The following is a 72,089-nucleotide window of genomic DNA, read 5'->3' on the forward strand; positions in this document are numbered from 1 at the left end:
TCTTCAACTGATATAAATCAGAATAGCAGAATTGACATCTATAAACGTGTGGCAATATACAGAACATGAGGATATGGCTCAGTGTATTTATAATTAGATTTTTTCTTTTTCCTGAGTTCTACATTATTAGTCTGTCTTGTTTATTTCTATCTGAGATATTTCTAGGGTTTCCTAGAACCACAGCATCCAATCAACAAGCATCTCACAGTCGTTAATGTATCCACCTCACAATATGAGACAGAGCAGTGCTAGTACCCTCCTTTTACACATGGGAACTGGGGCCTAGAGACATTAAGGCTGTGTCTCTACTAGAGAGTTTTGTTGACACAAGGCTGCTTCTGTCAGCATAACTCAGGTAGCATCTACACACATAAAACATACTGTCGACAGAGAGGGCTTCCACGAGTGGCTTGCTCTGTTGATCCGCTTTTTGTGTATATGCTAACTTTGTCAACAGACATTACTGTTGATAGATGCTTCTAGTGTAGACATAGCCTAAGGGCATTGCCACACTGCAAAAAAACAAAAACAAAAATTAAAAAAAAATTGCAGCAGGTGTCAGAGGCTGAGTCAAGCTTCTGAGGCTCATGTTAATGGGCGAAGAATAGCAATGTAGATGTTCTCACTGGGGCTGGAGCCTGGGCAAAGAGCTGGGGTGGGAGGTCAGTCTTATACCCCAAATGCCAGCCCAAGTGAAAACAGCTGCCCTGCTCCTGTTAGCCCTGAAGCACAATACCTGGTAGCAAGTGGCCATTGACTCAGAGTCTGAGGCTTGCTCTTGAGGTGGGTCTGTTGCAGTATTACACTTTGAGCAGGAATGTACTGCGCAACTCAAGGAGACATACTTGTCCTAGCTCCTGTTGAGCTAGTGGACTAAGAATATACGGTAACCATGGCCTCCGCAAGTACCTACCCATCCTAGACGCTAGGTATGTACTTGGGGCAGCTAGCTGTTCTGCTGCTCATGCTGCCACTCCTACACTTTATATTTAGATCATCAGCAAGAGAGCAACCATAAGGACGGCTCTTCGAATCACATCCAAAGGCTGCAATGCAGGGCTTCTGGCATCTATTGATCAGGGCGTGCAGTATTTCAGTTTGCTCACTTGGAAGAGCCACTATCGTCCTGGTACATTTCTCTCTCCTCTTTCAGGTAGGAAGCCCAAGTCCTTCTCCTGTCTTCTCTGTCCCCCTCCATGCTCTTGGTTATATTGGCCCTCCAGACCCAGTGATCACAGTCTGATGTGGCAGTGGCTTGCAGGTTCCCACTGAATACGTGTTCCCCAATATTTTCTCTCTCCTCATTAGGGTCAAGCCCCTACAGGAGTGAAGGGAAATTGCCAGAAATTGCTGATAAAAAACAGAGGCACATGCCAGTGGATATAGTCGTTATGAAAGGGAACACGATAAGTTGCAGCACTCCCTTCCCTTATTCCAAAAAACACTTTTTGTATGAAATTCTTTCCTGACACTTCAGCTTTAGAGTGTCTCTGCTTCCACCCTAGCCAGGTGACGCAGTCCCCTAGCAACAATGGTTGGAGGAGAAGAGTTTCTGTGTCACAAGTCAGTAGCATTTCAGTCCCTGTTCCATGGGTATGAGTATAGGGGGCTGGCAGAAATTGTTGACCCTGCTTCCCATAGCTGGGGATAGTCGTTGCTGTTATCTCACTCCTGAAGGTTACAAAGGCACAGAGAGCACAGCAGCTATTGCTGTCTCGAAGCTCTTTGAGTCCATATGCCACTAAGCTGGTTACTGCAGCGGTGCCAGACAAGCTCATCACAGAATGGCAAGGGAAGAAATAAAGCCATTCCTGGAAACCTCCAGGAGAGCACTGAATACACTCGTCCCTCACTATACGGGCACAACTGGCTCCCAACTTTCTGCTCGTAGGCACAAACTCATAACAGCGACACTAAATTCCCATGACAATACCTGTAAAAGTCTCCAGTTTGTTCCAAGGGCTTGTAACTCGACAGAAACCAGTTGAGTTTAGGTACTTTTCTGATGTATTTGAATAGTTTGGCACCAGAAATAGGATGTAGTGTGTGTATGTAGAGCAGGGATTCCCAACCTATGGGTCGGGACCCAAACATGGGTCACCATTAGATGGACATTGTGGCTTGTTGCTGTGGCTGATCCACTGCAGTGCCCACAGGCCCAAGAGATCCAAAACTTCCCACCTACTCCAAGCAGGAGTTTGTGTCATGTGTGGAGCCAGCATGTTTGGCTGACCTATTCCCCACACCAAGAGAGAGCGGCTAGGTGTGCTCACCAAGCTGGGCAATCAGGGACAGGCATTGCCTGATGGAGCTTAAAGGGAAAGCATGGGAGTGGGTTTTACAGCTGCGAGCAGAGCGGCCACAGTCACATGGAATGGGACATCACAGGCCAGTGTCTAGAGGACTGCTAGGGTTGACACAGGTGGTGCAGTAGTCGTATTTGCACTGCATCCACCTCAGTCGGACAACCATGACTCCACATCATTTGGGGAAGTAATTTTACTCTGTTGCTGTAGTAGGGCACTTACATCGGCTGGAGACAAATTTAGGTGTAGATACTTGTGCAAACAGGTCAGTGCAAGGCAACGTATGTTGGATATAAATATCCATACTCTAAGACCAGAAAAAGGGCCTCTGGAGCTGGATAGGTGCATTTACTGTATCTCTTTTGCAGACTGAATGTTGATACATGTGCAATGCTTTACTGATGTAAGACTACTTGCATGAGTAAGGCCCACTTGTGAGTAAAAGTCTGTAGGAACAGGGCCATCTGGCAGGCCTTTATCCATGTTAATAGTCGCTTGCTTGTCAGTAGGATTACTTGTGTGAGTAAACATTTCTCATCCAAATCTAGATTGCAGTCTTAGAGATCCAGAGCTTTAATTGGCATAGCTGTAATGCAGCTAAGTATGTTTATTTAAGAGCCCTTTTTATACAATGAAGGATTAAATTAATGGAGAATATTTTTAAAAGACTGATGTTGCAATGTGCTCCTCAGTCAAGCTAAAACACGTTAGGAAATGTTCCTTGCAGGAATTTTAAAACAAATCAAGCCAATGCCCTTTCATACAGGGGTTGATGAAGTGGTAAACTTTAAAAATCTGCAGAATACATGCTTGTATACTTCATTAAAGAATCACAAAGTCAGAGGTCTGGCATTGAAAATATACATATAATTTCAACACAATTTCATCAAGATACAAAAACTGACTTGAGAAAAGATGGAAAGAATTTTATAGTCCCATCTTCTCCACCGTCAGCAACTGCTTTAACAGGCTTATAATGATTATGTTCACTATTTGAAAAAATCATTCCAGGTTCCTATCACTTTCATCTGAAAGTAGAACCACCATGATCTTGCTCCTGGGTCTGACGTGCCATGCGATGCCGTAAAAGAAGCAAGAGTACAATACATGGCTTTGTGCTTCTCTCTCCTAATCTGCAAAACAGATGTAGTGGCTGCGCTGGCAGGTCCAGAGCCCTTCCAGCAAAAAAAGCAAAGCTTTGGCAGGTTAATGCTAGTTAATAGCATATGGTTCATTATTCTCTGCAGAAAAGATAGCCACAAATCAGCCAGCCGATTCAGAACCTTGTAATTAACAACAGAAAAACCTTTGGCTGAAATATCATGAATTTTCCCCCCTTTTCGCATGTGGCTTCCAGTCCCACCACTGATTCCTGAAAAAAAAATATCCCCCACACTACTATGTTAATGATGGAGTAAATGTTGTTGCTAATATCATAAGGACACTTTAATTTGTTGTTGTTTCAAAATGTCTTGGTTTACCCCTTTCTGACTGATGTCAATTAGAGATGAAATAGGATCGCCCTAGGCTCTCATAAATCACAACTGGAAGTCAGTCTTTCCAGAATGAAGCCAGGCCGGCTTGTACTTCGAAAACCAATCAACAAGGAAGCTTGAAAAGAAACACAGAAAGCTGTTGGACGCTGGGAAGAAGCTGAATACAGAGTAGGCCAAATCTGGACTGAATGAATATACTTCTCACTGACTTTTAAGGGCGTCATGTTGTGTGCTTTCAAGTGTGAGAACTGGCCCGCTGCCTTAGTGAGGGCCGGTTTGGGAAATTATGAAGCCCTGATAACCCTCAGGAATGTAGAAACATTCTTGACAGGACCAAAATGAAGTGGACGGTCCACCAAGGCTCCATACAGCTGCTCTCACACATCTTTTACCATAGCCCAGCTGCGGCTCTAAGTGCCACCCTCCAGCCAGAGCTGGGTCAGGGAAAGCCGCACAGGCAGCTGTGAGAAGCCTGAGTCCCTCTACCTGCTGAGGCAGGGGGTACAGGCTGAGGGGAAGTAGGCAAGGGGGTGTCTTTCCAGTCCCATCTTGGGTTGCGGGGGCCAGCCCTGCTCCAATTTCCAGCTTGGCCAGCTTGGTGTTCCTGTACAGACAGCCACTAAGTCTTTGCTTCAACAGAGCACTTGAGCCATTTTAATGAGGGAGGGAGTTAGCAAGACAGGATGCCTAGTGATTAGAGCATTTAATTTCCAGCTCCCTGCTTGACCAAAGTTCTTCCATCTTGGTGGCTTGCCTTGCTCTATCAGCCCACCTTGTGCTCCTGACAAGGAGCTGGGGAAGCCCCCAGGGCCCAATCCCCCTTTCCAGAAGGACAGCTGGTGGAGTGGGAGGAAGCCCCCGTGGGAGGGGGAAGCCCAAATACCTGGACCCAGTTTCCAAGCAGGAGTGTGTGGAGATGAGACTGCAGTCACAAAAGGTAAGGAGTGGACCCCACCTGCTCTGACCCAGGGCCTCGGAAAACTGTGATCCACCTCTGACAGCAGAGAGATTTCCCCTCGATGGCACTTGAGCAGAATGTGCTAAGATAGCTTCCAAACCTGGCACTCATTGCATGCAGCCATATTATTTTGTGCTGGGATCTTATCACATGTCATATCATAAAAAAGTGGCCAGTATGTGAATGGGAGTCGCCCAAGTAATGCTCAATCACCTGCAAGAATTTGCTTTGGCAATGCAGAATATGACTTTCTTCGCTGTTATCTAGAATGGTGCCTGTGTTATTCCCTCAAGGGACTTAATCTGCAACGCCTGTACCTGTTTGACTGTGTAAGTAGCTAGTGCAGCTCTGATGAGTACCAAGTCCTATTCCCAGTGCGGGCTGGGGAGTGGGGGAAACAGAGTAGGGAGCAGAGTTGGGAGGGGGAGAGATAAGGAAAGCTCTACTTGTATAATGATCACAAAATCTAGGTTGGTGTTTGTCAGTCTTCTGCTGATGGTGTCTTCCTATCCACATGCACAGTGCTAGCGAAGGAGAAATATGGCTGAGGTCTCCAGATGCTGCCAAAACTCCAGTATATTACATAATAATAATAATCCCCAAATCGTCATACTAAAACAACAAAAAGTCCTGTGGCACCTCATAGACTAACAGCTATTTTGGAGCATAAGCTTTCCTGGGCAGAGAGCTTATGCTCCAAAATATCTGTTAGTCTGTAAGGTGCTACAGGACGTCTTGTTGTTTTTGAAGATTCAGACTAACTCGGCTACCCCTCTGATACTTCATACTAAAGGTACTTTAATGATTAAGAATGACTCTGCTATTGCTAATACAGCACATAAACCTGACATCTGTGCCATGTCAAGATTGAAAAAGAGCCATACAAACTATTTTCATCTAGTGCAATTCAATACTGCCTCTAGGGCTCTATTTCTAAAAGTGCTTTGCCCTCCCATTTTAAGCAGTGGCTCAGATCTTCCTACCTGCTATGGCCCTTTGCAATGCACAATGGCCCAAAGGGTGCCATAACTCAGGCCTCACTGGCTATACATGGTTCCAGTGTGAAAGGCAAAACACAAGGTGAGGCAGAGGCTGAAGAAGCTGTATACACCATATCAAAAAGCCCCTGAAGGCTCTGTGTTGTGGTCATCTCCGATGCCTGGCTCTGAGCAGCTTTGAGGCTGCGGTACTAAGAGTTAACCAGAATTTTGTCCTCTCCAGGATGAAGAAACACCAGAAGTGACACAAAATCTGCTTTGCATTTCCCCCTCTGAACCTGTGGTTAGCACAGCTCAGCTACATGAGAAGATCCTGCCCAGTATCTGTCTCAATGCACCTCGTTCTCTAGAGCAAGTACCAGCCTACAAAAATGCAAAGCAAATGGCATATTGCAGGTAGTTTCACCATAATTCGATATTATCTGAATGGCTAAAAGGTAGAATTATTGTTCTTGGGAAAAAATTATTAGATTAATAGCTATTACAACTGAAGGAATAAGCTGTGACTAATAAATTATCCAAGAAATGTAATCCTTTTCCCTGTCCATGTCATATCTGAAAACTGATTCTGATTTCTAAGAATCTATCTGTTATTTTAGGTATTCACCCAGTGGCTGAGATGGCTGAGACTGAACTGCCTGTGGGCTGTTCACAGACTGTTCTGACTCTTTGCTGTTTGTTATTTGTGTTGAGTGCTTGGGTTACATAAGTCATATGCGGTGGTGCTGGTTCAGCTTTCTGGTCAGAGAAGGGAATTTGCTAAATAGGAAAATAAGGCAGGGTGGATAATGAAAAGCAAATGTATACGCTGTGCACAAATGCCCTTGTTCGCATCTGCATATGGTCATCTGTACGAAGAACAAGTCACGCCAAAAAAGCAAAAACCACTCACGTGGCTACCAAGTGAGGCAAACAGGATCAAGCCAAACAGACATTTGGATGCCTACCAAATGCTTGTGGACCTGGCTTTAACAACATTGCACCAGCTCTGTTGTTCTAAAGAGACAAATCAGCATTTTCCCTTTGGTTTGGTTTGGTGCTCTCAATGCTGATGCTACTGCATGTTGGTTCAGTACCTCAGCTTGACCACAAGAGGGTAATAATCTTCCCTAGCAGCAGTTCAAAAAAACCAGCTGCAAGTTATAGTAACAGAGAGTAAGCCGTGCTAGTCTATACACTATCAAAACAAAAAGCAGTCAAGTAGCACTATAAAGACTAGCAAAATAGTTTATTAGGTGAGCTTTCGTGGGACAGACCCACTTCTTCAGACCATAGCCAGACCAGAACAGACTCAATAGTTAAGACACAGAGAACCAAAAACACTAAGCAAGGAGGACAAATCAGAAAAAGACAATCAAGGTGAGCAAATCAGAGAGTGGAGGGGTGGCGGGGGATGATCAAGAATTAGATTGAGTTAAGTATGCAGATGAGCCCCTATAGTGACTCAGAAAGTTCACATCATGATTTAAACCGTGTGTTAATGTTCCAAATTTGAATATAAATGTCAATTCGTCCACTTCCCTTTCTACAAAGGAGCAATAATTTGTTTTCAGTAACACACATACCTTGAGGTCATTGACAGAATGGCCCATTCCATTAAAATGTTGACTAACTGGTTTGTGGATCTGGAGTGTTTTGATGTCTGTTTTGTGCCCGTTGACCCTTTGTCTAAGGGAGTTAGAAGTCTGTCCAATATACAAAGCTTCTGGGCATTGTTGGCACATGATGGCATATATGATGTTAGTAGAGGAGCATGAGAAAGTGCTAAACCTGAATTACCCACCAGGAGAAGTAAAAAAACAAATTGACAGGGCCAGACGCATACCCAGAAACCAGCTACTCCAAGATCAGCCCAAAAAAGCCAAGAACAGAACACCACTCGTCATCACTTACAGACCCCAACTCAGACCACTGCAACGAATTATTAAAGACCTACAACCTATCCTTAATCAGGATGCTACACTCCAGAAGGCCCTGGCTGACATGCCTGTTCTCTCCTACAGACAACCTCCCAACTTCATGAGGATCCTTACTAACAGCCACAGTCTATACCCCAGGAACACCAGTCCTGGAACCTTTCCCTGCAACAAAGCCCACTGCCGGCTTTGTCCACATATCTTCTCTGGAAATACCATCACTGGACCTAACCAGGTTACTCACAGAATCACAGGCACTTTCTCATGCTCCTCTACTAACATCATATATGCCATCATGTGCCAACAATGCCCAGATGCTTTGTATATTGGACAGACTTCTAACTCCCCTAGACAAAGGGTCAACGGGCACAAAACAGACATCAAAACACTCCAGATCCACAAACCAGTTAGTCAACATTTTAATGGAATGGGCCATTCTGTCAATGACCTAAAGGTATGTGTGTTACTGAAAACAAATTATCGCTCCTTTGTAGAAAGGGAAGTGGACGAATTGACATTTATATTCAAATTCGGAACATTAATGCATGGTTTAAATCGTGATGTGAACTTTATGAATCAGGAAAGGGGCTCATCTGCATACTTAACTCAATCTAATTCTTGATCATCCCCCCCACCCCTCCACTCTCTGATTTGCTCACCTTGATTGTCTTTTCTGATTTGTCCTCCTTGCTTGCTGTTTTTGGTTCTCTGTGTCTTAAATATTGAGTCTGTTCTGGTCTGGCTATGGCCTGAAGAAGTGGGTCTGTCCCACGAAAGCTCACCTAATAAACTATTTTGCTAGTCTTTAAAGTGCTACTTGACTGCTTTTTGTTTTGATAGCTGCAAGTTATGTGCCTGGAAAGGCAGAAGAAAAGAAAGACCAGGTGGAATGCTCACTTAAAAAGGATCCATATTGTGGCGTGAGCTAGGAAAACACCTTAGTGACAGTACCTAATAAATTATTTTGTTAGTCTCTAAAGTGCTACTGGAACTGCTTTCTTATTTTGATACCTTAGTGACAGGTCTTTACTACTTAGTGTTTGCACTTGAACTTTAGCTGTAAGTGGTTTGTCATTGTTTCAGCAGGACTAAAGTCTGGCTCTGTCTGTACTAATGCCCCTGTTGCCAGCCCCTCCCTCTCCTTCCTTTCTGGCTGTGTCCCTTTCTCATTGGCTACGTCTACACGTGAAGCCTACATCGAAGTAGCTTATTTCGATGTAGCAACATCGAAATAGGCTATTTCGATGAATAACGTCTACACGTCCTCCAGGGCTGGCAACGTCGATGTTCAACTTCGATGTTGCGCAGCACCACATCGAAATAGGCACTGCGAGGGAACGTCTACACGCCAAAGTAGCACACATAGAAATAAGGGTGCCAGGCACAGCTGCAGACAGGGTCACAGGGTGGACTCAACAGCAAGCCGCTCCCTTAAAGGGCCCCTCCCAGACACAGTTGCACTAAACAACACAAGATCCACAGAGCCGACAACTGGTTGCAGACCCTGTGCCTGCAGCATGGATCCCCAGCTGCCGCAGCAGCAGCCAGAAGCCCTGGGTTAAGGGCTGCTGCCCACGGTGACCATAGAGCCCCGCAGGGGCTGGAGAGAGAGCGTCTCTCAACCTCTCAGCTGATGGCCGCCATGGCGGACCCCGCTATTTCGAAGTTGTGGGACGCACAATGACTACACGGTCCCTACTTCGACATTGAACGTCGAAGTAGGGCGCTATCCCCATCTCCTGATGAGGATAGCGACTTCGACGTCTCGCCACCTAACGTCGAAGTTAACTTCGAAATAGCGCCCGACGCGTGTAGCCGTGACAGGCGCTATTTCGAAGTTAGTGCCGCTACTTCGAAGTAGCGTGCACGTGTAGACACAGCTATTGTGTCACAGAAACCTGATCAAAATCCTGGATTGACTCTTGCCTACTTAGCACAACATTTTCTTTCAGGGTTGGTGATTACGTTGTTTTTGCCATACGGTGTTAGCAACTTTTCACCACTTCATTTTTCTCTCCTAACCCACCAGCCCTGAAGTTATGAATGTACATGAAAAAAGAATCATTGAGCATGTCAAGAAGCATAGGCTCCAGAATCTAGCAGGGTCTAACAATCTCCTGTATCAGTTGCACACATTAGCCACACTGCCATGAGCTCTTTAATTAATGAAAACCAAATCAAGATGCTGCTGGTTTTCAGTCTGATTACAAGTTCCTAATAATAAAATATCAGTTAGATTAGAAGTTATTAGGCTAGAAATTATCACATGTCGTTTGAAAGGGAAAAGGCCAGTTTAACTCAGGCTTCTCAGACTGAAGTCGTAGTACCTGAAGACTGTACCCGAGTCCCCCTCAAGCCGATACTCTAACCTGATTTACATATTTAAAGAAGTACATTCTGAAAATGAAATTACTGTCTAGAAAACAAATTGATTAAAGCGTGATTGTAACTTTACTTTTAATCAAAATTAGTGAAATATGTTCACGACAGCAGTGAACTTGTTAATGTCAGAGGAAGAACTTTGTGTCTTGAAGGTCTGTCTAATTCACGTAATCCTCACAGGTCCTGAGAGAAAAAAAAAAACGTAATGTAATTTGTTAGCGTTTTAAATGGATATTGAATGGCAACTATCACGAGAGTTTGGAGGAGCTCCCGGTATTACCAACCCCAAATGCTCAACAATCATGAGTCAGGTGAGGGGTGATGCGGTGGGGGGGAGGTGCACACTGGGTCACCTGCACCCTCAGCACCCGGAGTTCCACCCACTCGCCATCCGATCTGTGCTCTAGCTTGCGCTGCTCTAAGGCCACTGCACTTCCAGAGAAAGAGGAAGGTGGGAGAAGGGTGACAGCAGAGCAAGGGTGTGGAGGATCAGGGCTTGGGGCAGGAGGCACGTGGCTGGTGCAGCCCCCACCAACCCCACTCACCAGTTGCTGCTGAGCCAGGCTTACTAAAAATCAGGATTGGCATTAAAATCTCATGATTATGTAAAAACCATAGATTTGGTGTTCTCTTTATTTGCCTTCTGCTTTTGGAGCTTTCAAGGTGCGGTAGGGCCACATTTTGAAGTTCTCTCCACAGCCAGGGTGGCTAGCAACTTATTTTTTCTTTAATAATGAAGCCTGAAATCATCACATACCCACATGACTCCCAGAGCTGGGCCTCCAGTAACTATCATGAAATTCATGACAATATCATGAGAGTTGACACCACTGTTTTTCTGCATGCTCTCCAATCCACCTTAAGGAAGCTGAGCCCAACCTGTTTGATTGCTTGCATCTGGCAGCAGCCTCCAGGTTTCAAGGGCTGGATCCTCGAGCTTAGCTGGAAGAGAACTGCAGAAGGACCCAGGCAATCTGCACTGCTTAAGAAAAGCAATTTGAGCACTTGAAGCACCCTTCTCATCTAAACTCCTGTTTGAAGCAGGGGGCTGGACTAGATGACCTCCTGAGGTCCCTTCCAGCCCTATGATTCTGTGATTCTGTAAACTCACCAATGACAGCACAGAAGAGGGAGGAGAGAAATGCACAGTTGCCTTCTGAACCCTTTGTATATGTACTTACTTTTACACTTCACAGTGAGGATTTTCTGTCCGTCATAACATTCATATTCATTAATATGACTGAGTGAAGCCTCAGCCTGTACAAAGCCCTCCCACCTCTGAGCTATGGTACATGAACAAATCTCTTCCTAAGGCCACGTCTAAGTCGACCTTCCAGGGTTCAATTTTGCACGCCTGGTGGAGACACGCAAAATCGACCTACCAGGGGTCAGCAGTCGATGCCTGTACTTCTTGCTATCAGGAGGAACAAAGGAAACCGATGGGAGAAGCTTTCCTGTCAACTTTCCTTAGTGAGGATGGGAAGGTAAGTCGATTGCAGATAAGTCGACTCTAGCTATGCAATTGCTGTAGCTAGAATTGCATATCTGCAATCAACTTACCTGCCTAGTGTAGATCAAGCCTCAGTGACACTCCGAGGACTGCCCAGGGTCAGGAATCTCATGTGATAGCATGCATTGGCATCTGCCCTCTAGCCCTGTCACACTCTGCTACTGAGCAAGGCAGTGAGGCACCAGGGTTCCCCTGCCCTAACTCTTCCTAGACCCATAGGCCAGTGTGGGGCCCACTGAGCAGTCAGACAAGCTGCCTCTTTTCCAATGGCATCACTCCCTCTGCTAAGGGCCTGAGTTGCAACCGCGTGAGCCATGCCGTGGCCTGAGCTGTGACCATAGGAGCCACACCAGGGCCCGAGCCATGCCACACTGGGGCCTGAGCTGTGACCGCAGGAGCTGCGCCAGGGCCCACCGGACCCACTGACACGGCCACAGGCACTTGTCCCACCACGTGGTGAGGCGTGGGCACAGAGCGGGCAGAGGGCACTCACAGGTGTGGCTCTGAGGAGAGACATTTAAAGGTTCCAGGAACCACATACGGCTCCAGAGCCTGCAGGTGCCACATGTCCCATTCACCACATGCGGCGAAGGTATCAGACGCGGTGGCCCTAAAGGATCCCTGGTTTTGTGGGAGGGCCAAACATCACACTTACGAGTTTTTTCTCAAGGAAGCAATCTGTTGCTTCCAGAATAGCCTTTCTCCCTCCTCCGGCCTTCCTAATCCTACCGGGTATTTGCAAGTTACCTTCCTTTTTCTGTGCTAAGCAGCTACAAGAGCCCCAAGAAACTCCGGGAAAGAAGAGAAAAACATTTCTCAGGCAAATAAAAGAGAAATGTCAATTACATGTGATTGGTACATTCCCCGAAAATCAAGTCTCAATAACCATTACCCTAAATGAGATGACAGAATGCAGAGTCTGCCCCAACAAGTAAACTTTAATTGAGTCATCCTTTCTAGAGCTGATCAAAATCTATTGGACTGAAAACTTTTTTTGACAAAAAAGTGGCTTGTTTTAGAATTCATTTTTGGAGGGTAAAAGATGAGACCCAAACTGAAGAACTAAATGTTATTAGGTCTGTGAGAAAACCCTGTCCCTTGCATTTACTGTTACACTGCATTTTTCAGATGATAATCTCAAGTGTTCTGTGAATGCAGGAAGATTAATGTTGGATTTTTTGCCAAAGGAAAAACAAAAGAAACAAGAATATCTCTGTCCAGCTACTCCCTGACTGTCACCCTACATGCACAAAACCAGTAACTCTGTCTGTGAATAAAACATACATGGGTGAATGCTTTTGGACATGGAAACTAGAGAAATCAGCTAAACACAGCATCTATCCAGCCACAAAACATTATGACTGTCTCTCTCAAACATTTATTTCAATAAGCATCCTTCCAATAGCCATCTGCTTTAAAAGTTTATGCTGTTAGTTTACAGAATTGGAAAAAAATGGTACATCAAACAATTTTTAAGAAACAAAAAGCAAAACAGGAACTAACAAAATATGTGAAAAAGTTAGGGCTTTCCGTTTGTCCATTATTGATTTGCTTAGATCATAAGCACTTTGAGACATGGACTGCATCTTCTTTTGTGCTGGGGAAGCATGTGTGATGGTCAGCCTCTTGGCCAACACATGGCTTTGCTGCTGAGGCAGGTGGGTGTGCAAGAATTGATACCCTCTGAGGAACATCACAAAGACGTCCTGTGACATACACGCACAGTGGGTCATATACTTGTGCTCAAAGGAAGCTCATCCTAAGCACTGAAGGCCTCTGGCAATTCAGATCCCTGCCAAGCCACCACTTACGCATCTTTGATCTGGAGGTCTCTGTTTCAATCGCGTGGTATGTCAACCAAGACAATAACCACCAGGAACTGCTTGAGCGAAAGCGCCAGGGGCTTGCAGCGAGCACTGCTAATGACCTGCTGCACCCTCTGCAGATCAGTACTGGGAGGCAGAGAGCCCTACCAACACATTCATCAGTGGCTACATATATGTACCAATGGTGCTATATAATTATAATAATATTAGCCACAGTCAGCCAAGGACCCAGGAGACTAGTCATGTGACTAACACCACATAGCCACAGTTACAAAATTCTGAATCCACAAAACCCATTTTTCTAAAATTTAAGCTTATCCACGTGCAGCAAAATACACACACACACATAATTCTTGACAATTTCATAAAAGGATCATGGGCCCAAACCAGTTTTGCCTGAAACTATTTGCCATCTATTTCCATTTCCATCTTTGAACCTGAAACCAGCCCAGTTTTGCGTGGTTTTTGCTACTGTTATGAATGGCTTGTATGACTCTAACACCAGCATTAATTATTAGACTGCCACAGCCATATGGCAGTTGCCAACATAAACAAGAAAAGACAAGCTTTGATGCTGAGACTTGATCCACCCATGTGAATCCAACAGTTTGGCACCAAAGAATATTAGAAGAATTTGCACATAATCTTTTTTGCAAATCTTTTGAGAAGGAGCTATTTACCCTGTGAGCATGCTTTTCTTTAAAAGATTACACTCATTCCAAGTCAATTAACTACATTCCAATGAAAATGGGGAGAATATTTTAAAAATCATACATTTTCATAAAGAAAGACAGAGAAAGAACATACAGTAGAACATCTGACGTGGTCCTTTCTAAAAATCCCTCTGTGAGCCACTGAAAATACGTCCTCTCCTAAAATACTGACATGTCACCATAGGCAACTGTACAAGAACATTCATTTAAAAGGGGTTTTCACTTGAGTTAGTTGCCAGAGTGCTTCTGTTGCCACTTCACATTATGATTGACATCCTAACTGCATTAATCGCATAGTCCAGTGAGAGAAAGACAGGATGATTGGATACAGAAAAATAAAAAGGCAAAACCTTGACAGCCTGCCCAACAGAAGACTGAGAGATGCACACAGGCCTTTTACCCGGGAATGAGTGTTAGAGTGGTTACAATAAGAATGTCTACAAAGATTTTACATCTTAAAGGGTACTTTAAAAACTTTCCAAAAGCTTTAAAAACACAAGACTGATACATCATGATTGCTTTACATGTGAAAAGAGATGCTTAACAGTACATGCAGCAATACCTATGTGTAACAGTTTAGACCAAGAATTGAATAAGAATACAGTATCTTGATTTTTTCCCCAATTTCATTTGGCTAACAGGACATGCATAATGAACATCACTATGTTCTCATACTCATCCAATAAGAAGTATATCTTACGATTTAGACCTTACAAGTCATTCATCTCATCTGCAAGGTTGTGAGTGCCTTTTACCTCTATATTGCAAAGCACCTTGTAAGAGTTCTTAGCATGGGACAAGATCAGCCCCTTAAAGTCCCTGCAAATTTGTGAGCAAACGATAAAGAGAAATCAGCACAAGGAAATAGGAAGAAAGATTAGCGCAGGTAGGCCCAAACTAGAGAGTGCAGAGAAGTTCACATGTCTGGGAAGCAACATGACATATGATCTAGATTGTAAGAAGGAAATAGGGACTAGAATAGCGAAAGCAAGAACAAGTTTGAAGGCGATGGATAAGATCTGGAAAAGCAAAGCAATTAGCTTAAGAACAAAGATGGGCGTCTTGAAAACGTGTGTATTCAGCAGCATGTTGTAAGTGTAGGGAATGTGGCAGAAGGAATGCAGTGCTGCTGAAGGCTGGGAGGAATGAGTCTCCCAGAGGTCATCTGCATGAGAATGCAAAAGGTGTGCATGTGTGATACCTTTTCAGGCAAAGCCTAATGGGTAGCAAGTAAGCCATGAGATTTGGTCTATTGTAAACATGTAGTTGTAAAATCACAATTTAAGCTGACACTTAATGTGGGAGTTGTGAGATCTCACCAATGCTCTGGGTTGTTGTGCGGGACAGGGCAGTCGCCTTAACTGCGTAAGACATTGATTACACAGGGCTCCCTGGTTTAAAGCATTGTGAGAGAAGAAAGGGGAGGGGTACTGGTTGAGCCAGCTTGTTGAGTGCCTTGGCCCTGCCTATACCTTGGCCATATAGCTATAAGCCTGGCTTGACTAACCCTCCCCACCTGTTAAAAGATAGAGCTGGATACTAGGGTGTTTGTGAAACCCCACACTAGAGATACCAAGAGCTGAAATCACTGGGTTCTGCCTTAGGGCAGTCCCAAGCAGTGGGGTTAGGACCGGCAGACAACAGCAGGACCAGCAGGCAGCCGGGAGGGGTGGCGGTAGACGACGGCAGCCGGTAGGAGCGGCGGCAGACGACAACGACCAGCGGGCGGCTGGTAGGAGCGGCGGCGGACGACGGCGACTGGCAGACGGCTGGTGACAGCAAGGGGAGGCTACAGACAAGTGGGCAGCTAGTATTGCCCTGGTGATGTATCTGTGGGCTTTCAGTTTGGGACTGCACCGCAGAGGGTACACCCTGTAACTGTGTGTGTGTGGAAAAGGGCCAAGAGCCCCAGCAAGAGCCTGGGTTCTACTGCATATGGGGATGGTATCTGGGTAAAAGGGGTTTTGTCTCTTCTGTGCTGAGATATACTGCATCTGTCGCTGTAACCTTGGGGTAGGTTACGGTCATTAAACAAGCCATTTCTATCTCAGACTCTGTGCTTGCGAGGGGGCGGGGAGAACCGCCTTACAGGCACCCAGCACGGGGGTGAAATTGTCCCAGGCCACTGGGTGGGGGCTCGAGCCGGTTGATTGTATCCTTGATAGGAAAACCCCACAAGAGGTGAACCCGGCCCTTCTGGCAGGCATCTGGCGTTAACAGAAGGGTTACATAAGGATGTGAGACATGGGTGGTGACAGATTCAAAGAGAAGAACATTGGCATTTGAGAGGAGTTGTTATAGAAAAATCCAGAGAATAGGCTGGATGCAGAAGGTCACCAATGAGAAATTATATAGGAAGATACAGCCGAAAGAGAACCTGCTGCAGAAGGTTATACAATGGAAGTTACAGCTATTCAGGAATATCTGCAGAATGAACAACGAATAAAAAATCAACCCTGTGCCCTAGTATTTGGCATAACAGATGGCTCGAATAGAAGAGACAGACTCCACAGAGAATGGGTAGATGATAAAGTAGATTGGTGTGGAGCTAGTCTACAGAAACTAAGCCACTCCACGCTGAAAAGGGAAAGATGGAAAGACATAGTGAGGGAGGCATCAGACACTGAGCCCCTGGTTTTTGATGTTGATGATGATGATGATGATTCACATTGTATTTAGGATGCACATTAAAGCAGATCATAGCAGTCTTATAGCTGATTGTTCCTTTTTGTTTGTAGCAGGGTGTGGGGGTGGATCTTAATCTGCAAAGCAGTTTTGGAAATCAACAGCTTTGCACAGCAAATGATCACTTTGCATTTGTACCAGTTACACGATAAAGCTGCCAGTTTTTTCAGAAACTGCAATAACTCAGGGCACATTCTCCCTTTGATGCAAACCACTTGTGTGTATCCAAGAATCAAGTGTGACCCCCATACCATTTCTCACATTCCTCAGCCTTTGTTAAATTAATATACCGTGGGTCACAGTCTAACCTGGCTTTTGTAGTATGAGCCACAGAAAAATTCCATTGCTGATTTGTTGTAAATCAGAATCCCACACAATGGGTGCATCTACCTTAGCTGGCTACTTCAAAGTAGCTGGCACAACGTCGAAATAGTACGCATCGCGTCTATACATGCCATGAGCTATTTCGATGTTGAAATTGACGTTAGGCGGTGAGACGTTGAAATCACTATTCCCATCTGAACATGGGAATAACACCTTACTTCGACGTTCAACGTCAAAGAAGGGTGTGTGTAGACAATCCACATCCCTCTGCTTCGAAATAGTGGGGTCCTCCATGGCGGCCATCAGCTGAGGGGTTGAGAGATGCTCTGTCCAGCCCCTGCAGGGCTCTATGGTCACCGTGTGCAGCAGCCCTTAGCCCAGTGCTTCTGGCTGCTGCTGGTGCTACTGCTGCATGCTGCTACTGCTGCTGCTGCATGCTGCTGGTGCATGCATGCTGTGTGCACGGGGTCTGCAACCAGTTGTCGGCTCTGTGGATCTCATGCTGTGCAGGCTGAGTGTGTCTGGGAGGGGCCCTTTAAGGGAGCGGCTTGGGGCTTTGCTGGCTCCTTATTTCAACGGGGAGCGCTTGTGTGTGTGGACGCTCTGCATTTCCTTCTGGGGCGGCTCCTTTCAATGTTCTCCGTCGCTACTTCAACATGGAACATCGACGGCACCAGCCCTGGAGGACGTGTAGACGATACATGTCTAAGTAGCCTATTTCAATGTCCTTACTTTGAAACAGGCTACTTCGACGTAGTGTGCTAGTGTAGACGTAGCCAATACGTTCTATGCAGACATATAAGGAACACACACACACACACACACACACACACACACACCCTCCCAAAAGAAAACAATAACAATATTGTTAGCGACTTCTATTGTGGTAGCACCTCAGGACTCCAATGAGGGAACAGTTGCCACTGTGCTAGGCACTGTAAAACCCAACAGTGAGAGCTGGCAGCCTTTGATTGCTCAGACTCTTTCACTACATGGATCTCCCAACACACAAAAATTCCAGTGACATCAGAACTCCCAAATGTTTGAAACTAACTGGCGTGTCACTGCAGTGAGCTGCGTGCAGCTTCTGCCGCATTAAGCAGAGAGAGGCATTCAGTGGGTTCAGATGGCAGAGCTGCTGCTGGATCTCACAGGTCCTGCCTCTTACCTGAACTGCGATAACTACACCACAAACTATCAAAACAAAAAAGCAGTCCAGTAGCACTTTAAAGACTAACAAAATAATTTATTAGGTGATGAGCTTTCGCGGGACAGACCCACTTCTTCAGACCATAGCCAGACCAGAACACACTCAATATTTAAGGCACAGAGAACCAAAAACGGTAATCAAGGTTGACAAATCAGAAAAAAGGTGAGCAAATCAGAGAGCAGAGGGGCAGTGGGGGGGGGAGTCAAGAATTAGATGAAGCCAAGTATGCAAAACAGCCCCTATAGTGTCCAATAAAATTTGCATCCCAGTTCAAACCATGTGTTAATATGTCGAATTTGAATATGAAATAGAGTTCAGCAGCCTCCCTTTCCAAAGCAGAGTGAAAATTCTTCTTCAATAAGACATAAACTCTTAAGTTATTAACAGAGTGGCCCACTCCATTAAAATGTAAACTAACTGGTTGTGCATCAGGAGTGTTTTGATGCCTGTTTTGTGCCCATTAACTCTTTGTCTGAGAGAGTTTGCAGTCTGTCCAATATACAAAGCATCTGGGCATTGTTGGCACATGATGGCATATATGATGTTAGTTGAGGAACATGAGAATGTGCCTGTGATTCTGTAACTAACCTGGTTAGGTCCAGTGACGATATCTCCAGAATAGATATGTGGACAAAGTTGGCAGCGGGCTTTGTTACGAGGAGAAGTTCCAGGACTGGTGTTCCTGCAGTATAGACTGTGATTGTTGGTGAGGATCCTCATAAGGTTGGGAGGTTGTCTGTAGGAGACAACAGGCCTGTCACCTAGGGCCTTCTGGAGTGTAGCATCCTGATTAAGAATAGGTTGTAGGTCTTTAATAATGTGTTGCACTGCTTTGAGTTGGGGGCTGTAGGTGATGACCAGTGGTGTTCTGTTCTTGGTTTTTTGGGCTGATCTTGGAGTAGCTGGTCTCTGGGTATTCGTCTGGCCCTGTCGATTTGTTTTTTTATTTCTCCTGGTGGGTTATTCAGGTTTATGAATATTTGGTAAAGATCTTTGGTCTCTGTCAGTAGGATCAGAGCAAATGCGATTGTACCTAAGGGCTTGACTGTAATATTCATATTCAAATTGACTGTCATATTCAAATTCGACACATTAACACGTGGTTTGAACCGGGATGCAAATTTTCTGGGACACTATAGGGGCTCTTTTGCATACTTGGCTTCATCTAATTCTTGACTTCCCCACCACCACCCCGCCCCACTGCTCTCTGATTTGCTCACCTTGATAATTTTTTTCTGATTTGTCAACCTTGATTACTGTTTTTGGTTCTCTATGCCTTAAACATTGAGTCTGTTCCGGTATGCCTAGAGTCTGAAGAAGTGGGTCTGTCCCACGAAAGCTCACCTAATAAATTATCTTGTTAGTCTTTAAAGTGCTACTTTACTGCTTTTTTGTTTTGATAGTCTATAGACTAGCACAGCTTTCTCTCTGTTACTACACCACAAGCTGAAACACTGCATGAAAAACTCCACTAATGGGCAGCACCTGCCCAAACATCTGACAGATGTCAAGGTAGCTTTTAAATTAGAAAGAAAAGGAAGCAGGAGCCACCCGGGCTTTCAGTCTTTTGAATGATGTACATTTTATCTAAATGAAAATAAAGGGAAGCCTGCTGTCTCCACCACTGCCAGCAAACAATCCTCTCATCTTTTTTAAAGTTCTAAAGTGTCTCTGGGGTCTTCAGCACAATTATGTTTGGCTATTGTGGCCCTTTTTGGACTGGCGTGAGCAATGAGCCAATATTCAGGTCTTTGCCGGATTATTTCCATTAGGAAGCGAAATGGATGATACATGTCAGGTATTGTGTATTTCTTTAGTGCAATCCTCTTTTACAAAAATGTACACCAGGTCCTGTTTCCAGAGATAGAATGGACACCATGCTGTGTTGAAAGGAAGCAAAGGGACAGACTTTTCCACTTACAGTACCCATTCACCCACTCCTTGTGTTTACTGATTCATCTCATTCCACACAGGAATTTTCCTTCATTAACAGCATTTTTTTTTTTTATTTTGAACTGTTGGTCAGTTCAAAGTAATAGGGCTTCAGTAAAAATTCTGCAAAAGTCATCCCTTCAGAGAACCTTAGTGATTCATTCAAAATAGTACCAGCACTTCTACACAGTGTCTTCCTGTTTGAGACTTGGCTATGCTTCTATGGTAAAGCAATGCCACTTCCACTTATCAGGGGGTAGCCGTGTTAGTCTGTATCTGCAAAAACAACAAGTCCTGTGTACCAGAGAGGGAGCCATGTTAGTCTCTATCTTGGAAAACAACAAGAAGCCCTGTGGCACCTTCTAGACTAACAGATATTTTGGAGCATAAGCTTTTATGGGCAAAGACCCGCTTCATCTGACAAAGCAAATCTTTGCCCATGTTAGTCTGTAAGGTGTCACAGCACTTCTTGTTGCACTTCCACTTAGTTTCACACAACGATGGCTTTCCAAATGAAATGCATTTCAGAGTACCCCGTTGTCCCCTGAAATAGCAATTTCGAAACTTTTCAGACCAGGTGACATATTATTATTACTGTTTATACAGCTCCATCTATGTGTGCAGAGCTTTATAAAAAAAAGAAGCAAAATAGACCCCTTACCCTGAAAAACCTTAACTGCTAAATGAAGCATAACAGCAAATAGAGATGAACAGCAATGAGGGGGCTGAGGAAGTGGTATAGAGATCCTTTGATATCAACCTTATATCTGAAAAAAAAAAAAAAGCATTTGCCAGGTTTTCAGTAAGTACTTTAAAGCTTGTATTTTCTGCCAGAAAAGCTCCTGCATGGTTATTTTGTTTCTATTTGTATTGAACCATTTGCTTTATCCAGGCATCCTAAGAGATTGCAGGGCCATCAGGAATTCCCAGCTATTCTATTTTAAGGAAATTTTCATTCATACTTCAGTGTTCATTCATACTTCAGTGTTCAAAATACTAGCAATACGAGCAGACATACGCAGCTTAGCTGGGGTCCTTAACTTAAGGGACTTTTTTTTCTGCTCCTGGGCTCACCTTGCCTGTCCCCTGGGGGTTGGACAGGGGGAGGAGAAATCTCTTGATATTCACAACTCCACATTAACTGCTGATAATGGGCCACATCCTCTGTGACCGAACAGACCTTGTCAGCTCTGGCCCTCCCCTTGACTGAGACTCCCTCTTTAAACCCTCCTCTGACACGGTCCCCGCCCCCCCCTCCCCCCGCTCCACGTATGCTTCTGATGAAGCGGGTCTTTGCCCATGAAAGCTTATGTTCCAAAATATCTGTTAGTCTACAAGGTGCCACAGGACTTCTTGTTGTTTTTGAAGGTACACACTAACTTGGCTACCTCTCTGATACTTGTCAAAATGTACGGCAGATACAACTCACCCCACACTGATGGGTTTGGAGAGCTATAAACACAAACACTTGAAAGACTCTTGGGAAGCAGTCACCATTTTTGAACACTACCCTCTTCAGAGAGGACATTCTACACATCCATATATTCCCAGGGCCCTATTCTGCTCTCTTGTCAAATGTCTGCAGTCTGTAATGGTTACAGATCTTTCTGTCCCATTTCCCCAGCCTGTCTCTTCTCCTTCTATTCCACTGCTCCTCTTCTTTTCTTTTCCTCTACTGCTAACCCACAGGTTCCCACTTGAAACCCCTCTCTCTACCCCTTCTTCTTGTTCTTTCCCATGTCTGCCCCTTTCTCCTGTCCTCCTCCCTCCTTCCCGCTGCTCTCCCTCCATCTTGTTTCTTATTTACCCCACTACTTGTCTTTGCTCCTTCCGTCCCCCTGCCCCATGCCTCTCTCCTTCTTCCCCTTCCTGCCAGCTATTGCCCTGCCCTGCCCTAGGCCTCTTCCCTCTCTTCTGTGTTGCCACCTTTGAGACACAGAAAGAACAGCTACGAAATACATAGCTCCACCAACAAAAAGCATCAGAGCGTCAACTACACAGAATTACAACCAACATGTTTTAGATAAACATTTAAAACATTTTATTTTGATGTTATTTTATCAATTTTTCTTATTGCACCCTAACACCGCAACAGCCTTAACTAAAAGGGTGTGAAATATTTAGCACGCCAAAGTGGAGAAAATGAGCATGTTATGTCTTTTCATAGGAAAGAAAATCCTGCTAGGCTGGTGAAAAAATGGCCATGTAGAATTCAGCCAAGCCAGGTAAGTTCCTGCTCCTCAAGGACCTATAAGAGGACAGGAAAAACAGCCTCCCCACTCTTAGTTCTGGTGAGTGATGCAGCAGGATCTCCCCTACCCTCCTCCCAGCCGCCAAAATTGGCCATTCAGGGAAAGTCCTCCTCAGCCTCTGCAATCCTGCATGCTGAGTCACTCTGGGTGGCCAGCACATGTGCTGATTGAGAGACATGAGACCTATGAGGGGATGGTCTCCTGAGATCTCTTCCAGCCCTAGAATTTTATGATGCATGGTCAGTGTGCACAGCATCGGGAGATTTTAACTGCCAAGTTCTCACAAGTCTCTTCTGAGCATGTGAGACCTCAGCTGCTTCTGAGGGTTACAATTTGACCACATTTGAGTGAAATTTCACAGGGATAGGAAAAGACACATGTCTGATGCCAGGACAACCCACTGCCAAACTTCAAGGCCAGGCTTCAAAGCCTGCAGAGCTAGTGCAACTGAAAAACAAATGATAGCAAGAATTTTTAAACATTCAAATTTTATTCTCAAAAATAGCTGAACCATTTTCGCTTAAACTACTCTCCCCACACCCCGTCCCACTCAAAAAAATCAGCCTGTGGTAGACAGTCAGCAAGGAAAAGTTCAGCTCAAATGGTTAAAGATTGGGAATGTTATAAGCAACTGACAACAGGGTCTTATAATGTGAGGTGCTGGGCAACAGTAAGTATAGTCAGCACTATCAGCCCTGTCTTTTATGTAGCTTTTACACTATGGATGAGGGCTACCTATATGCGGCAGAGCAGTGTGAAGACTAAGCATGACTCACATCCTGCTTAGCCCCATTTGGAGGGCTTATGTGGGACTTGGGTGGTGCATAGGCTTTTTCCTGACTCTCTGCAAAGGGGCGAATTTGATATTGAATTCACACATGCTATGTAACCAAATAAATTGTATCTAGATGGAACTAAGGAAATGAGTAATGGTGCGTTCATGTCAGGGTTTGCATCATGTACCACAGATGAGGCCAGGGACCACAAGTTTAAATAATGAGAGTAAACAAACACTAAATAGCAACTTACATCAATTGTGACAGAGAGGTAGCTGTGTTAGTCTGTATTCTATCGAAACAAAAAAGCAGTCATGTAGCTCTTTAAAGACTAACAAAATAATTTATTAGGTAATGAGCTTTTCTGGAACAGACCCACTTCTTCAGCTCATAGCCTGACCAGAACAGACTCAATATATAAAGGTCAGAGATCCAAAAATTGTTATCAAGGTTAGCAAATCAGAAAAATTGTTATCAAGGTTAGCCAATCAGAAGAGCAGAGGGACGACAGGAGGTTAGGGGGAAATTAAGAGTTAGAGAAAACATCAAAGTATGCAAAGGAGTCATTACAGGTTCAAATTCAACACATTAACACCTGGTTTGAACAGGAATAGCAATTGCTCGGCCCATTACAAATATTCATTTGCATACTTTGATGTTTTATCTAACTCTTAACTCACTCCTCCCAAACCCCCACACTGATTTGTCAAGCTTGCGCTTTATATATTGAGTCTGTTCTGGTCAGGCTATGACCTGAAGCAGTGGGTCTGTCCCATGAAAGCTCATCACCTAATAAATTATTCTTTTAGTTGCTCTAGTGCTACATGACTGCTTTTTTGTTTTAACTTCAGTCAGTGTGTACTGTCCATCCCGTGCATTGCATGAAGCAGGGGTCTTGTGGAAAATAAAACAGTATGTGATCATGTTATTAAAGACTCTATCATGATGTACAAGAGGGCTGCATTAAGGTGGCACAAGCAAGCTAAATTCTGGCTTTTCCTAAATTGTGAGTGCTTGACTGGGCAGCCTTCATCTTGTAACCAGTTTTAGTAACACACACACTTACTGCAATATCAAAACAAAAAGCAGTCCAGTAGCACTTTAAAGACTAGCAAAATAGTTTATTAGGTGAGCTTTCGTGGGACAGACCCACTTCTTCAGACCATAGCCAGGCCAGAACAGACTCAATATTTAAGACACAATATATACTATATACTAATATATGTATATAATAATACTATATATTATTATATATAATATATAATATATATTATATATATTATATATTATATAAGTATATAATATATATAATATATATAAGTATAATATATATACTTACTACAATATATAGTACTGTAGTGAATCGTATTCCTGTTGCAAGTGTTGTTTTTAGGAAATACCAGAGTAAGCAAGGTTTATGCAGAGTAGTACACAACATGTAGCTCATGAAAATTTATGGGGCTGGAGCAGAGAAGATATGCCTGAATGACCTCTAGGGAAAGGAGGCCTGAAGGTTGGTTTAAAACAGAGGCTTTGGAAAGCCTAGTCAATGACAGTTTCAATTAGCAGTTATCATTGTATCTGACTGTGGAAATGCACATGGATGCATCTATTGATTTACACATATACACACACCTTCCATTTGCCCAGAAGGAACTGGAAACAATAGTACATGCTCTTAAAGCCTGAGAACCCTAGAATGTCGATAATTCAACGTCTATGTGTGACTCACAGTCTTTTATTGTAGACTACTCATATTTATCCTGCCACACAGGGCACATTGTTATTTCTTCTTCCAAAAAGCCTTGAATAACTTATCATTCGTTACCAAAATATTTTTGCCATCAACTTCACTTGTAAGAGAGAGTAAATACATAACATGTTGATTTCTTAGCATTTCAAAAGCTCCATAGTTCATTGTTCTCGAGTATAGAAGTCTTATTCAAAAGTCTTGGTTTCCATAACACCACAAGGTTGGGGGGGGTGTGGGGGAGGATTGGTTTTGTTATATTTTTTAAGAAGTTCACTCTGCTTTTGAAAACAACATCCATCTCTGTTGCTTGAAAAGTAACACAATGAAAGTAGGTCAGAAAGCCAAACTCAAAGAAAGTTGCATTGAACTACAAATTATACAATAGAAGTTATACTGTGTGCCACTAGAGAATAAGAGCTAAAAGACCTCTTAGTTATCTGGCTCATCCCAATGGCCATGCTTAGTCCAGTCTCATTTTAATTAACTAAAACTAATGGGGCTTCCAGCACTTATCTTGCAAAAGTATAGCTCTATTGTTTCTGCTATGAATATGGGTTTGCATGGGAGGATGAAATCTGAGTCAGTCCCATTCTTCTGCTGTGACTCAAAAAGTCATCCGTCTCTTTTTCAGACGTCCATGGCAGCTTGGCGCTGAATCCAATACGTTATTATTCATCAATACTTAATTCTTGTAGGGCCCATTTGGATCACGTAGTCAGACATCCTACAGAACAGGCAGAATTTAACTACATCACTCTGGGCTGAGCAACAGCATCTCTCCTTTAGAAAGACCTCCCCTCTTGATCTGAAGAATATTAGCGAGAGAGAATATACCACATCCCAAAGAAAACGATCCCAGTGCTCACTTGCTCTCAGGGTAAAACAATATCTCTTACTTCTCAGTCTGAACATATCTACCTTCACTTCCAGCAACTAGATCTTGTTATGCTTTTGTCTGCTAGATTAGAGGCTTCTCTCTAGTATCAGAATCCTTTTATCCAGGTAGGTACTCACAGTGTGTGATTTAGCCATCTCATTAATTTTTCCTTGTTAAGATAAGTCCACGGAGATTCTTTCCTTCCTTGCTATAAGACAAACTTTTCAGACCTCTTATGACATTTGTAGCTCCGTCCTGAAACTTTTCAAACATGTCCACACCCTTCCTAAAGTTTGGACACCAGAACTGGACACAGCAGTACAGTAATAGCTGCATTAATGCTGTAGAGTGGTAACAGCATCTCTCTCTTTCTGTTCAGTAGCCCCTCTCTTACACATCAAGGATTGCATTGCTGCCTTATCCACCAAGCCACAATGCAAAGGCATATTCAGTGGCTTATCCACCATAACCCCTAAATGTTTTCTGAGCCATGGCATTCCAAAATCCTCGATCCCAGGAGTGTGAGCTATGTTCTAAGTTCCTAAAGGGAGATGTTCCATTTATCTGCATTAAAACACAAGTTGCTTAAGTGAGTCCAGTGTATCAAGCAATCAAGATTATTACTCTGTAGGACTGGCCCATGCTTCTCACTACATACCACACTACCATTACTTATGTCTTCAGCAAATTTTACCAGCAATAAGCTTATATTTTCTTCCAACAGCAGTAGGAGCAAACCCCAGACATGTCCTGGCAGCTTTTGTTAATTTCAGTGAAAGCCAGGAGTGGGCAAGCCTACAAGAGCAAAATCTAGGTCTCAAATTAGAGTGACAAAACAAAAAGCAGTCAAGTAGCACTTTAAAGACTAGCAAAATAGTTTATTAGGTGATGAGCTTTCGTGGGACAGACCCACTTCTTCAGACCATAGCCAGACCAGAACAGACTCAATATTTAAGACACAGAGTGACAGAGTTTAGAGCAATGCCACACAAGGGCTACATCTACTCTAGTGAGTTGTTTCGAAAAAGCTGGGGCTCTTTCGAAAAATCCCATGGAGCATCTACACGCAAAATGTGTTCTTTTGATACTAAATCAGAAGAAAGCAGCACTTTCTTCGGTGGCCCTCTTCTGCTCCCGGATGAGAAGAGCACCTTTTCCAAGAGATTCGTTTGGAAAAAGACACGTGTAGATTCCCCAGGGCCTTTTATTCAAAAGAGCAGTCCTCATGGTGCTGGATTTTTCCATCCCTGGCTCATTCTTTCCAAAGAGCAGGGGCTGTGTGGACGCTCTCTATTGAAAGAGTGGATCAATTTTTTCGATCCGCTGTTTTGTATGTGGATGTGCTTTTTTGAAAGGAGTTTTTCTGGATGAGATCTTCTGGAAGAACATCTTTTGAAAGATCGCTGTAGTGTGGACGCAGCCAAGCACTCCCACTTTCAGCTGGATGCAGATTACAACCTCACATGGGCAGTGCTGAAAAGGCACTGACTAACGGCACTGAACTTGGTGACCAATGTAATGCCAGTTCTAGACAGCAGCAGCTGGAAGTTGGGAGTGTTGTTAAATACTGAGTATGCATGTCCCTTGGGAGTCAGGACATATCTTGAGCCTTTCCTGACACAAACGTATGTCACTGCCCTGCATGCGTATAGGCCCTGCAGTTGATTGGTGACAGGGGAAATGTAGACATTTCATTTTGTATTTGGCATTTTGCAGCTAGATCCATCCAAATGCCAGGAGTCTTCTCCCCATTTCTCACGTTTGCCCAACAGTCAGCCACAATCGTGACTCTTATGCTTTCCTCCCAGGACACTAGGAGCAGGTGTCTGCTGCTAGTGTCTAGGCCCGGGAGTTGCTGAGTCCCAGGCCTCAGAGCAGCCTAGCCAGGAGGCAAAGAAGGTGCTTTAATATATATATATTTCATGGATCTGGAAGGGACCTCAAGAGGTCATTGAGCCCAGTCCCCTGCACTCACAGCCAGACCTAATACCATCCCCACAGATTTATGTTTTTAAATCTAACCCACCCCAGCCCCTTGAAAGGCCCCCTCAAGGACTGAGCTCACAATCCTGGCTTTACAAGGGCAATGCCCTAACCACTGAGCTTCGTTGAATCAGGGCCTGTATGCATCCTTTTTCTCCTCTGAACCTACAAACCATCTGAAAGCCCAGTAAATGAAAGGCTTCTCCATACCTTCTTGAGGGCAAAGAAAGGCCTACAAAGAGGGAGTAGCCCCTCTGTGACTGACCCTGAATTCATGACTGGAACAGGGTGTTGATCTTGTATTGACAATTTGGACTATCATTTTGATTAACATCTTGCCTCACTTTACATACATCTAGACCCCAGGATTGGACAGAGTATTCTAGTCATGGTTTCAGTAATGATGTATACAGTGGTATTGCCAAACCAAAACCCTTTTCAATACCCACTCCCTCATCCCCCAGCTCCAGCTTTTCTTTAGCCTCACCTCAGGTGGAGTTTTTTGCCTTCAGCTTTTCCTGTGTGTCTTGTAATCCCTCCTGCTGCAGCCCCATGACCCAGAGCAGGCAGAGGCTTTTATGCAGATCAAACAGGCATTCATGGAGAAAGGCCCTTTACTCCCAGCTAAATTTAAAGTGAAATATGAAGGTGTTTTCTGGGATGTAAATTCTGCAAAATTGCCCTTTGGAAAAGTTTAAAGAAGACAATATAAATCCTCCTGGGAATGTGAACAGTGTTCTCAGAGACCAATAAACTATGCACTTCTGCCACAAACTAAATGGCATTGAGCTCTACTACTAGCTCAGCACTTTGCTCAACTCTATAGAGGGCTAAGCTTTGGTGCTACTGGAGCATTCCTGGGTCACTATGCTGTCTTAAACAATCTAGAGAAGACTTTCAAGGGAAATACCTAGAATCAAGCATTGCTTGAACACAGTATAAGATAGAGTCAGGGAATGTCTACACTGCAAAAATGACCCAATAGTAGCATGGCTGAGAACCAAGGTCAATTGACTTCGGCTTGCACTATGGACTTAAAAATAGCAGTGTAGATGTTCCAGCTCAGGTGGGAGCTAAAGATCTGAGACCCAGCCTCTTATCTGGTTTCAGAACTTGGGCTGCTACCCAGTGGGAATGTCCATGTGTGTGAGTGTGTACATATATATATATATATAGAGAGAGAGAGAGAGAGAGAGAGAGAGAGAGAGAGAGAGCCCCGTACCACTAGACATGCAAACCCAAGTCAGTTGACCCAGGCTCTGAGCCTTGCTGCCACAGGGTGTATTTTTGCAATGTAGTCATATGCACTGAGTTAAAGGCCAGAAGGGACCATCAGGTCTAGTCTGACCTCTTGTATATGTTAGACCTTGAGCGTGCGAGCAAGTAGCAACATGAGCAACATGCAATCTGTACACCTGCAAGATGTCTGTGAAGTCACTATCTAACTGGTTACTCATTTGATATTAATTGTTTCCTTCCCACGCTAACAATAAGCATACTTTGCAACCAGCGCTCTGAGTATACTGTAAATATAAGGGTGTTTCTTCAAACGATAGTATGCATTACACCATTTTCTCTGTTAAGCTTAAGAAAACTTTATTTGCCTATAGAGGAATCTTCAGTACCATAACTGTAGATACACACAATAACTTGTACTGTTACATCCCTGGGCCAGATTTTCAAAAGAATGCAGCACATGGGCGGTGAACTCTTTTGTCACTCTGGGGATATATAGCACAGTGGGAGCTGCTGTGTGCTGAGTCTTTGGAAGATCTGCCCCAGCTGTGTGTGAGAACTTGCAAAGGTGGGATTTACAAACACGCTCCTTGTTGGCCCAAGTCGGCTCTCCTGGAAATACAGAGGACTTTTATTTTCTTTCTTCCGTGGGAGGCAAGTTACTCCTTATAAAGTGCGCTTCTCAAAGTCCCACCCCCCTGAAAATGTGGCCTGTGCTCTACTGAAAACCTAGCTCTGTGCATTCATTAATGTACATACATTCAGATAAAACTCTTTAAATACAAAAGGATGGAGAGGCAAGTTCGTGGCCCGACCTCTTTCTCATAGTCCAGGGAATCATCAAGGCAGCAAATGGGAAGCCTCGTAGTACCCTTTAAATCATGTCCTGATGTACACTTTCCCAGTGCTTCTGTAGGCATTCCGTGCAATAGAGCAAATACACAAGGATTCATGAGAGAATAAAGGTCTTCAGTAATCCTAAAGGATCTTGAAAGAGGAAGAGTGGTCTAGTGGTTAGGCACCAGCCTTGGACTTCAGCAGGGGGGTTCATAGGCAAGCCAGGCTCCTGGGCAGGGGGAGGGGGTACTCTGCACTCCCAGAAAGGAGGCTTGGGTGGAAGGAGCAGGACTGAGGCTGCCTCAGTTCCACCTAGGTCAAGCCACCCAGGGTTCTGGCAGTAATGTACAGGGTCTGGAGCAGCTGCCAGGAGCCCCAGGCTCTTTCGAATTGCTGGGACCTGGGGCAACAGCCCTCTGGATCCACATTTCCACCCCACGTCGGTAGACCTGTACTTAAGGGACCAGCGTTAACTGTTTTGTTCATCACAGGCTTTCTGTGTGACTTTGGACAAATGACTTAGCCTTTCAGTTCCCTTCTGTAAAATGGGGATTAACGGCAATTCTCCCTCACAGGAGTGCTTGGGGGTAAATGCACTAAAACCTGGGAAGTGCTCACAAACTACAGGTGCAATACAAGTAGCACAGAGAGAAAGGCAAAAAATGAGGCACACATTTGAGGGGTAGAGGGAGAGACCCTACAATGTACGTAAAGTGAGGCCAGGCTTACCTTACCATGGGACCTTTAACTGGCTGTTTCTGGACTACTGAATATTTTAAATCAGAATGTTGATATATTGTTTGTGTTTTAATTTCCTTCTTTTGATTTGTAAAGAAGCCGGGGGGGAGGTGGGGAGGAAGCAGACAAAGAGAAAAGAAAAACAAACCTGCATGGACATGTCTACATTGCAATTGCATTGACTCGGTTCACAAGGCTGTTTAATTGTGGTGTAGACATTTGGGCTCAAGCTGAAGCCCAGGCTCTGGGACCCTCCCACCTCACCTCATCCTGGAGCTCAGGCTCAGCCCAATACCAAACGTCCACACCACAGTTAAACAGCCCCTAAGTCTAAGCCCCACAAGCCCGAGCCAGCTGGCATGGGCCAGCCATAGGTTTTTAATTGCAGTGTAGACATCCCCCAAAGTGATAACATGTGAGCAGGCCACAACACCTATGCAGAACACCACTGGCTTCCATTCAGCAGAAGTCATTTGCAGACTGGTGTCAAGCATGTCTAATACTTTTCCTCACATTGTGAGCACTTCCAGAGCTCTTACACTCTGCACGTTACAAGCTTTGCACATTGGGTGCATAAGCTCCGAAGGAGCAGGGTTTGTGATGTGCAGTGCCTGGAAGCACTGCATTCGCTGGTTGTTAAAAATAGCACAAGGCACTTCTAGCAACTTCCCTGGAAGGAGCTCGGCATGGCTTGATAAATATTAATGAATCAAGCCTCTGATCCCTGTGATCTGCTTTAGGTCTTTCTACAGGCTGTGCTAAGCCATATTCCCAACAGTGAGCATCTGCAGAAGCAATTCTCAGTAAAGAAGCATCATTACTACCTGTCTCTCCCTTGACAAAGCAAACAGAAATATCTCTGTGGAAGCTGTCTGGCGTGTGCAGGCAGAACTGCCTGTCTGGGAGGTGCACAATAAACAGGAAGCATCTAGCGACAGCTCCCTAGTAATGATCCCTTTTGGAAACATCTCTCACATTTTTGTAGATATGGTGCTCTCTGCCTCACCTCATATACCTCAGTTGATCAGCTGAGATCTCCCGCAAGGGATTTACTTCAAAATGCTGTTTTCCAAGACTAGACTTGCAAACCAGTGGCAATGCTGCATTACAATATCAAATAGATTAATATCTACCCAATCAACTCCACACCTGTATGGTCAGAGGGAATTCAGAAGCCACAGGTCTGAATTTGGAAGCAGAGACCTCATAGTCCAATAAAAAAGACACATCCTGCTGCAGGGCTGCATAGTGAAGGGTAGGGGGTTAAACAAGGAGTGTCACTTTACATTAGTCTCTTTCATCAATCAGGCCTTGGATATATGAAGCCAAGACGAGGCCTGTACTTCATGACACACCACAACAAACAGACTCTCAGAAGGAGATTGCCCTGAGGACATAATGGCATAGTTTCTTGTGCTGTGTTGAAGCATAGAAAATAACATAAAAGAGAGCAGACATGCAATCAGTGCCAAGTGTGTATTAAATCAGAAGAACTAAACAAGTCAAAATGACCTGGAGGAGTGCAGGCCTCCCTGATTTTTCTCAGTGCCTCAGCTGCCTACATCCCACTTACAAAACAGGAAATAGTCCAAAGAAGAGGCTTTGGAGCTCTCAAAACCTCGCACACCACATCAGCTTCCAGGTGTCCCAACAGCAACAACAGATTCCAGTGGTTGTTGAGGAGACACAGGAGCAAGCACGTGGTTAAGGTTAAACTTCACTGGCCATTATACCGCCAAATAAAAAAACAGCTTCCCCAACCCCTCCAGGTTCTCAAATGCCAAGCATTCTGCCTCTGTTGGCTCCTCTGCCACAGTGGAGCTTTTCCAGAACGTTCCAGACTCACTGAATTGACGGTTTCTGTGGTTTAAAAGAGACAGAAAGGTTTGGCGTTTCTGAAAAGTTTTCCACAGGGTTTTTGCCCTCTCCAACTTTGAAATGACCTAGAAACTGCAGAGCTGCTATTCTCAACAGGTCTTGCTGCCCCCACCTCCTTTTCCTTTCCTCTCTTCTGCAAAGAGTCTTTCTGTGTTCCCTCCTTTTGAGCACCTCCACTTTTAATCCTTCTCTTTCCAGTGTATTTCTTTATGACATTATGATGCCTAGCCCCAGCTTTGGTCTATGCTGAGCTGTTTCAGGCTGTAATACAAGACATAAGACTGCGCGCCAGAGAAATAAAAATCTATCCCTTAAGCGTTTGGCTGTCCCTACACCCTTTGCTAAGTCCTACATTTGCCTTTTTCCCCTCAAAGCTCTCAGCAATGTCTGTTGTCCCCCACAAAGGCCCCGTGCTCACCCCATCCCACCAGAAACTCCACATTTGCCCTCGTCCTTCCAAACCCTTCACATCTGCCCTTTTCTCTCTCCCAAATGCCCTCAGACTTACCCTATGCGTCCAACACTTTGCTTCTGAGCCCTGTACCTGCCTAGCTTTCCAACTTCCTTCCCTTTCCCCCACACTCGTCTCTCTCTGCCACGGTTTTATCCATTTACCTGCCTACAGTGTACATCGGTCAGATAGGTGACTGTGTGGAGGCCTGTTGGTTTTCTCCCTCCAACATGTGAACAACAGGAAAATAAGCTGCTCATAATGCAGCGAGAAAAGAGCTTCATCTTTTCCCAACCACTTAGTTCTGAGCCAACTGGATCTCTCTCTCCTTGCAACAAGATTTGGCCAAGAGAGAAATAGACCCTTTATTTTGCTGCACCCCCTGCTGGCTCTGTGTGGTTACCACTTGGCTGCTCCAGCAGCAGAGTGTGGTTTGGTACTCCTATGTGGTGACTAGGTGAGGCAGAAATAGGCGTTACCTACCTGGTAACTCCTCCCAGTACCTGCACTAGGTACACACCTTCCATCTTCTGCAACAAACGAGGCAGACGTCCTCTAGTCTAGCAATTCCACTACACAGCCCTGATTCATCCTGGGCACCGAGTGAACCAGTAGAAAAAATAGTATGCAACCATGCAATTAAAAAGACAGTACCATTATCCATAAGACCACAAGGACAAATTAACAATGCACAGGCAATGTCCATTGTGGTATTTCCTGACTTCTGGGTGCTTGACTTTGCAGAGCCAGCTGCCTTTGGCTTGCCCCTTTATGGGCTAGTGGCCTGGGCCCAGCCAGCCCTCATGCATCAGCTTCTCTATAAAGACTGAAAGGAAGCAAACGGGAGGTGGGCACAGTGAGCTGTAGTTTTTGCTGTGCAGGCTTTGTAGGAGCTTACAAAGACAGGAAGCCTAGTAGTATCTTGTAGGGAGACATAGCTGAGGGCAGAAGCTAAGCCCAGCAGCATAATAAAAGCTCTGCCAGAAGTGCCTGTGTGATTCACCAATGTGGAGTTTAGGTGGGGAGCCCTGAGGAGGAGGATTGATGGCAGGGAGTCTCATGGCAACGTCAGGCCATGAGAGGGTATTTGGGAGGTGGGCCAACTCTACAACCAGCATTTTTTGTTGAATAGTAACAGAGAGGGAGCCGTGCTAGTCTATACACTATCAAAACAAAAAGCAGTCAAGTAGCACTTTAAAGACTAGCAAAATAGTTTATTAGGTGAGCTTTGGTGGGACAGACCCACTTCTTCAGACCATAGCCAGACCAGAACAGACCAGAATCTGGCTATGGTCTGAAGAAGTGGGTCTGTCCCACGAAAGCTCATCACCTAATAAACCATTTTGCTAGTCTTTAAAGTGCTCCTGGACTGCTTTTTGTTTTGATAGCATTTTTGTATGTGCTTTATGGAGTCCCAGTCTCCCAGCCCCTCCACCCCTGCTTCCTCATTCCAGTCCCAGTCTCCCCTTCCCCCCCCCAGGTTCCTTGTCCCAGACTCTCCTCATCCAATCTAAATCATCTCCCACCAGGCTCCTGGCCCCTATCTACCTCCTCCACTGGTCTCAATCCACCGCTCTAAAGGCAGACGGTGTCAGGTGCGTTTCTCCTTCATGCTGTCTTGGCACAGCAGGGGGAGCACTGAGAGCACAGGAGAGACAGTCACAGTGCTTCTAAAGAAAACATCAGAGCTGAGAACAAAACCACAGTGTATGTTATTGACGGTCTCGCAGGATCTGCATCCAACAGTGGGTTCTGTGATACCCTATTTTTGCACTAGTCAGTTGCACTCTTAACTTGAAGCATTGGCCCAAGCAAAAGCCATGGGGTAATTTGTTTTTAATCCCTGCTTCTCCTTGAGGTCCTGCAGATGCAGGTGCAACCCGTATAATGTACTGCATGTATACAGCTTTGAGTGCTTTGCCCGTTCACTCCGTTTTTAATGGTGAATGTATCTACCTGTCTGGTAAGGGGCAGGGTTGTAAGGAGTTTGTAGATGGAGGATCTTACAGTGAAAGAGACACAACTGCTTTCTTCTTCATGGAGCTTTTACATGGGTTCCTTCTTTCTTTGGTGTTTTCTTTGGTTTTTCTATAACCTAAAGGTCATCCAGCCTTGAAGTACACGTTTTGTGTGTTGTGTATGGGAAAACAGTCGAGCACAGGTAAGACCTGTATATTTAATTTCTATTCTGGTTCTAGACGGACCTGGGCTGCACTCCTATTAGCCCCCCTGTTGCAATGAGAGATTGCTACCGTGAGAAAGCCAGTATTGAGCTCCGATCCTTCCTGCATGTCACAATAAGTAGTAGTGCCTCAAAAACAAACTAGCTTACATCCCAGGGGGAAAAGCAAGGAGATGCGCCAGCAGTTAGACCCTCCCAGAATACATTTTCATTGAATGCATGACTCACTTTACATTGGTTCACATGGTCCCTGGAGACTCCTAGGAATTAATTATGAAATCTCTTTCTAATCTCATGATTGAGCATTGCACAGGTTTATACATTGGTTGATCTTCAGTTTATTATAGGACAGTTTCACCACCTGCGATGCAACCACTGTCTGTAGCAGCCTTCTTTTTAACAGGGAATTGTCTCCGAAGCCAAAGAAATGCAGCATCTGAAAATAATGCCTTCAACATTCTGCCTGCAGCTGATTGTCTCCCAGTTTCCACAGACCTGCTGCTGGAGGCTGACTACAGCATAACAGCAGAGAGCAGGCTCAGTACTTTTCCATGAAAGGATGAGCTCTCCAATAATCCAACTGAATCAGAGGAGCTCAGCATGTCTGATCCAGCACACATTAGCAACTGAATAACTCACTGTTTGTTAAGTATCAGAGGGGTAGCCGTGTTAGTCTGGATCTGTAGAGCAACGAAGGGTCCTGTGGCACTTTATAGACTAACAGAAAAGTTTAGAGCATGAGCTTTCGTGAGTTAACTCACCAGCATCTGAAGAAGTGAGTTAACTCACGAAAGCTCATGCTCTAAACTTTTCTGTTAGTCTATAAGGTGCCACAGGACCCTTCACTGTTTGTTGTGTTCACACTGTGGGTTTTTTATCTAATAAGTGCTTTTCATGTTTTAGCAGTTTTCAGAGGGGAGAATTCAAAGCTGTCTTCCAAAAGGGATTAGCTAAAGGATAGTAATTAAAGCATATTGTTCCACATAGGCAGTGCCTTTCACCTAGAGAGAGCATGACCCATCCCAGCCCTACTGAAATCAACACGAGCATTGCCACGGACCTCTACGGGACCTATCATTACAACACCCCTGAAATTCTGCCACCTCTGGATGGAGTTCAGCAACTGGCTAATTTGAAGAAAGCTACTTAATTGCGTAGGAAGGAGAGATTTTGGCTACTGCGACAATCAGCCATGTAGCATTCGAGCAGGAGTTCTCAGCCTAAGGGCTGTGACCTCCCGAGGAAGGAGGTTATTCTCTCCATCATCTCTCAACCAGACTACACAGCAAGGCATGACACTTTCAGCACTCAGGAAACACCAGCTAGTACAAAATACTGTGGCACATCTCAGCAACAAAGCATAGCATGAACACACCCACAGACCTGTCCTCTGTTCCCAACACTGCCTTCTCACAGCTTTTCTAATCAAGCATAAAGTCTTGGGCCATATCTTCCAAGCTCTCCACGGCCAGGGCCTAGGATATATCTACAAGACTGTATAAAGTTCTAGGACAAGGTCCGTGGTAGAAAACAAGAGTCCTCTAGCACAATGGAACTCTCTTCCCTCAGGTGAAGAAAGTCCTGCCTTCTGCACAGCCGGAGCTTTCTATGACAGTGGAATGAACTTCCCACAGAAACTAAGCACCATCACAGACCTCTCCGCAGTCCGCTCCGTATGCAAAACAAATTTCCATGTCCTTGCCGTCTCTCACATAAACACATAAAACAACAGGCACATTTATTTTTTTAAACTAGCAGAACAAGATATTCCAGTGCACATTGCTTTTTCCTCTGGGGAGAAAATGGGAGCGCTACCACCACCTGCCAGATGTGCAGTCACATTGCAACATGCATTGTTGGAAGGCGCTCCGATGCTGTGGTGATAAGCAGTGTATGAAAACAGATGCAAACTCGAATAGGTGTCAGGAGGTCACAATCACCCTGCCCTTCCCCTTGCTAAATGACAAGGGGGTCCCATACAGATTGGAGGAATTCTGAGGAGTGGAAAATGGAGTCATCTTATGGAAAAAGTAGAAACCCCTGTACTAGAGTAAGCAGTACGTGTAGCACTTTAACTATAGATCCAGATCTCACCTGCTGTGAGAACAGCTCTACTAACCTCTGTGGAGCTGCACCCCATTTATGCCATCAGAGTATCTGGCCCAGATATTATGAGAATGCACAGAGTCAGGTACAAGTATCAGCGAGGTAACTGTGTTGGTCTGTATCTTCAAGAACAACAAGTCCTGCGGCACCTTATAGACTAAAAGATATTTTGGAGCATAAGCCTTCGTGGGCAAAGACCATCTGATGAAGCAGGTCTTTGCTCACAAACGTTTGTGCTCCAAAATATCTGTTAGTCTGTAAGGTGCCACAGGACTTCTTGTTGTTCTCAGAGTCAGGTACAGTGAGAGCAAGCTAAAAATGGTTGAAGTTACTCCATTACTGCTTCTGATCCAATAAACTTGAAATGGATTTGCCACATGCAGGACCTAAAATGTGGTTTTAGGGTTTAAAATTAAAATTATAATCCATATAAACTGCTAAGAATTTTTTTAAAGGATTCAGTTAGTTGATTCCCACTGCACACACTCCATTTTCTTCAACTACACAAATTTCCCTGTATTAAGCTAATTATATGCACATTTCATCTGCATCACAACATGGGCACTGAATACTTTGTTCATGAAAGAGCCACAAGCAACCTCAAAGCAATGACTTTTGTAGGTTATTATAATAGGATCTCCAAATTAGATCTCAAGGAGACAGAGAGAGAGAGACTTAAAAGAACTTCAGGGAATGAATGTGTGGCTTGTACTGCTGCAGACACAGCCTAAATGTTTAAGAAAGGAACAAAATATCTCCTCCCCACTTCTGGTACTTGAGCTCTTGACGGTGAAGTCAGAATCCCCAAGATTAGGCTCAGCAGCAGCCTGCTGTCCCCCGCCAGCTGAAGAAAAGGGTGGAGTTCTTTCCCAGCTGGTGGGACAGGGACGAGGACACCTGGGATACATTTTAAAGGACACTGTCAAATTTAGAGGCCGTGTCCTTTTGCGTGGCTATCATGACCATCTCTGAGGACGCGCAGGCAGAACTGTTTCTCACAGCACACAGCCAAGTCCAGATGACTGTCCAGAAACCAACTTCTATGAGTGTCTTACAAGCTTTCCTCTCTCCATGAAAATTCTGTCTCCGGTGCCACAGCCCATTTCGTAGCTGAAAACTGGTGTAATTCATAATTACTATGGTATATCCCTACCCCACAAAAGAAAGGGTGTACCTGAGGTAAGGTGGGAGAAGTTGGGCCATACTTTCTCTGAATGATATGCAGATAAAATAGAGCTTAAATATTATATCAAAATGTGGCATGAACTTCATGTTCCTACTGAAAACAATGGAAAAATCTCCATTGCCTTAGTGTGTTGTGACCCTTCAGTTCCCCAGAGGAACCCTTTGGAGCCTCTGGCAATGAGGACCTCTGGGCTACGTCTACACGTGCACGCTACTTCAAAGTAGCGGCACCAACTTCGAAATAGCGCCCGTCACGGCTACACGTGCTGGGCGCTATTTCGAAGTTGAAATCGACGTTAGGCGGCGAGACGTCGAAGTCGCTAACCCCATGAGGGGATGCGAATAGCGCCCTACTTCGAAGTTGAATGTCGAAGTAGGGCACGCGTAGATGATCCACGTCCCGCAACATCGAAATAGCGGGGTCCTCCATGGCGGCCATCAGCTGAGGGGTTGAGAGATGCTCTCTCATGGTCACCGTGGGCAGCAGCCCTTAGCCCAGGGCTTCTGGCTGCTGCTGCCGCAGCTGGGGATCCATGCTGCATGCACAGGGTCTGCAACCAGTTGTCGGCTCTGTGGATCTTGTGTTGTTTAGTGCAATTGTGTCTGGGAGGGGCCCTTTAAGGGAGCGGCTTGCTGTTGAGTCCGCCCTGTGACCCTGTCTGTAGCTGTGCCTGGCACCCTTATTTCGATGTGTGCTACTTTGGTTCCCTCGCAGCGCCTATTTCGATGTGGTGCTGCCCAACGTCGAAGTTGAACGTCGACGTTGCCAGCCCTGGAGGACGTGTAGACGTTATTCATCGAAATAGACTATTTCAATGTCGCTACATCGAAATAAGCTATTTCGATGTAGTGTGCATGTGTAGACGTAGCCCTGGTTGCATTGATATCAAAAACTGGAATTGTGATGTAAAGACATTCAGCAGCTGCCCCCATAAGGATACAAGCAGCTGCTAGTGTCTTTATTTCACAATTCCAACACAAGCAGCACAAGAAACTCACAGCAAGAGTCCAAGTCAGGTTCCATGAACAAACTTTGTCCATATGAAAACATTTGGTTCCTTTCACAGTCTGCAGCTGTCATTTCTGAGATTTCTGATCTCTCCAGATCTGAAGAAGTGGGTCTGTCCCATGAAAGCTCATCACCTAATAGATTATTTTGTTAGTCTTTAAGGTGCTACAGGACAGCTGTTTTTTTTTGTGAAGATACAGACTAACACGGTTACCTCTCTGTTACCGTTCTGAGGTGGGTAACAGTGAGGAGATCCTATTGTTGATGGGATTGTGGCTGTGTCCACTTCACAGTGCTTTGCTTTTGACACTTTTGACTCTGTTGACCCTTTTCCAAATGATTCTGTAACTTGTTTTTAAACCCTCCCTAGTGCATTTCCCCTCCATCCAATTTCTTGGCTGTATTGACAGCATGCTGTGGTGCAACTTCAGTGTAAGGTATATACATGCCAAAGAATCAACTCACTTAAACTGCCCCACAGTCTTACACTGACCCTGTACCCAGTGATGTAATTATCACCAGTCAAGGCTCAGACTTAGGAGGGCATGCCAGGCAGGAAGCAGTAAGGCCAACTGAGAATTTTCCATAGCCCCCGGGAAATTCACGTTTCTTTTTCCAGAAATGTCTGATGAACCAGCAGCTTCACATTGGCTACATCTACACTAGCCCCTTCCTTTTGGAAGGGGTGTGGTAATGGGAAGATGCTCTTGAGGTGCTCCATGAATATGCAGTGCATCGTTAGCACAATGGCGGCCACATGCGATTGGAAAGTGCTGCTTTGGAATCGCGCACTGTTTTTGTAGCTGGGGACCTTTCGAAGGACCCCTGGACTTCAAAAGCACCTTCTTCCTAAAACCAAATAGGAAGAAGGGGCTTTCGAACTCCAGGGAGTCCTTTCAAAAGGCCCCTGCCTACATGGGCAGCGAGTGTTTCAAAAGTGGCATTTTTGAAATGCACATGGCTGCCATTATCTTAATGAGGTGCTGAATATTCATGGCAGTGCCTCATTAGCATCTTCTCAACTCGCTCATTTTCGGAAGGGGCTAGTGTAGACATGGCCATTAGGCTAATAAATACAAGCTCTCATCCAATCAGATATGAGTTATACCATGAGAGAACTTCTGATGCGCCTCCTTGAATTCTGAGATTAGTGTAACCCAAAGAAATGTGACACGTTAAAGCTCTATCTAGCACTCAAAGCCTGTGGGTGTTTCACCTTGGACTTTCATGGCCCTTATGGCCTGTACCAAAAAGCCCACTATCTGTTAGTCTATACGGTGCCACAGGACTTCCCATTTTTTCAAAACGCTTGAAATCAGTGGAAAGCCTCCCATTGGTGCTGGTTCCCAACTCATAGGTAGCAATTTGTATATAGTTTTATATACAGAATACATGGAAATCTACCAAATTACTGGGCTTGCTGAAGATCCCTCCCCTTGTATGTTTACACGTGTTCTGAAATGTACTACCTTCACAATATATAGTTTTAATCATCAGCCTGCTCAATTTTAAAGTTAGACCGAAGGAAGGAAAACATTTATTTTGCAATCAATTAACCTTTCTTTTGTTATTTCACATCTCAGCATTTTTAAAACTACGCAGTCCCCAAGGGCTCCTCTATTTATGGGGTGCCTGCTTCATAACTCATGGTTTCTGGGATCGAAATAAAACTAAAAATTAACTCTGATGTTGCATAGCCGAAAGCCCGAATGACTCATGAGATGCCCTATAATACAAAGAGTGGAACCTTCAGGGTATCAATAAGTACATGTATTAAAACCCATCTTTTTATGTACAATAAAGCTCTTGTTTCTGAATCTAGGGGGGTTGGAAAATACATTGTTATAAAAATATTCCCATGGTTTATGATGTCAATATGAGTAAGCAGGATAGCCATAGGACTCTGTGATATAAGTACCATATTGTCAAGTGAGGCACTGTTTGAGAACAGTGCAAATGTCATTTCTCATCCTTGGGACAGAGGGGTTCACCATGTACTGAATTGCCCTTATGTGCAAGAGATAGAATTTTCCTCACCGCAGGTGGGTGTGCAAAAGGAAAGGTAGCAAAAGGACAGTCCCCTCTGTGCCAGAGCCAGGCAGTTTTCATGCCAGCCAGATACCAAGATTGGAACCTGAGGCTGTATCTATACTAGACCAAGAAAGTCAATCACAGACACTCAATTCTAGCTATGCTAATTGCACAGCTGCAATCAACCCATCTGCGCTCGGCTAATGTGTCTGTCTATACAGGGGAATGTCAATGGGAGAGTTTCTCCCATTGACCTCCTTTACTCCTCACATCGATTTCCAGACTAGACGCATGAAATTGAACCCTGGAAGATCAACCCTGAGTGGGTCTATCTTCCATGGTAATGTAGATAAGCCCTGATATACCTTTCTAAGGGATGATAGAATATTTATACTCTCTATTCCTTTGAGAGCTCAAACAGGGATTGGGTGTCCACCAGAAACAACTGGGCTGAAACTCAGGAGCCCAACTGTCTCTTCCTAGCCCTGCTTCTGACCTGTTGTGTGACCTTGAGCAAGTAACTTTCTCACTGTACCTGTTTCCACTCCCACCCTTTGTCTGATCTATTGATATTATGAGCTCTCTGGGAATGGCACAGTCATTTATGATCTGTTTGTAACAGTGTTGAACACAATAACACACTCTCTGGGTGTCACCCTAATTTAAATAAATGTAATCTAGCACAAACCCTTCCAGTGCCGCAGCTGGGATAGTGCAGCTAGGGTAATGACCCGTCCCTGATTGGGTGGGACAGCTCTGAAAGGTACTTTGAGCCCTGGCCCAAGGCTGAATGACTCTAGAACAGCATTTGTTCCAGATTCTTCATGGCACTGCTCCCTGCCTGCCAGAGGCTCAGGGCAGCACCAGCCTGGTCCCAGTTGAAAGTGGTAGGGATGGAGGACCAGGAGACCCTGCCTCTGCTCCTCCACTGACCCCTGAGGCTTAGCCACCGCCCAGGGCAGAAGCTGGAACCAGGCAGTCGTAAGAGCTGCCAAGGAAGCAGTGAGGAGGAGCAGGAGCTACCCAGACTGCTGTGAGAGGCTCCAGAGCTCCCCTGGGGGCATGTACCCCGGGAACCAGGAACATGAGCTGGGGAGATGCTATTGGGTATCCTAACCCCCTTCCCAGGGTAAGTGGAAGGTCCAAGTTCCCTGCACCGCTGTTACCCCTGATTCTGGCTTCCAGCCTGGCCTGGTGGCAGGAACTCAGCAAAGAGGAGGGCAAAGGGATGGGGCCACTGAGGGCATGGGCGTCCTGCATGTGTCCTGGTTTTGCTCTTTGAAAAGGTAGCCCCCGTCAGGGCAGCTTCAACCAGGGCCATTATCCACTGAACCAGGCTCTGTCTCAGAAGCACATTTTGAACGCGGTCCCAGGCTGCAATAGTGCAACTGCCTAGCAGTGAAGTCTTGGGAAAACTCTAATTCAAAGAGTCCCAGAAAGGAAGTGGGGCGGGGGGGGGCGGAGTGGCCACCCCACTACCCAGAAGGGGAAAAGCCCTTCTGGCAGCCATTTTGTATGGAGTCTGACCCCCTCCCAGTCACCTGACTGGAACTCAGGAGTCAGGGCCAGGGCTATAAGAGCCCAGGCTGAGGACTCAGTTGGGGCTGAGCCTCCAGTAGGGCCAGAGGATGGCTCTGTGCGCTCTGTCTGGCAACTTGAGGACTCTGCTGGGGAGGGGGGCCAGCCTCCAGGGGAGCCAAAGGACAGCTATGGGCTCCCAGCTTGGGAGGTGGAGGACTGGCTGAGTGAGGCCAAGACCAGGACTGGGCCTCCTGGGTCCCTTCCAGTCCTGGTAGGCTATTTCGATGAATAACGTCTACACGTCCTCCAGGGCTGGCAACGTCGACGTTCAACTTCGACGTTGCGCGGCACCACATCGAAATAGGCGCTGCGAGGGTACGTCTACACGCCAAAGTAGCACACATCGAAATAAGGGTGCCAGGCACAGCTGCAGACAGGGTCACAGGGCGGACTCAACAGCAAGCTGCTCCCTTAAAGGGCCCCTCCCAGACACAGTTGCACTAAACAACACAAGATCCACAGAGCCGACAACTGGTTGCAGACCCTGTGCCTGCAGCATGGATCCACAGCTGCCGCAGCAGCAGCCAGAAGCCCTGGGCTAAGGGCTGCTGCCCACGGTAACCATAGAGCCCCGCAGGGGCTGGAGAGAGAGCATCTCTCAACCCCCCAGCTGATGGCCGCCATGGAGGACTCAGCAATTTCGACGTTGCGGGACGCAGATCGTCTACACGGTCCCTACTTCGACGTTGAACGTCGAAGTAGGGCGCTATTCCGATCCCCTCATGAGGTTAGCGACTTCGACGTCTCGCTGCCTAACGTCGAAGTTAACTTCGAAATAGCGCCCGACACGTGTAGCCGCGACGGGCGCTATTTCGAAGTTAGTGCCGCTACTTCGAAGTAGCGTGCACGTGTAGACGCAGCTTTGGTGTGCTGCCTCGTCCTGAGCTCGGGCCTGGGCTCTTTTCTGGAAGCCTTGCATTAATTCCCCTGAACTGTTGCCTCTCTCCCTCCTGGGCGAGGTGGGAACCCCCCAGACTAGTGACTTGGGGTTGTTGGGGTACTTGTGGCAGTGGGGCAGGATGGCCACCCACTGATGCGGAAGGGGAGGAGCCCTTCTGGGAGCCTGAACCCTGCTACAGGAAGTTCGATGTTTCCAAAGAATTCCCTAATCCTTCCACTCTAGGTACTTCTAACTCCACAAAATGATTTCTCCCTCTTCCTGGATGAATCACAGCTTAACCCTCTTTATCACTCTCCCGGCTTTCCATTAGAATCACATATTAGGGTTGGGAGAGACCTCAGGAAGTCAGCTAGGCCAAGACTGCCTGCTCAGCACAGGAGCAACTCTATCTAAAGCATCCCAGCCACAGCTTTGCCAAGCCTAGCCTTAAAAAACTTCTGAGGAGGGAAGATTCTACCACCCACTGGGTAATCCACTCCAGTGCTTCACCGCCCTCCTACTGAAAGCTTTTCCTAATATCCAACCCAGATCTCCTCCACAGGGAACAGGGTTCATCGGATGTGACCAGTTTCAAAGTGGTAGAGCAGACAAGGAAATCACCAAGAAAAGAAATATTTATTTACTGAAAAAGGACTGATTTTGACAACGATTTCAGTGACTCTTTTCTCAGTTTTTCTCATAATGTAACTAATGGTATGTATTAGTATTAGTGATGTAACTAATAATATGTACAGCAAATACACTGTGAGAAATTCACAGATGAAAAATGGGGTGGCAGGAAACATTTCTTGAAATTATAAATAGTAAATAAATTTCTTTAAAAAAGAAACCCTGAAAGTCTGTTCATGAACAGTTTGTGAATGGGGAAGGAGGATAAAATTCATCACATACCTTGTCACATGTTTTTCCAACCCTGGGCTGTAAAATATTTTGGCTATTATTATAATCAGTTAGTAAATGAAAATCATGTGAAAATCAGCTTGTTTCTCAGTGGAACAGTATAAAGATCAGTTGGCCCAAAATGTAATATTAGGGCTGCTACTAGAACCAGTGAAGACAAATTGCTATTGGATTGCATGGAGTGAGACTGGCCCCCAATTACTTAACTATTTGCAAAGCATGTGTCATCACTCTGTGTGTCTACTTTCCTCAAGTCAAAGACTTCCATTACCGCACCTGCCTGTCCACCCAATCAATGTCAGCAGCCTAGCAGTCATGCATAACTCCATAATAACAAATTGGCACATTCACAATGGAGGGAAAATATTTCAGTAAAGAGCCAGAATCCATTTTCAAGTTTCCAGGAAGCCATTCAAGCAACAGCGAAAGAAACCAATGATTTCCAAAAACTATGAAAGTCTCACTCCAGAAAGCAGCATGCAGGAGCTTGCAGAAAATGGTTTCTACGTGCCAGAGAATTTGGAGATGGGGTTATTATTTTTGTGTTGTCAATGATTATTGGTTTTAAAAAGTAAAAAACAAGTTTTTGGAAATTAATTGGACCAAATATTGTCTTCATATAGTCTTGCAGCTTCCACTAACATCTATGGAAATCCTGAAAGAATTTTTATGGGTGGAATTTGTTCCACGTAATTCAATGAGCATATATTAAGTCCTGGGACTTGCTTGGCATGACATGGAATTGGGCTTTTCCCTGCAATCTAACAATAAGGTGGGTTCAGTCTGGCTTTCTATGACAAAACACTCTCTTCCTTTACTATATGCACTAGCTAATTTACGAGACCATCTCCAGTTTACTCTTGGTTTTTGGTGGCCCTGGGCACTAGACCATGCCCGGACAAACACTGGAGTTAGAAGCGGTCCCTTAGGTCCATATAGTGCTATGTACATTTCTTCAGCAAAGGAGTTTGGGGGTCTAATGGAAAAGACCCTGAAAAGAAGACTAGGGGAGAATGGGGACAAGGAAGGAGGAATTAGAAGTTCTTGTAATGCAGAAAGAGGGGTAGGGCTCTGATATAAGCTGGAAATTATGACAAAGTGAGAGGACCTTTGGAGCAATGGAGATTAAAACACTTGAAAAGAGAGAGTTGTGCCAGGTGTGCATTGGGTCCAAAGGATGGTATGTGAATAAACAAGATAGATGGCCAGACACACAACACTCATGGGGGAATACTTTGGTCACCTCAGACTTAAAGCCAGTTGTGTAACCCATTGCCCCAATGAAGGAATAAGCCACACATCCCAAACAAACTCTGAATCAGCTTAACTGTTTGTCAAAGAAGGGTCTTCCAGAAGGGGGATTTCCTTTGGCAGGACACAGGTGTCCTTCCGAAGGAGCTCTGTCTACATGGCAGCTTTGCTTCTGGAAGGGGATCTTCCAGAAGCAAGATCTCGCAGGGATATACTAATGAGGCATGAGATATTTTAATCCGCGCATCATTTGCATCTTCTGATCTGCTCATTACCATGCCCCTTCCGGAAAGTGGTGAGGCTAAGTGTAGACGTGGCCCATGTGTTTTAAAAACAAGCATGCACACAATAAAAAAATTAACAATATTCATTTTTATTGAAAAATCTGCATTTTTGTCAAAAATGTACCCCAAAACAAATATTTTTTCCATTTTCAGAAAATAAAATTCAAATAAATTTAGCCATTCAATTAAAAATATTTAGTTTGACTTAAAAATTTTGCTGAAAAACCAACATTCTTGACTTTTTCTGTGAAAAATTCAATTGAAAACAAGCATTTCTCATGGAAATTTCTCTTCTGACTAAAAAGACACTTTTCACTAAAAAAAAAATTCAAACAAAACTCTTGAACTAGGTTCACAAATAACAAGCTATCCTGTAGCAACTAACAAATTTATTAGGCCATGAGCTTTCAGGGGTACGACTCACTTCCTCACATGACTGGGACTAGACACTTAGCATCCAGGATGTATACGGCAGGGAGAGAGAGGGAAGTGAAGGACGAAGGAGGAAAAGTGGAGAGGGACTACCTGTCACTAGCAGGACCAGCAGACAAAGCAAATTAACTTAATTTTCAAGTAACAACCTTCCCCCCCCATCCCCTGGTCATCTGAAGTGGGTCTTACCCATGAAAGCTCATGACCTAATACATTTGTTAGTTTTTAAGGTGCTACAGGACTGCTTGTTATTTATGAAGCTACAGACTACCACAGCTACCCCTTGAAACTTCAACTAGGTCTGATTGCTACATATATGTTGACATATCATTCTGGTGTAATTTATATTAGAAGCTCTGAAAGCTGCCTCTTCCAAATTAACCTTGTGATTAGCATCATAAACAATGTCACAGGCATGCAGAAAACAGGGGCATTGAGTGCAATATAACTACATAGAGAGCATAGAAACGGAGATCTTGATTCAGCAAAGTGCTTCCACACGTGTATACACAGCTAAGTATATAAGTACAATGGAACCTCAGATTTGCAAGCAACTTGGGGAGGGAGCTGGTTCCTAACTCTAAAATGTTCATAACTCAGAACAAACTGTTCTTTTAGAAGTTTACAACTGAATAATGATTTAATACAGTGTTGAAACTTTACTGTGCAGAAGAAAAATGCTGTTTTTAAACATCTCAAATTAATGAAACAAGCACAGAAACTATTTCTTCGCCTTGACCAATCTTTTTTTAAACTTTCCCTGGGTTTTAGTAGTTTACATTTAACACCGTCCTGTGCTGTATTTGCGTTTGGTTTCTTGGTTTTTTTGGCTCTGCAGTTGTCTGATTGCATATTTCAGTTCCAAATGTGCTGTGTGATTGACTAACCAATTTATAAGTCTGACATTTGTAATTCTCAATTTCTGTTGTAGTTCTGGTAAGTCTATGGGACTGTTATGCTTCTACAGGTCAAACCTCTCTAACCTGGAACTCTTGTCTGGCAACATCCATAATCCAGCATGATTCTAGTTAGCTCAATGACCACTTAGCATGGTTTGGCCGTTTCCTGTAGTTTGTATAACGTTTGTTCACAGCCTCCAGTTCTGGCTCTCAGTGTTCTGTGCTGTTATTTAGCTGTAATTTACCCCTAAATGTCTTCTAAGAGCCCAGTAAGCAGTGGAAGTGTTGGTAATTCTGCTAGACAATATCGACCTCCTGTAGTCCAGCAAATACTCTCATCGAGCACAGCTCAAGTCTTGAGGGTGCCGGGTTAAAGAGCTTCAACCTCTAATAACGTACATACTCCATTACCTTATGTTATGCAGCCTGGAGAGAAAAGTAAATGTCTTTGTCACCTAAGTGACACACTGTCTTCCAAGACATGTCTGATTAGTTAGTGGATAAGTTTGAACACACGTCAACCGTGCAATATAGAGAGAAATAACATTTTGGATTACCGTAAGAAGGTAGCTTCATTTGTTTACAATGACAATTGGCAGCTATGCTGTCTGTGAGAAAAGAATTATACTCTCAGGAGGACAAATATCAAACTCTGCGTCGGTTCACACACAAGAGTAATTCACTTCACCAGAAATTATATATTTTTCCTTTAAGCAGAGATTTTTCAGTAGCTAGCAGGAACGTCATGTGCATATGAGACTGCAAAGATCCAATAGATAAGGAGGTAGTTTTTTTAAACATCCTTTTTTTTAAATTACCGGTTTGCGTATCATTCTGCGCTCTGCTGTATGGCACTTGCACCACTGCATGCACAAAGGCCACTTAGTAATAATATACTGTACAATGATAATAGAAAAGAGCTGGCCAAATACAATCATTATACAAAACTGGCCAAAACTGCTGAAGTCACCACCCACATCTTAAGCTTATGCGGATGGGATGTACTGCAGTAAGGCTATGTCTAGACTGTTGCTGTAGCTTGAAATAATATATGCAATTTGAGTTGCCTTATTTGGTTCGAAATAAGGGGCAGTCTTGAGTTTTCCTCACGATGAGGGGTAGCGGAAATGGAATACCATGCGCAGAATAACACTGCTAGTTTGAGCGCAGTGGGTAGCCCCAGGATTGTCTAGACATAGCCTAAGGGTAGGGTTGGTACATTTTCTTTCCTCCTGAATGTATTGTAATCCACTCCTATTAAACAGTAAAATACAGTCAAAGCTGTGAACATATAACAATCAAGTTGGAAATTTTAGTGTAGCTCATGTATGCTTATTACCTTATCCTGTACTGAGATTCTAGAACCTGGACATTCCATGGTTTCTTTTTTTCCGAGATGTGATAGTTACACTGAGCGTGGAACATTTGCTGTGGCTTGAGAGAGATGATGAGCAACATTACCAAAACTAGGCCGCTAAAGTAAGGCTCATTACTTTGTGGCCTGATGGTGAGAGTCACTCAACTCTGCATTGCCAGTGAAAATTCAGCACCCCTGAAAGTTAGGATACAAACAGATGGCCACATTTTTAGGGTGATTTAGGCACTTACATTTTGCTTATTTCAGTGGGAGTTGGATTGCAACATGCCTTTAAAAATCTGTCCCTTTAGCCGCGTCTACACGTGCCGCCTACTTCGAAGTAGCGGCGCCAACTTCGAAATAGCGCCTGTCACGGCTACACGTGTCGGGTGCTATTTCGAAGTTAACATCGATGTTAGGTGGCGAGACGTCGAAGTCACTAATCCCATGACGGGATGGGAATAGCGCCCTACTTCGACGTTCAACGTCGAAGTAGGGAACATGTAGTCGTTGCGCGTCCCGCAACATCAAAATAGCAGGGTTCTCCATGGTGGCCATCAGCTCAGGGGTTGAGAGACGCTCTCTCCAGCCCCTGAGCTCGATGGTGGCCGCGTGCAGCGGCCCCTTAAAGCTCCCCGCCCCCTGCCTTCCTGTGCAGGAACCTGAGAGAACGTGCAGGCGGCAGCCCAGACATGCAGCCAGCCTGCACATCTCTGAGCAGCCACACACACACCCCACCGCTGCAATGGCCGCCTGCCAGCCCCCCAAGCGCCCCCAGGGGACCCCCCCAAGGGGAGCCAGGGATCCCAGCCCAGCAGCCAGGCGGGGAGGCGGCAGTGGGACCCCTCCTGGATGGAGGCCGAGCTTCAGGACCTGCTTGGGCTCTGGAGCGAGGAGGAGGTGCTCCAGGTAATGGGGAGCAAGAGGTGGAACGCGGATGCGTTCGCTCGGCTGGCCAAGGGCCTGGCTGCCCAGGGTCACCCTGCTCACACTCCAGATCATGTCCGGAGTAAAGTGAAGGAGCTGCGGCAGGGTTACGCCCGGGCCCGGGATGTGGCCGGCCGATCTGGGGCCACCCCTGTCACTTGCCCCTTTTACAGGGAGCTCAGGGACATCCTGGGCCCCCGGCACACCTCCTCCCCTCCGGCCACTCTTGATACCTCAGTCGACGAGCCCCAGCAGGTCCCAGAGGTGGAGTCCACCCCCGGGGCACTGGAGGAGGAGAAGGAGGGGGAGTCCTCCTCCAGCGACTCCAGCCTGAGGATCGTCCTGCCATCCAGGAGCTCCAGCCGGGTGTCCGCCCCCCCGGGTGTCCCCCGACCATGGGAGTGGACCATCAGGTATGTACCCCCCGCCCCCGGTGCACACCCCCGGTGTTGAGGGGCGGGGGTAATAGATATGACCAGGGCCTTCCACATGCCCAGATGACCATGGCCCCAAGGACAGCAGTGGCATGCCCCTCAGAAGAGTGCATCAGCCCCTGCCCCCCACCCCCAGCACGACAGTGCCATGCCCCATCCCCGGGGCTGGGGGGAGCGGAACCTCTAGGGTCCCCCGGGGGGGGGGAGGGGGGTTGGACACCCAGCAGCAGCAGCATGTGATGGAGTGGGGGGAGTGCAAATGCAAGACTCAGGCTACATATGAAAAACAAGCAGAATAGCTCCCAGTGGCTCAGGATGACCCTGGGGCTACAACTGGCAGGTTACACCTCTGTCCTGAACAAAGAGGAGGGAGGAGCCGAGCTGGGTTTGAATCAGGGGCGGCAGTTAGAGGCTAGGGGAAGGGAGAGCTGGAAGGCAGCCAGCCTGAGGAGGGGGAAAGCTACACCCCAGAGGGGCACCCCTCAGGGTCTTCTCCCCAGGACGGGTTGGAAGGACTGTCTCTCACTGCTGTACTGTCGCTTCTGTGAGAAACTGGGCATCTGTTGCCTAATAAACCTCCTGTTGTACCTGCTGAGTGAGAGTCACTCCTGCCAGCGGACGGGGTGCAGTGCAGGGGGACCCTTGAACCCCATCACAGCAGCATCTCCCAGGGACGCGGATGGGGAACCTGCAGCAGAGGGGTGGGGGGACAAGGGCCACGGCTCGGGGCCCATACTAACGGCTGTCTCCACTCTTCTTCCCCCCCTCCTGTGTTCCACAGCTGCACCATTGGAAGGACCGGAGAGCACCGGCGAGGTGTCAGTGGTCCCGGACAGCCCCCCGGGGCCATCACTCCAGGCCAGCCCCTCGGCGGAGGACCGACCAGCCCCACCACCCGATGGTGACGGACCCCCGGCTGCTGGCCCTCCACCGTTGGCAGCTGGAGGTCGCCGAGCAGCAGCTGCGGGTGGAGGAACGCCGCCTCCAGCTGCAGGACCGGGCGCTGGCCTGGCACCAAGAGGCATGGGGGACCTTCATGCAGACCTTCGATCGTATCGCCAACTACCTGGCCCCCCCATGCCGTGCCGGCCGCTGCTGCGCCCACCCTGCCTGCTCCACCCGCTGCTCCACCCGCTGCGCCGTCCGCTGTCGCACCGCCACCCGCCACCAAGGGCCCTTCCACCGAGGGGGACCTGGGGCCAGCTGACACCTGCCGGCCGTATCTACCGGTCCGCCCAGCCCCCAGCCAGCCCCGGCCAGGGCTGAGGCTGAGGCGGGAATCCTGGCCGCCCACCCCCAGCGCTGGACATTAGGGGGTGTGGGGCCCAGGACGTGGGCCCCCCCCCGCCCCTTTGTATATATTCCCCCCAGTGTTATGTTCTTTTGTAAATAGTTTGTATATTTGACCCCCGTTGCTATGCTGATCCTTGCCCCCCCATGTACATACTTCTCCCCTTCCTTGTCTTCCCCTTTCATCTTATCCTTATTTATAATACATATATATAAGTTAGATTTTGCCTGTAAATAGTTAGTCTTGTTGATAATAATAATAAGAGTTCTACAGATATTTGATTTGACGAACAACTGTCTGCTTTTATTTACAAGAAAAGTGGCGGAGGTGTGCTCTTGGGTGCTCTGTGGTGTGGGCGTAGGGGCAGGGAGTGTTGTGGAGGATGGGGGAGGTGCAGTGGGGGGCCTGCCAGCATTCACCCCGCAGCCTCATCAAACTGGGCCCGCAGGGCCTCCCGGACCCAGGTCCCTTCGGGGTCCACCTGGCGACTGGGGGCAGCAGGTGGCTGCACATCGGCCCTGCCGGCCTCCACAGCCCAGCCCTGAAAGAAGGCCTCCCCGCTTGCTCTCCACGAGGTTGTGCAGGGCGCTGCACGCGCCCACAGTCTGGGGGATGTTGGTGGGGCCCACATCAAGGCGGGTGAGGAGACACCTCCAGCGCCCTTTGAGGCGGCCAAATGTGCACTCCACCACCTGGCGCGCGTGGTTCAGGCGCTGGTTGAAGCGCTCCTGGCTGGCTGACAGATGGCCCGTGTAAGGGTGCATGAGCCAGGGCCGGAGAGGGTATGCCGCATCTGCAATGACGCAGAGGGGCATGGTGGTGTCCCCCACAGGGATCTCCCGCTGGGGGATGTAGGTCCCCGCCTCCAGCCGGCGGCACAGGCCCGAGTTCTGGAATACCCGGGCATCGTGGGTGCTGCCAGGCCAGCCCACATATATGTCCAGGAAATGGCCCCAGCTGTCCACCAAGGCCTGGAGGACCACTGAGTGGTAGCCCTTCCTGTTTAAGTAGCATCCTCCACTGTGTTCCGGGGCGCGGATGGGGATGTGAGTCCCATCCAGAGCCCCGAAGCAATTGGGGAAGCCCAGGGTGGCAAACCCCGCGATGGCAGCATCCGGGTCCCCAAGCCTCACGAGCCTGCGGAGGAGCAGGGCGTTGATGGTGCAGACGACCTGCAGCGGAAGCACATGGGAGAGCACCAATGAGGGGTGTGCAGGGTGTGTGTGGCCCTTCCCTGCCAGGGCCCCCTCCCCTCCCCTCCTCTCCCCTGCCAGGGCTTCCCTGCTGCCCCCGCCACGGCTGCCTCCCCCACCTCCACGTGGGTCCTCTTACCTCCATGAGGACAGCCACGATGGTGGCCTTGCCGACGCCAAACTGCTGGCCCACAGATCGGTAGCTGTCTGGAGAGGCCAGCTTCCAGACACTGATGCCAACCCGTTCCTCCACACTGAGGGCACGCCGCATGGCGGTGTCCTGGTGCCTCAGTGCGGGGGTGAGCCATTGGCATAGCTCCAGAAATGTCTGCTGGCTCATGAGAAAGTTCTGGAGCCAGCGGTTGTCGTCCCACTCTCCGAGCACCAGCCGCTCCCTCCAGTCAGTGCTCGTGGGGTAGCTCCACAGCCGGCGGCGTGTGTGGCGGGGGGGGCGGGGCAGGGTGCTGCAGGGTTGGGGGTTGCTTCCTCCTCCCCTGCGGGCAGCTCCTCCTCTGTGGCAAGGAGGTGCTCAGCTGCCTCCTGCATGGCATGGAGCAGGGCGAGCACTGCCCTGCAGGGGCGGCTGGGTGGCCCTCTGGCTGCTGCTGCTGCTGCTGGGGGTCCATGACTGCATCGCTCGAGGTGTGTGTGCCTATGGCTCTGCAGACCACGTGCTGTGCAGGCTGCGTGTGTCTGGGAGGGGCCCTTTAAGGGAGCAGCTAGCTGTTGCCCCGGAAGCACTAGTCCACCCTGTGACCCTGTCTGCAGCTGTTCCTGGCACCCTTATTTTGATGTGTGCTACTTTGGCGTGTAGACGTTCCCTCGCTGCGCCTATTTCAATGTGGTGCTGCCCAACGTCGACGTTGAACGTCGACGTTGCCAGCCCTGGAGGACGTGTAGACGTTATTCATCGAAATAGCCTATTTCGATGTAGCGTTCACGAGTAGATGTAGCCTTTATGTCTCAGTGTGAATTGGAGTACCTAGTTTAAGATACGCTTGTTTTTAAAGTTTGATCTACAGCTTACTATAATGATAGATAGGATGTAAAGACAATATATGGCTTTCAAAAAACCACAAATATCTTAGTAATCAATTTATAGGTTCTGCCAGCAGAGTTTACAGCTTCCTTTAATTGTAGCAGTTAAGCAAGATCAAATAAGTAAGATCAGCCTTCACCACCAGTGGTTCATCCAGTGGGGATGCACACACTCTGCACACCTTGCAGAAGTATCCATCCTTCAGTCCATAAAATCGTTTTCATGCACTTGGTACCATATGTAAGTGCATTTAGGTGCTGTGGTGCTCAGTGTTGCAACGCCTAACTGATTTAGGACTCTAAATCTCATTTTCAAAGGGGACATAGGTGGTCAGGAGCCTGAAATGTTCTGCCAGTCAATAGAATTTAGACTTTGAATTGCCTAAATCCTGTTCGAGCATTAAATCTAAGTTCCTAAATCAGTTAGGCATTGTTCCTTGAAATGGAACACTTAACTATTTGAAATTAGCCTTGTACTCAAGTGGGTCATCCACTGGGGAATGATACAATCTCCCAAAGCACACTATCTGGCAGAGATAAACCATCCAAACGCTTCCAGGGTTAAATATTGAAAATATCCCACCCTGCTCCAGACACCATCCAATTTTCCAAATGCTCCACCAAAAAGAAAAGCCAAAGGTCGAAAAATTTTGGACCACAGGAGGCAGCTGATGACAAAGTTTGAGGGCTGCCTCCCGGAGAAATCCTGCCAGTAGCTCCTTCCATTCAGAATAAACCAAAGATTAAGACCCTTGTTCACTGACATCAGAGCTGCTTGAAAGATAATTACAGGCAAAACCTGGAATTCAACATCTCAGCCCTTGGTTTATGCCACTGATTTAGAATCGTCTTCTTTTGTCTCCTCTTACTCATTATCACAAGAATTACTGGAAACTCAAACCTTCACACTGGCATGCCTCTCTGAAGAATATCTTCAGTATACGGGAGTATTGTTCTACCCTGTAGGCCATCTTGGGCTGTATAAAGGTTTAAGAAATGTGGTGATTTATTCTGGGGGGGGGGATTCTGCCCCACTGCAAACACCCAGAATTCATAGCCCCCCCAGAATTGCTTTTTCCTGCAGAAAATATGTTCTCTGGTGAGGAGCTGCAGTTATGCTTTTTCCTCATGAGGAGCTGCTGTACCTCCAAACCAGTGGGCAGCCGCTCCCAATAGGGAGCACCCTGCCATGGACAGCAAAGAGGGAGAAGAGGTTGCATTCCTAAAGCACCTTTCTTATGGGGCCTTGTGTGGTGGCATGGGATATGCGGGGAATGGGCAGCATGAGGGGTACAGACTGGTACAGGGACACATGGGGATTGGAGCAGATGTGCCTGATTAAATGAGAGAGGCTAGGGGTCAGCCAGGGTCTGCATGGGGTCCTTAACAATCCCTCCCCACCTGCCCCCCAAAACTGTTCTGTATATCTCCCACCCCACCCAAAAACCATCCAGGTTCACGCACAGGCTTCTTCAGCGCAATTACCTCCCCCTCCCTCAGCAGCCTTCATGACCCTCAGTTCCCTAAAACCTTTGCACTGCTTCTGAGGAGAGCAGGAAGTACTTTTCTGTATTGTGGTTTAAATTAATTCTTACTCGGCGTTCCGTGCTAACATCTAGCACAAAAGCTATTTGGGGAAAAACACTGCCTGAATCTTTTTTTTGGCATCAGTTTTGTTACAGACACACTTGCTGACAGGTGTCCTGAAATAAGTTCTCAAAAGAACTGAAACTATCTCGATAATATTGTGTTATTTTGAGAAAATAAATATGCAGAATTTTAAAATATCAAGAATTGACTTTTTAAATTTTTGTGCAGAATTCCCCTGGGAGCAGCAACCATGGCTGTGATTAGTTTTAAACCTAGACCATTTAGAGTTCAAAAACCCCGTTCAGTTGGAAGCAGCTGCAGCTCGGAATGGCTACTGGTCATTGGTTAAAAGGACCTACTCACTCACTGTTCTTAATTAATTCGTTTTGTTGTAACATTATGTTTCTTATTGACCCAATTAATGTCTCTTTAGTTCATTAAAGAGGCCTCATTGGCTTATTTGAGTTTGAGAACACAAAGCTGTTCCAATACACAGAAATACGCTTAGTAAAAACATATCCCCTCCTTAGCTGTTTGACTGAAAACATACTACTTGTGTCCAATGACTGCAACTTGTATTCAGTCAATTATTACTCCTTTTTTTTAAATGAGGCTTCAGATATCATTTGATTAAAATAGCGTGCTCGGGTTTGTTCTCTTTTTTCCCATGCTGCAGAACTTGTAGCTTAAGGGTTAACATTCAATAGAAGGCTCTGAGATGAACCAGGCTAACTGGATGTTAGAGTATTATGACATGAACACTTAGCTCTGGTTCTCATCTAAGGAGCTTTTAGAAGTTTTTGCAGATATTACTGCAGAGGAGAAGGAAAATGACTCCAAAATCTAATCAATAGAGAAGCATGATCAAGCCCCATTACATTAGACAGATGAACAGAAAAGCCATAATTAGGTGTCCTCAGTTTCTTTGAACATCATGTTCTTTTCTCATGGCATGAGGACCCTGGTTCGATACTGCCTTACTCTGAATTCCAGACAGGACAAGACAAATGGTCACTTGTCCCACTAGGTAAAAAGGTTAAAAAAAATCAAGTTCTCCCAATCATGGTACACTTGAACTTCTGTACTCCAGGTGTCCCTGATCCTAGAACAGCCATGGGTCAAACCCCAGAACTGGGAGGAGGAAGCGACTCTGTGGCTGCTACTCTCCCTCCCTGCCCAGCTGAGGGAATAGCGGTGCAGCAACATTCATGTCCTGAGGTTTTTCCCTGCTGCTCCCATAGCAGCAAAGGACAGTCCCTGGGAGTGGTGGGGAATGCAGAGTCATATGTGCCCCCAGGAGCAGGGCACCAAGTGTCCCACCTCCACCCCCCAACCCCTGCATGCCCAGACCCCACAGCACCCTTCCAGGCCCCAAACGTATTTTATCTGACATACTCTGTTTCCCAAAGCCATCATTTTAATTTATTTTTCCCCTTACTGCAGGCTCAATGCCAGACTTGCACATTACATTAACTATTGTATGTGCCTTTAGCACCCAGTGAAGCCTGATCAAAAATAGGAGACAGCCAACAACAATTCCAGATTCCACACTTCAAAACAGGTTATTATCTACTAGCTTAGTTCCTGTTCCTATTCTCAGAGAAATCGATAGCAAATCTCTGATTTCTGTGGTTTAGGATCAGACCTTTAGGATTCAGGCTGTATTAGTGTATGCAGTACTGATACTTAAGATGTAGTCCTCAGCATTTAAAGGGGTAAATTTAGAAGAGTTAACTCATGTTCAGACATTGAACATGCTACTGTACACACAACCACATTGTAAACCAGGGTGGGGAACCTACAGCCCATGGTCTGGATCTGGCCTGTGGCTTGCCTGGAGCAGGCCCCCAAAGGTCAGGGCTCCCCTCCCCAGCAACCGGCCCACTGTGGGGTGAGGGTGTGCAATCCCGAGCCTCGTGTGCCAGATCCAGGCAAGCCAGCATGGAGGCTTTTCCCTGGCCACTTCTACTGGTCAGAATTGTGACCAACAACAGCAGCAGGGATGGTGCCTGGGAGGGGCGCAGAAACCACTCCCCCACCCCGCACCTGCTCCTGCACCCCTCTCCTGCCCAGACTGCCAACCCAGAGACCCTCCTGCACCTACCACCCTCCTAGACGCCACAGCCCAATCTGGCTTCCCAGCAGCCCCCTTCCACAGTGAACACCTCATTTTTGGTCCCACCCCAGAGCCAAGGTAGGCCCACAAAATCTACTCACCGTGACCCCCGCCCCAGCTCTGGGGCAAGTGTGCAAAGGGAACGAGGAGGACTCGCTTTTGTTCTAGTTTGCCGTCAGGGAGAGCACATCCATGAGGGGGCTTTTTTTTGCTTCAACTTTTCTGTGGGTCCGTGACCCCCCCAACCCAAAAAAGGTTCCCCACCCCTGGTGTAAAGAGACATGCTGCTGCTCTCCTGTCAATACAGCTTTGCAGAAAACTACCTCCAACCAGACAACAGCAACAGCTGGGGACTCCGGCGCTATGTCTTTGCGGCAGGAGCTATTTCGGGCTACTATGGCATCCCAAAATAGCTGCCCCGCATCTGTGTAATGTGCCGCCATTTCAACATCCCTGTACACCTCATCACAGGAGGAGTAAGGGATGCCTCGAAATAGCCTATTGCATAGCTTATTTTGTGTTTAGGCTCTTATGTAGACGCAGCCATAGCTCCCTTGTCTTTACATCAGAGATGTATGAACTGAAGGGCATACCTGCGATCATTTCAATGCTAACATATAAATAACAACATAGAAGCAATATGACATCTTCAAAAAAAGCAAAGGAAAAAGCACTTTAATAAAATACGAGTTGCACTGTTCAAATGACAAAGCTCACGAACGACAGAAAATTCAACAGCAGCGTTGACATGGCCGCCTTGTGCAGAGACTACATAATGTCTTCTAGTTACACCTTGAGGCTTAAGTTATAATCTGCATTATAAGACGCATGGTCTAGTTAAAGGTAAAGCTGGGGCCTTAGCTTTACTATTCCTTGACATCTGTGGTTTTAACTGTGCCGTTTTACTGGACATGTGAACTAATACAGAACTCACTCTTACCCTTAAGAGCCTCTCCAGGCATTCTCAGGTGAACATGGAAGATGCACAGATTGCACCATTGGGGTTGTGCAACTGCTTTCCCCATTTGTATCCATCCCATTCTCCCGCCTTCCAACAATCCGTGAGGCACAAAGCCAATCCCCATCTTTGTGACCACAATTGGGGGCCATGGAGACACAGGGAGGAAAGCTCCCAGCACCATTTTCCCACAAAGGCCCGTTCCAGCGTGGCCTGAAGCTTTGGCATTTAATGGACCCAGACCCAGTGTCACCTCCCGCTATGCCATACTTCAATTTAAGGCTGATGACAGATATCAGACTAATTGCCCTGGAGCCTGTAGTCTTCCATGTAGCCACAGAGCAAACCAAGAGCACAGATGTGGTTAGTTTAAGCTTCTGTGAATCTTCAATCTCAGCCTGATTCTAGAAATCTCCAACATCAAGGGGAGTTTTTCCTGACGTGGTCTTTGATCCAGGCCAATGTACAGTGCTGTGAGATGCCTCTTACCTCAGCTTTTGCGTATCATTGAAGGAACACCATGTTTACAAATGAGCTAGAAAATGAATGACCTGGTTCCCGCTTGCACAAAAGTCCCTTTACACTATTCTGGCAGCAAAAAGGGGCCTTAAAATAGGTTAAATTATATCATTGTAGAGTTAATTTCTGTCTGCTTTAAGACCAGTGTGGAGGTAAAATGGATTTAATGTAAATAAGAATCTGGTCTCAAAAACTCTATTTCTTTGCATTACAAATTGTAAAACCAATATTCTAGCCTTTCCAGGGTTTTCACTGTTTTAGGGTTATATGTTAAATATATAAGGCAGCAGAGAATGTAGTGATTTAGCAAATTCACTGTTTGCAGTTACTTACCAAGTTCAAAACCAGTCCTATCAATTAATTTACTTTGAATTACTGCTCTTCCACACATCTAATTGGACACTAATCCACCTTCAAGAAATCAGGCAGCTATACTACAGAGTAGTTACCTCAAAACATGATTATGAATCAAGCCATTGAAATTCACTTATTGATACAAGACAGAGGACAGCCTTCCAGAACAAACAATCCCTCAGGTTTAATCTTAAAATCTATAATGAAAAATCTTTTCTCCTTAACATTTAAGACTTTCATCTCTTCCCAGGAGAGAAAAATCTTCAAAGCTCTTATTTTGTGGCATTTATTCATCAAAGATACCCCTCCTGAGACTGTTACACTGTAAAACTAACAAATTTATTCTGTTCACTGAAGTCAAAATTGCGTTTGAGAAAGACTGCAGCAATAGACTGGTTTTCCCCAGTATGCAGTACTCCAGAAGAGTCACCTCCTATAAGAGCAGGCATCTCGGAGCAGTTCCTAGTCATTTCCAATGAAAGTACAACTTGTCATTATCTAAAGGGAGACTGGACAAGGTAAAAATATTGTGAAATGTTTATTGATCAAAAACCTGCTTCTGGCCCAGTGCTGAATCCTGCCCATCCCAGCACTCAGGCAGGAGTACTTAGGAGAAGTTCCACCTGTAGGCTGTGTCTACACTTGCATTTCTCTTTCAAAAGAGGCATGCAAATGAGGAAATCAAAATTGCAAATGATATTCAGATTTACATATCTGGCATTCCATTTGCATATTCTTCTTGCGAAAGAAGAAAAGCAATGTAGACAACGTATTGCTAATCAAAAGCCACATTTTAGTCATGCAGTGAAAGGGAATCTGTAAAGCAGCTGTGAGGCAGAATACAGCAGTTTTCAATAAAAGGATTATTTCATGTGAGGGGCCTTACTGTTTTCACACCAAACTCATTAAAAAGAAAAGAACTTGTTTGGACCCACCGTTAATTGTACCTGGAGAAATAGAAGTGTGGAAATAATGCACACCTGCCTTCAGAAACAGGAACCATAGAGCCAGCATGGTCTAAGGCAGTATTTCTTAAACTTTTCGAGACCACAGAACACCAAAGAAATAGTACTTTTTATGCAGAACACCTGTGAAAATTCTCTTTAAAAAAAATGGCAGACCAAAAAAAAAAGTCTTTACTAATTGCTACGCCACCGTATCGATAAGAGAAGCTGAGAGGAGACCAAAATCTAGCGGGATGTTAGTCAACCTCTCTGTGTTGCCAGCCTATTACCACTCTCGTCAGCTGTAGAAATAAAATTATGTTTCAGTATATCCCATTACTGTTGTCATCGTAAAATGATTATTTATCGTAAAACTTTGAATCATTTTTCCAAATGCTCTGGCACACCTGAGAGCTGTTCACGGAACACCAGCGTTCCACGGAATGTAATTTAAGAAACGCTGGTCTAAGACACTGAGCTAGGAGCCAGGGACTCACCTAATTAGGGAAGAAGGTTGGTCTTGTGCTTCATCATTATTATCCTTCTTTGTTTCTTTTGTGATGGCATGTGAGAGCCCTCATCAGGCAGCAAACCGTTATGCTTAAGTCTGCAAAATAGAAATGGCAACGTTCCATTGTCTAGCTCATGCATTCAGCAGATAAGTTCTTCTCATATTGCTTACCAGGACCTGTGCAGGCTGGCACAGTGAGGCTGAACTCTTGGCTGAGTGACTCCAGCCACCACTGCAATACAAACAACGATCAGATTGTTCCAGGGCCTTGCTGTGTGGCATTGGGCCAGCGCCTGCTTAATCACATGTGTCTCAGGTTCCCTATCGCTACAAAAACTTACTTCCCCAGCTCAGGATCCAATTCCCCTTCAGTGGGGATTTAATTCATCTAGTAAATGTTGGAAAGGTATCATTGTGACCCTGATCCTCCTCACATGGCTAATGAGCAGCTTGCTGTTAAGTTCAGAGGGAGTGTGATTAGTCCCCATATGTAAAAAATGCATACAGATGAAAAAGGAAACCTTAAAGGACTGACACACTTCAAATTGGTTAGTATCCACCTACAGTAAACAGAAAACAGTGAAGTTCTTTTCTAGTAACAGTAGAGAGCAAAGATGGTGTTGTAGGTTACACAGCAGCCCTTCGGCCAGGCCCACATTAGGGGATAAAATTGATTTAAGCTAGGCAACGCCAGTTACGAGAATTGCGTAGCTAGAGTCAACAGAGCTTAAATCGATTTTTGCCACTGTCCACAGAGCAGGAGGTCAATGGGACAAACTCCCCTGTCGACTTCCCTTTGTCCTCACGACTGCCAGGACTACTGGGGTCAACAGCGGTGCCCTGGTAGTTCGATTTAGCACAGCCACACTAGGCACGCTAAATTGAAGCCCAGAAGATTGCCCGCCAGCACGTCGATCTTCCAGGAAGTGCAGCTGTACCCTTAGCCTTGCACTACGAGAGACTTGGGGTGAAAGTAACTTTAATTTCTTACAGGCACTGTTGTGGCACAATGCTACCCCTCCCCACTGAGGGGAGTCAAGGCAGGAGGTTGGCAGGGGACTGCAATCGAGCAGTACCTGTAAGAAGTTTAAGTGAGGAATGGAGTGCTCGGGGCTCAGGGCAGGGGGTGGGGGTGCAGGAGTCAAGGCGGTGGGGGAATGAGGCCAGGGGCACGGGGAGTGTGGGGTGCAGGAGTCAGGGCAGAGGATTTGGGGTACGGGAGCACTCAGGGCAGGGGGTCAGGGTGAGGGCGGGGGTTGAACACAGAGGATGGGGGAACCGGAGCACTCAAGGCAGGGGACTGGATTGTGAGGGGAGCTTTGGACAGGAGTTGAGAGCTCAGGTCTGTGAGTTCTACCCCCCAGGCTGCCTAGCTGCTAGATTCCCCAGGGATGGCCTGGGCAGTGGGACCACCCTGCCCAGGGTCCAGCAGCATCCAGAGCCCCCACCCCCAAGCAGGCAGTCTCTCACCAGTGCTCTGCACTGGGCCCCGCTGGCTTACTTTCTCTGAGAGTAACTAAAAGAGGGGTTAGTTAATTTACAGTTTTCTATTACCTGAGTACCCTGCCCAAGTAGTACTACTGTTTGTACTACAGTAGCAGCTACAGACATCAACTGAGATAAGGCCTCATTGAGCTGGGCACCAAACACACACATACTGAGGTGCAGGCCCTGTCCCGAAGAGTTTACCATCCAAATACACACAAAGACAAAGGAGACAATGAAGTATGTGGAGGCAAAGTGACCTATCCAGGGCCACCTCACACATTAGTGGCAGAATCAGGACCACATTCCAAGTTTCCTAATTCAGTGTCTACTGCCCTGTCTTCCATGGCTTCTTCCTCCCTCTCCTGCCTCACCCTTTCATCATTGCATGCAGTGGGACTATAGCCATGTTGGTCCCAGGATCTTAAAAGAGACAAAGAGAAATGGCCATTTCAAAGATTACTAATGAGGCGCTGAAATGCATATTGAGCACCTCATTAGCATGCCGGTGGCTGCAGCTCTTAGAAACTGCCACTTTTTGCTGCCACGCAGCTTGTCCAGACAGGGGTCCTTTACGAAAGGACCCCACCAACCTCGAAATCCCCCTGTTCCTATCTGCTGATAGGAATAAGGGAATTTCAAAGTTCCCAGAGTCATTTCGCAAAGGACCCCCATCTGGACGAGCCGCACGGCAGCAAAAAGCAGCAATTTCGAAGATTTGTGCTAGTGTAGATGTAGCCAAGGTGGGTGAGGATCTCTTCTGTTGGCCCATGCCTCTCACCAATGGAAATTGGTCCCATAAGAGCTGTGACATCATCCACCCTGTCACACTTATTAGTCACTCCTTAAGAGCAGCCCAAGAGAACTAAACTACCAGTAGAGAGGGGCTTACAGGTGAGGAACAACATACATTATTATATAGAGTTATGTGTAGGAGACAAAAAGTGCCATGTACCCCCTACAACCCTATATAAAAAATATCAATAACATTGTCCTGTTTAAAAGAAAAAAGCAGTCAAGCAGCACTTTAAAGACTAACAAAATAATTTATTAGGTGATGAGCTTTCGTGGGACAGACCCACTTCTTCAGAGCACAGCCAGACCAGAACACACTCAATATTTAAGGCACAGAGAACCAAAAACAGTAATCAAGGAGGAAAAATCAGAAAAAAATGATCAAGGTGAGCAAATGAGAGAGTGGAGGGGGGGAAGGTCAAGAATTAGATTAAGCCAAGTATGCAAACAACCCCCTATATTGTCCTCCTTGCTTACTGTTTTTGGTTCTCTGTGCCTTAAATATTGAGTCTGTTCTGGTCTGGCTATGCTCTGAAGAAGTGGGTCTGTCCCACGAAAGCTCACCTAATAAATTATTTAGTTAGTCTTTAAAGTGCTACTTGACTGGTTTTTTGTTGTGATAGTATATAGACTAGCACGGCTCCCTCTCTGTTACTATTGTCTTATTTATGTTTCACCTGATACCATTATTCTCTTGCTTCCCTAAGTTTCAAATTAAGTCACAAAGCTTTTTGGAGGGTACAAAATATTGAAGCCTTTTGTTGCAGATGTTTGATTAGCAGCAAGAAGAATTTAATACATATTTATGGTTGACTTGAACTAACATTATTTCCTTTTAAGTTGCTCTTCTCTGTATTACATTATTTATAAGGTTAATTTTTCCAAGTGCCATGATAAAATAATAAATAACAATAATATCTAGTACTTTTGCACATTCAAAGCACTGTACGAATATTGACTAATTTAGCCCACAAAAGGCATGTGATTCTGAACAAAGCAAGACTGTTTTCTGTTAATGGTAGGTGACTGAAGTGAGTAGCTTGTACGGGGTGTCTCATAATACAGAGCTATATCTATATGATAGAGCTGGAAGGGACCTTCAGAAGGTATTGAATCTAGTCCTCTGCCCTCACAACAGGCCTAGTACCAACCCCTAGAGTTTTTTTTTTTAAATCTATTCACCTGTTGCCTCCTTCTTAAGGTTTCCCCTGCCAACGCACCCAAGATCCTTAAATGCTCTCCCCCAAGAGATTGAGCTCACAACCCTGGGTTTAGCAGAGTAGCGTTCAAACCACTGAGCTATCGCTCCCACCTTTCATGTTGCAAGGTAGGAAGAGAGGAATCAACTAGCAATGGAAGCTAGAATTCCTGCACACACACACACACACCCTCACACACATTTGGCATCAGGATCAGTGAGATACCTGAACAGATCCTTGTAGAAAGAACAAAAGCAAGCTTAGTGATTGCTATGTCCAGAACCAAAACGGTTTGATAAGACTGTTAGGAATATCATTCGAATGGAAAAAGATTAGTGGCAAACAGAACATAACAAGAGACATTACCACCTTTTCAAAATCACAATAACTTCAAAGCTGGCAAAGAACAATGGAAACCCCAAAATCATACAGTCTATCAGCAGAGCTCACAAACAAACTCCTGCAGAGAGAGGATGTGGAAGAGCTAAGAAAATTATTAAATTCTGCCTATGACGGTGTGTTGTGGGGTGAGGGAATCACATACACCCACATACCCCAGTGACTGGCCCGTAACGCTTGGTTCCATCAATAGAGAAGTCCGAGTTATAAAGTTTGTAAGTACATAAAGTGTTTTGTCCTCATAGTAGAAAAAAGAACAGCTAGACCTTGTAATCCAAGTGTAGCTAATTATAGGCAGGGCCAGCAGCACTGCAAGGCTACCTAATACGTCCCATAAGAGCATGCTGCCTACAGTGGTAGAGCTGGAAGAAATCAAACTATCTGAAGTCAGCCGTCAACCCCCGTACTCCTCGATATTGCAAGCTGTAAGGGAGGACAACGAGAGAGTTTCTCCCACTGAAGATAAGTCGATTCTATCTACTCAGTTGCCATAGCTAGCACTGCATAGCTGCAATCCACTTGTCTGCCTGGTGTAGACCAGGCCTAAGCCTTATTTACTGCACGTTTTTCAAACTCTGCCATAGAGACAGAATTATTAAGTTCCTCAATGCCCTTTGTATGGTAGACATCACTACAGTACCCAACCACCAGATTTACAAAGACTTTTAAGTGCCTAAAAACAGAGATAATGATTTTCAAAAGTGATAACTCATGTCTAGGTGCCTAACTACCATTGACACCAATGGGAGTTAGGTTTGTAAACTTGTTAGGTGCTTTTACAATTGTCACTATGCACCTATCTGCATTTTAGATGCCTAAATACCTTTGAAAATTTGCCCCTCAGTGTTTTACAAACTTACTTTTTTTCATAACAACTCCATGAGGTCAAAGGGTAGAATAATCCACCATCTGACAGATTGGGGACTAAGGCACTCAAAAAAGATTAGAGTCAACAGTATCTGCTCATGGTGGCTGCTTATTGTTCAGGGAACTTAGCACTAGATAGCAATTTATTGGTTTCAGTTGCAGCTGTAAGTGCTCAGAACTTCTGCAAATCAAATGCTATGGTCTCAAGTAAGGCATTCAGAGAACGAGGAACAGGACTGAATTACCTGTACAAAGTTTGACAGAAAAGACTTGCCCACTATCACAGAGGAACTGTGTCTAAGACAGGGACAGAATCCAACTCTGTCATAACCAAGAGACAACTTTTCTCTCCCTGCAGTCCCTACTTCACTCACAACACATCTTCCAAATCTGCAACAAATGAAATATGGGTCCTGCAGACAACAGCCTCCTTCATTCCATACCTCCCATAATCGCCAGAGCATGGTCCATCCTGAGCACTGAATGAGGCAGGGGTAATCTGGAAAAAGCAGTAGGCCATTATGTAATTAAAGACCACATGATAAAGCATATGCACAAAAGGGCCACAGTCATGTTTAATGGACAACCTTAACTCTAGATTGTATTGTGGGACCAATGCAATTAAAAATAAGAATCTTCCTTTGTCAGCTTGACAGTTTGTTCATCGATAACAGTTTGCACTGTATCACGTTAGTAGACAGAGCTCAAAAAAGGAATTAGTTGCCAGTTTAAAAATCAAATGTAATTCAGTCACAGACTTCCACTGCAATATACTGTTTTAAGATTGCAGCACACATATAAATAAATATGCACAATGACCTGGCTGCACTCTAATGGTAAATTAATGGCATTTCTACTTACATATTACTTTCCCTGAGGAAAACTAGATAAAAACTATATTATACATAATCCTGGCTGATGAGATTTAAGGGGAGGATTACAAAACATTTAAAAAAATTCAGTGCAATTGGAGAGAAAAATAATTTGCTGCTATACAGATTTGTATTTTGCTGCTGACAAGAAATATTAATATCTTTCTTACACAGCTCTATAATACTGGATGAGAATAAGCACACACAATGAAATTAAAGGGTAGTAAATTTGGAACCAGTAAAAGTAAAGAGTCTCAAAGCAGCACATAGTCTGTCTAAAGAATTTGCTGCTATAGAAGGTCATCATGTCAAATAACATGGCTGTCTTTTTTAAAAGTACAGGATCACTTTATGAACATTAACAACGTTCACAGCTATGCTAGCTCAGGTAAGGGCAGCTAGGAAGGAATTCTGTTTCCCCACTTCTCCACCTACAACATTTTTTCTGCAGCTTCATCTCTGGTCTTTTATAGAAGAGTGACATAGCAGATTAAACGGACCACTGACTGATCTGATGATCTATTACGTTAACTTCTAAGTAGGTGTCTTCAAATAGCCTTACTTCAAAGATTCCATTGCTATATCTTGCCACAGCACGAGGCCAAGGGGAGGGTTTGAATTTGAGCTTTAAGTCAAGAAAGTTTGTGGAATCTGAGCTGGATTCAGTGTTTTCCAACTCACATGAACTGTTCTTGGGAGATATCAGTTAAAACGACAGAAGGCTCATGAGATCATTCTTTGCATAAATCTGACATTATCTTGGGCCAGAATTCTTGTGACAATAACTTTGAAAAAAGCAAATTTGGATTTGATCGGAACCAAAAGGGGCGGATTTGGATCCAAGGAGTGTAATCTCAATTTATTACTGCTACTGAACTTTTGAAAGAGTTCGGATAAAAGAATCTGCATTTGGTCTATCTCTATTTATGTACTGGGAATAGAACCAAAAAACTCTAAAAGCTCTCCCAAGTTCTAATTACTTCATTTGTGAGAACAGAAAGAAGGAAAAGTGAAGGCTACGAAATGGAATGGGTCATTTGTCATTTACTTCAGCACTATAAATGATTATTGTGATAAATCTCTAATCATCTAAGGCTTGTGGTCACTATACTACATCTCAAACACTCAGTCCTTCACTGTTAACAGTAGGGATAGATGCAGCTATTCCTTCTTGCAAAAATACATCTTACCCTCTTGTGCTAATGTAGACTCTCTTAGCACCGCAGGGTTTTGACACCCAGGTGAATTGTTCTGATTCCGTCCAGCAGAGGGCTATCACATACATTGACACACACTGGTCAGTTTTGCAGCGTGTAGACGCTAGTACTAATTTATTTCCCAGAGGCTGGCTCAGTTGCACTGACATATACAGGAGTGAGTGCACAGAGGACACACAGGCTCTGAGCCACACTACCCAATGCACTCCCTTTCCAGCGAGAAGTTCAGTCAAGTTGCAGATATGTTGTTTTACCCACAAAAGCTCACAACCTAATTGATTTGTTAGTCTCTAAGGTGCCATAGGACTGTTTGTTATTCTTTAGACTACAGACTAACACGGCCATCCCGCTGAAACTTGTTGAAGATAAAGCAATTCCAATAAAGCTTTTATGGGTTTTTCTGGGGGGAGGGGGTTTGGTTTTGGGGGGATTTTTTCGTTTGTTTTTTCAAAATGGTATGGGGTGTCCTACCTTTCTCAGTGCAGTATTATTTTTGACTAGAATGTAGCTATGCAGTTTTAAGCTAGACTCAAACAGCCGATCTTAAATAAGATTAAATGTACTAGCTGTGCTAACCAAAAGTTCTCCCTGGCTTAGTAGCAGACCAGACAAACTGGCACAGGTTGACAGCAATGTGGTGGTTGAGCCACAAAGCATAGTAGATGTTTGTGTTGACTCAATGCAACTGATTCCTCAGGAGTAAACACCATTATAAGTATCTCGAATACATACCTTTATAAGGTACCATAAATGTATCTGTCATTCTGTGAAAAAAAAAATAGGTCTGATGCTCCCTGGTGTTATACCAGTTGTACAGCAGTGTAGTGCCACTGATATCAATGGCATTTCACCAACATAAAACCGGTGGAATACAATGGAGAATCACACCCAGTATCCACCTAAGGCCTCGAATCCGAGGAAGCGGAACCTCTGTAGAAGTCAGGGCCCCAGCATGACGGGGGTGGGGGGGGGAATAAAATATTAATTATCCCACGGAGTACGACCGTAATATAAATAGAATACAAAAGGTAGCCACATGACAGTATTTAAGGTATAATTATAGTATGATCAAGCAAGCAAACAAACAAAAACTGCTACATTGGATGTATTCATCAGTATCAGATTAAATTCATCCTAGCATACTTCTGGAACTAGATGAAGAAATCTCAGAACTATTTGCAATTATGTTTGAGAACTCACGGAGGAAGAGTGACAAGCAGGACCAGAGGACAACAGGCATAGCACCTATCTTTAAAAAAAGGGGGAAAGGAACACCTGGGAAATTAGAGACCAATCAGGCTAATTATCATATCCCAAAAGATGCTGGAACAAATTGTTAAACAATCAATTTGTAGGCACCTAGGGGATAATCAAGTTATAAGTAACAGCCGACCTGGGTTTATCAAGAAATAATCAAGCCATATCATCCTCAGTTCCTTCTTTGACAGGGTTATGGGCCTAATAGGTGGTAGGGAGCTGTAGCCTTGATGTATTTTCATTTTAGTAAGACTTTTGTTCTACCCCCTGCCCCCCAGGGAAGTTGTGGAATTCTACATCATTGGAGACTTGCAAGAACAGGTTACACAAACACCTGTCAGGAATGTCCTAGATTTACTTGTCCAAGTAAACAAGGTCGTTTCCAGCCCCATAAATCCAGGGATTTTTTTTCTGGCAGTATGTGCTGGCATTGCATACCAGCACCTCCACATCAGTGTTCCCCCTGGCTGGGATTCCCATGACTGGGGCTCCTGGAGGTCCCCCAACCCTCTCCAGGGGTAAGTACTGGCTTTTTTTTTTTCTAAGCAAAAAACCAGTATACATTTCTATGATTTTATGAAAATGTTCACAATAGGGGATCTGAGTCAGAGAAGCCAAAACAAGCTGATCAAACTAATCGTGTCCCCCTTTAATAAGGCCTCAGGGAATGAGCAATTACAACAAACAATTCCTAATGTCTTCTCCTAGGGACCATGGTTTAGGGACCCCAAACATGAAGTCCTCAAATAAAGTGTCTGAGCTTGGTCAGGCTTATCTTCTGGAGCTGGAAAGGGAAAACAGCATCTCTTGTTGACTGGTGGTTTCTCGTCTCTTCTGCTGTGCCTCTCTGACTTTGCAGGCTTCTCCAGCTTCTCCCAGATCTTTTGGGCTTCCCGGGCCTTTCCTAAGCCACTCTAGCTTCACAAGCCTTCACCAGCTTCTGGCATGTCTGCTCCTTCCTGAGCTCTGCTTCCTGTTTGTTTAGCCAGGCCAACCTCAGGGAAGGGAGGGTCTCTTTGAGCTCCAGCCTGTCCCGGAAGTGGGTAATACTCTCCTACACAGGACCCAATTTTTATAGTTGCTCCCACCCAATTATTGTTCTTGTGACTACAAAATGGGCCGTTGCACATCGAAATGGCCATTTCTTTCTGTAAGTAACTGTATCTGAGTACACAGTGACATGGGCATTATCAGAGAAATAAATGGTGCTCAGTCAGAGAAAGACCAACACTCTTGCACTTAGTAACAGAGAGGGAGCCGTGCTAGTCTCTACACTACCAAAACAAAAAGCAGTCAAGCAGCACTTTAAAGACTAGCAAAATAGTTTATTAGGTGAGCTTTCGTGGGACAGACCCACTTCTTCAGGCCATAGCCAGACCAGAACAGATTCAATATTTAAGACTCAGAGAACCAAAAACAGTAAGCAAGGAGGACAAATCAGAAAAAGAGAATCAAGGTGAGCAAATCAGAGAGTGGAGGGGTGGGGGGGATTAAAGTGCTCTTGACCTTCCCCCCCACCCCTCCACTCTCTGATTTGCTCACCTTGATTCTCTTTTTCTGATTTGTCCTCCTTGCTTACTGTTTTTGGTTCTCTGAGTCTTAAATATTGAGTCTGTTCTGGTCTGGCTATGGTCTGAAGAAGTGGGTCTGTCCCACGAAAGCTCACCTAATAATCTATTTTGCTAGTCTTTAAAGTGCTACTTGACTGCTTTTTGTTTTGATCTTGCACTTAGGTGACTTTGACAGAACTTTCTCTGGCTACAGCAGTTCCCATTAACTACCTTCTCTAAAGGCATCCTTCGGGACCGTAGCTAAAGTACGGCTTCAGATGAGGTTCTTTCTATATTAAGGTATAAATACACCAATCCCATTTCATCTCTTTGAACAGTTCAGTAAGCCCATGTCACTATCCACCACTCATTTCAGCTGCAGAGCAATGGACAGTAATTGTTTGCTCTGTTTTACTCCCAAGGAAATGAGAACGTTGACCTCAGGAACGCTGCAGGGAAACACACAATAGAAATGAGCCTTGTCAAACAAACAGGTTGCAGGTCCTGGCTGATCCCCTGTGACAAATGCATTCATAAATGTAATGGCTGCATCATATTTAGGAAGAAATGGGGGAAATGTCAGTTTCAGACTCACCGTTCACAGACCATTAGAGACTGAAAAGAACTATTAAGCCATCTGGACCAATAGTACATTTACCAGTACAGAGAGACTCTGAGAGGCAGTAAGTAAACCAGTATAACTAAATGACAAGGCTGAAGAGGCTTCTGAGCTAAACAGAAGTCTAGGGTCTGCTCCAATGTAAGGTCATTAGCTAGCAATTGTTAAAAATCAGGGTGTCAGTGGGGAAAAATAAGCATCTCTATAAGAAAAAAAATCAGGACTATCCTTATAAATCTGGGCCATCTAATCATCCTAGAGCCAGAATGATAATGCCTGTGCTCTTATTATGATTATGACACAAATACTGCAGCATATTTAGCTGGATTTACTACAGTGGCTGAGAGAGATTGTATAGCACAGTTTCAGCCTCCCTGGTCTGGCAGCCTTGGGATCTGAGTGGTGCTGGATAGGAGAATTTGCCAGACCATGGGCGGTCAGTATTGTCTGCACATTACCAACACTTCCACTGTTTACTGGGCTCTTGGAAGACATGTGGGGTAAATTACAGCTGAATAACAGCACAGAACACTGAGAACCAGGACTGGTGGCTGGAAACAAACTTTATGGGACCACAGGAAACTTGTCCACACTCATGATAAGTGGACATCCAGCTAACTAAAATCATGCTGGATTAGGGGTGCTCCTGGACCAGAGGTTCAACCTGTACATATATTTTCAAGTATGTAGAAGTTTTTTTAGAATACTGGTGGAAAACATCACTCCTGTAGGACTCAGAAGAGTGAATTGATGGCTCGCTGTTAGCATCTAAAACTGGTGGGTATTAGATCAGTTGTGT

This window comes from Carettochelys insculpta, chromosome 1, assembly GCF_033958435.1.
Source record: "Carettochelys insculpta isolate YL-2023 chromosome 1, ASM3395843v1, whole genome shotgun sequence".
NCBI classification, from domain to species: Eukaryota; Metazoa; Chordata; order Testudines; family Carettochelyidae; genus Carettochelys; species Carettochelys insculpta.